The sequence below is a fragment of the Magnolia sinica genome, chromosome 15, assembly GCF_029962835.1.
Source record: "Magnolia sinica isolate HGM2019 chromosome 15, MsV1, whole genome shotgun sequence".
Lineage (NCBI taxonomy): Eukaryota > Viridiplantae > Streptophyta > Magnoliopsida > Magnoliales > Magnoliaceae > Magnolia > Magnolia sinica.
This window is the reverse complement of record NC_080587.1, coordinates 6,776,029-6,848,117: the sequence shown is the minus strand read 5'-3', so window position 1 is coordinate 6,848,117 and position 72,089 is coordinate 6,776,029. Positions and strand designations below refer to the sequence as shown.

The 72,089-nt window shown below is 38.1% G+C and overlaps 4 protein-coding genes, 3 long non-coding RNA genes and 1 other non-coding gene across 10 annotated transcripts in view; 1 reads left to right on the top strand and 7 right to left on the bottom strand.

Moving 5' to 3' along the window:
- The first annotated feature begins 2,494 nt into the window (after positions 1 to 2,494).
- LOC131228279 (small nucleolar RNA R71) lies at positions 2,495 to 2,601 on the top strand. The gene has a single exon (XR_009162789.1). It is a non-coding gene; the product is annotated as a small nucleolar RNA R71 (small nucleolar RNA).
- A 4,848-nt stretch (positions 2,602 to 7,449) lies between these two features.
- Positions 7,450 to 15,193, bottom strand: LOC131227019 (uncharacterized). Of its 2 annotated transcripts, none has more exons than XR_009162034.1 (3): positions 15,062 to 15,193; positions 13,912 to 14,059; positions 7,450 to 7,611 (listed from the first exon to the last, which is right to left on the bottom strand). It is a non-coding gene; the product is annotated as an uncharacterized LOC131227019 (long non-coding RNA). The 2 variants fall into 2 exon arrangements; XR_009162033.1 differs by having other exon boundaries at positions 13,912 to 14,049; positions 15,062 to 15,183.
- A 2,169-nt stretch (positions 15,194 to 17,362) lies between these two features.
- On the bottom strand, positions 17,363 to 18,179 carry LOC131227013 (putative disease resistance protein RGA1). The gene has a single exon (XM_058222706.1). The coding sequence runs from the start codon at positions 18,162 to 18,164 to the stop codon at positions 17,382 to 17,384; it is 783 nt and encodes a 260-aa protein (XP_058078689.1). The 5' UTR covers positions 18,165 to 18,179; the 3' UTR covers positions 17,363 to 17,381.
- A 9-nt stretch (positions 18,180 to 18,188) lies between these two features.
- LOC131228128 (putative disease resistance protein RGA3) lies at positions 18,189 to 27,288 on the bottom strand. Its single transcript, XM_058223960.1, has 3 exons — positions 27,007 to 27,288; positions 18,381 to 21,048; positions 18,189 to 18,214 (listed from the first exon to the last, which is right to left on the bottom strand). Exons 1-3 carry the CDS (start codon positions 27,286 to 27,288, stop codon positions 18,189 to 18,191), a joined length of 2,976 nt encoding a protein of 991 aa, XP_058079943.1.
- A 7,812-nt stretch (positions 27,289 to 35,100) lies between these two features.
- Positions 35,101 to 35,779, bottom strand: LOC131227023 (uncharacterized). Its single transcript, XR_009162037.1, has 2 exons — positions 35,591 to 35,779; positions 35,101 to 35,519 (listed from the first exon to the last, which is right to left on the bottom strand). It is a non-coding gene; the product is annotated as an uncharacterized LOC131227023 (long non-coding RNA).
- A 25,837-nt stretch (positions 35,780 to 61,616) lies between these two features.
- Positions 61,617 to 63,642, bottom strand: LOC131228127 (uncharacterized). Its single transcript, XM_058223958.1, has 2 exons — positions 61,845 to 63,642; positions 61,617 to 61,765 (listed from the first exon to the last, which is right to left on the bottom strand). Exons 1-2 carry the CDS (start codon positions 63,640 to 63,642, stop codon positions 61,617 to 61,619), a joined length of 1,947 nt encoding a protein of 648 aa, XP_058079941.1.
- A 2,850-nt stretch (positions 63,643 to 66,492) lies between these two features.
- Positions 66,493 to 68,614, bottom strand: LOC131227018 (uncharacterized). Of its 2 annotated transcripts, XR_009162032.1 has the most exons (4): positions 68,548 to 68,614; positions 67,619 to 67,810; positions 67,345 to 67,428; positions 66,493 to 67,251 (listed from the first exon to the last, which is right to left on the bottom strand). It is a non-coding gene; the product is annotated as an uncharacterized LOC131227018 (long non-coding RNA). The 2 variants fall into 2 exon arrangements; XR_009162031.1 differs by lacking the exon at positions 68,548 to 68,614 and having other exon boundaries at positions 67,619 to 68,011.
- A 1,719-nt stretch (positions 68,615 to 70,333) lies between these two features.
- Positions 70,334 to 72,089, bottom strand: part of LOC131228125 (putative disease resistance protein RGA4) — a 2,553-nt gene continuing 797 nt past the window's right edge. The window contains exons 1-3 of the mRNA XM_058223957.1: positions 71,475 to 72,089; positions 70,873 to 71,402; positions 70,334 to 70,368 (exon numbers count right to left, since the gene is read on the bottom strand). The exon at positions 71,475 to 72,089 is cut by the window's right edge and continues 797 nt beyond it. Coding sequence (XP_058079940.1) covers positions 70,334 to 70,368; positions 70,873 to 71,402; positions 71,475 to 72,089 — 1,180 coding nt within the window. The remainder of the gene's footprint in view (positions 70,369 to 70,872; positions 71,403 to 71,474) is intronic.

Genomic DNA, 72,089 nt, shown 5'->3' with positions numbered 1-72,089 from the left:
AAAGGTGGCAGGGGCATTACATAGTCCGAATGGCATCCTTCGATAGGCAAAGGTGCCGTAGGGACATGTAAATGTGGTCTTTTCCTGGTCTTCAGGGGCTATCTCTATCTGGTTGTAGCCCGAATACCCGTCAAGGAAACAGTATTAGGAATGACCAGCTAACCTTTATAGGATCCGATCAATGAATGGTAAAGGAAAGTGGTCTTTCCTCGTGACGGTATTCAACTTCCTGTAGTCAATGCACATTCTCCAACCAGTAGTGACTCTAGTTGGCACGAGTTCATTATTAGCATTGGCTACGATGGTGATTCCGGACTTCTTAGGAACCACTTGAGTTGGACTCACCCATTGACTATCAGATATAGGGTATATAATACCCACATCCAATAGTTTAAGAACCTCGGCCTTAACCACTTCCTTCATGTTTGGATTTAGTCTACGTTGTGGTTGCCGAGCGGTTTTTGCATTATCCTCAAGATATATGTGGTGAGTACAAATCGAGGGATCGATTCCTTTGAGGTCCGCTATCGTCCATCCTAGGGCTCCTTTATGCTCAATGAGAGTAGATATAAGCATGCTCTCCTGTTCTTTCTCCAGGTGGGCAGAGATCACCACCGGGTATGTCTCATCTTGACCCAAATATGCATATTTCAAATCAGAGGGCAAAGGTTTTAGGTCAAGCTTCGGCGGCTTGAGGTTAGACGGCAGAGGCACTACATCAGTTTGTGGTAATTCTTCAAATTGTGGCCTCCATCGGTTAACTTCAAGTACCGGTGCAGTATCAAGCAAGGCGCACGTCTCCCTAATCATGTCATCATCAAAATCATGGGAGTGGGCCAGGCACGTCTCTAGATGGTCAGAGGATAAGGTCAGAGGTGTCGTATCTTCCACGAAAGAGTCAATCATGTTAATATTGTGGAAATCGTCATCATCCTCTGAGTTACTGCCGTTATTGAAAAAAATGTTTGACTCCAATGTCAAATTTCCAAAAGACATAGTCATGATACAATTCCTGCAATTGATAATTGCATTTGACATGGCAAGGAATGGGCGACCAAGAATGACGGGAATCTGAGTGCTCATGTTATTGATGGGTTCGGTGTCCAGGATGATAAAGTCTACAGGGTAGTAAAATCTATCAACTTGGACCAACACATCCTCAATTATCCCTCTTGGTACACGAACAGAGCGATCAGCAAGTTGTAGTGTGGTTAGGGTGGGTTTTAATTCACCCAAACCTAACTGTTTGTATACCGAGTAGGGAATCAGATTGATACTCGCTCCTAAGTCAAGAAGTGCGTGATCAATTCGATGGTTCTCGATTACACATGATATGGTTGGGCTACCGAGATCCTTGAATTTCTGCAGCACGTCTTGCTTCAGGATGGCACTCACTTTCTCAGTCAAGAAGATTTTCTTTTGAATAATTTTCCGTCGCTTGGTCGTGCATAAGTCTTTTAGAAATTTGGCATATGAAGGTATCTGTTTAACGACATCAAGTAGAGGAATGTTGACTTTCACCTGTTTCAACACCTCTAGGATATTCTGAGAGTTAGAGAGAGGTTTTGGTGAAACCAACCGTTGGGGAATGGAGCAATCGGCTTCTCTAGAAGTTCCGGTTCTACTTTTTGTGGGGCATCACCGTTGGATCCATCATTGTTGTCCTCTTTTGGTTCTTGAGGCTTTTCGGCCTAACCTAAGAGTTTTATCAATGATCTTCCCACTCCTAAGAGTGGTGATGGATTTAGCATGTCCCATCTGATTTGAAGAGCTGGGATCATTATTCTCGTACTGCGGTTTAGGATTGGGGAGAGGTTGTGCAGGAAGCATCCCCTTTTCTATAACCGTCATACGAGAGTCTATCTTTTGCATAAAATCTGTAATTCCCCGCATTGCCTGAGCCAGCTCTTGTATGGGATTTTGAACCGGTTCCTCTTGAGGTTTCACTTGATTTGGATTTTGATTGAAAAAACCTGGAGGAGTAGCCGTTTGTCCATTCCTCCAACTAAAGTTTGGATGATTTTTCCAGCCAGGATTGTATGTGTTGGAGTTAGGTCCAGTAAAAGGTCTTTGATAATTATTTACGGCATTGGTTTGTTCATTCAACACTCCTCGAAAGGCAGGTATTGTAGGACAGTTTTCAGTTGTGTGAATGTTACAATCACAGATGCCGCAAACAATTTCATTGACCTTATCCTTCTTTCCTTCCATGGCCTCAACTTTCCTCATGAGCGTAGTCACTTTACACTTGAGATCATCCTCTTCTTTCAAGAGATATAATCCACCTTTCTCCTTTAATTGAGCCGGCCTAGACGTGGTATTCGACTTTGGGTAGTAGTCCCAAGATTGTGTTTTTTCATCCAAACTGTCGAGGTAGTCCCATACCTCGTCGACATCTTTATTAATGAACTCTCCATTACACATTGTCTCGACCATTTGGCGCATGGAAGATGTCAGCCCATCGTAGAAAAAATTTGTAATGCGCCACGTTTCAAATCCGTGTTGTGGGCATGAACTGACCAAATCTTTGAACCTTTCCCAACATTGGAAGAATGTTTCATTTTCCTTTTGGGCAAAGTTCATGATCGCTTTTCTGAGGGTAATCGTCTTATGATGTGGGAAGAATTTTTTTATGAATTCCCTCTGCATGTCGTTCCATGTGCCAATGGATCTAGGACGCAGTGAATGTAACCACGTCTTAGCTTTCTCTTTTAAGGAAAAAGGAAAGAGTTTCAGCCTAATTGTATCCTCAGATACATTAGGAAAACATAATGTAGCTATAATCTCATCGAACTCTTTCAAATGCAAATATGGACTTGATGTCTATTTGTCCTGTGTTTTCAGGAAAAATCATGCATGAGGGCGTACTCACTCCCGCCGGTTGTAGAAAATCTCGTAAAGTACGAGGCGGGGGTGCCTGTTGCACCTCATTTTCATCTTGGGTATCCTCCACCCTGGGTGGAAGTAGAGGAGGTTGGTCTTCAGCCATAACCTCAGTTAACTCAGGGGATTTCGAGCGGTGTCTAATCCTGCGATGGATAGTCAACCCCTCAACCAATCCTCCTTCAGTTAAGAGACGTCGAGTGTTGTCACGGGCCCACTTGGGCATGAAAACACTCGCAGCCCTCAATTAAAAACTTAATCCTAAGAAAGGAAAAGAAAATCTAGAAAGAAAGAGAGAGTTGGAAAGAAATTACCAAATTGAAGTCCTAAGTTAAAAACCTACAAAATAAAACAAAAATAAGTTAGATTCTAAAAATAAAAATAGCAGTAAATTAATTTCTAAAAGAAGGAATTCTTAAAAGAAAGTGGAGATTTCTAAAATAAATTAGGAAAGATCTAAACTAGAAAGTAGATTATTAAAAGAGAACTGAAAGATAGAGAGTAGGGAAGGAGCTTACCGAATTAGAAATTTCTATCTTAAAGGCCTACAAAATAGGAAGGTTAGTTTCTAAACAAAAATCCTAAAAATAAATGAGGAAACAAATTAGATTTAAAAAGAGTTAAAAATAGAAAGTGAAAAACAAAAGAGAAAAGTTTCGAAAATTAGAGGATATTTCTAGAAAGGGAAATAACTACCCTAGTTTCTAAAAATAAACTGCTTCCTAAAAATAGGAAGAATTACTAGAATTAAAAATTTCAAAATTTAAACCCTAATTCTAAAAGGTAGAAAGAGAGAGAGATTAGGAAGGAATTACCAATTTAGAACTTATGTCAGGATCCTACAAAACAGGAAAACAGGTTAAGTTCTAAAAATAGAATAAAATAAAAACTTCTATCCTAAAGTAAGTAAAATCCTAATCCTAGCCTAATTCTAAAACTAATTAATTTCAGAACAGTAGTTAGACCACATGGGTTGTTCACTCCCCAAGTGTAGGGTTGTGATGTAGTAATAAACTCGGTAAGACCGAGGTCGAATCCACAGGGACTGATATCTATACGTTTCCTGAAACTAGGTAGAAATAGAACTAGACTAAGATGTAATCTAAACCAAATAAAATTTAAGAAATAATTGAGGAATAATTATCTAAAACTTTGAGGAATTCAGAGGAGGGAAACTAGGGATTCAGAGGATCCACTTGTAGGGATCAGGGAGATCTTATGCCTGCTTCAAGGATTATGGAATTCAAACTGAACTTACTTGATCTGGTTTTCAAGAGATGAGAGGTATATGAATTAGAATGGATTCCATCATCTAACCATGCCCAGGAGACAAAGCCAACAACAGGATTAAACTAATTACCAACCAATCAACAATGTATGAGGATCAGGAAGGGTACTGTCATCCTACCATGCCCATGGAGCAATGATGGACAACAGGGCTTCCTGACTTCATAAACATAAAAAGGGGAAAGAAATATTCAAAGCCCTTGCAATCCCATTGTAATTTCAGTCACAGCAGACCATTAAAGGCTAGGAAAAATATTCCTTTAATAATTAAATATATCAAATTTAGTTTATGAATTAAAGGCATGAAACAGTATCTCCCATCTCGCTACAGGCTTCACCTCTTAGCCCCAGCTAAGAGGTTTAGCCACTCATGATTGGCCTAAACCCAAAACAAATAGAAAGAAAAAAAAACGAAAAAAAGAAGAAAAATAAAGAAAAATTTCTTATCTTTTCTCTCTCATCTTCTCTCTCTGTCTTCTTTTCTTTCGTCCTTCCTCCAACCAGCCGCACAACCTCTCTCACGTGCCAGCCCTTCTTTTCTTTTCCTTTCCCTGACGTGCAGCAGCAGCAAAAAAGAAACTCCCTAACGTGAAGAACTCCCTGACGTGCAGCCAACGTCCAACGTCTCCCCCCCTCCTGTTGCTCACGTCCAGCCTTTTTAAAGATGGCCAGCTCCCCCCTGGTGCTGTAGAGTTCCACCATCAATAGCCTGCGAAAACAGTCCTTCCGCAACCAGGAATACACGTCCTCTGCTGCGGAATACCTTACGCAGTCCGGAGTTTCCTGTCTCCCTTCTTTTTATTCTTTGCTTTTTTTTCAAAAGGACAGCGTCCCCTGGGAGATTTTTGGCCCACCTACATGATGAACGGTTCAGATCAGCCGTCCGATCGCCCCTAAGGGCGTACAACTCGCCGTGAAAGTCGGACGGCGTCCGGTTGCGAAAACAGGGTAGCGTCATTGACGCTGTGACGATGGTGGGCCCCATTTCACTGTCTTTTTGGAAAATCCGATCCGTCCACTGCGTTCTACTTGAAAAATCAGGTGGGAAGCACTACTTTTGGACCAAATTTCATGTGGCCCACAATACCTTCTACTCCACCGTCCATCTTCCGTTTGGACGGTAATCTTCCTGTTATTACGTTCATGGGTCCAAAAGGACACCTAGGTGAGGCTTATAGGCACCCCTTGGACACAATGGAAGGTTCTGATCATCAGCAATCATGATGGGTGGGTCCCACAAGCAGAACCGACGGTCGGCAGCGTTACGCTGCTGCGTAAATAAAAAAAAATTGAGTTTGAGTCGGTCAGCATCCGGTGCACTTGTGCACCTTGCACGTGCACTGCATGTGTGGGTCCCATGGTGATGTTTGTAAGAAATCTGCTCCATCCATCTGTTTTGACACGCAGTTTAAGGCGTTGAGACCAAAATTGGAGTATATCCAGATATCAGGCGGGGCCCACATAATGATTAAAGGGGCTGATCTGTCCGTTGGGCCACTTCCACAGTGATCCAGGAGCTGAAATTTTACGTGTACGGTTTATTTACGGTCCTCAGGCCACGTATGAAGTTTCGAACTGATCAGATGGTGGGAACCCTATAATCTTGCATTCTGGACACTTTTCAGGCCACTTGAGCTTCACTTCCTTGATTTTCTTGGGTCCCTGATGTGTAATTCTGTTGATCTTGGGTCTCTGGAGTCCGTCCCACGTTTTGGTGTCATTAGAGCGTTAAGTCCATGCTTTAAGCACCCATTTCGGTCCAGGCTCGTACATACACTCTGCATTATAAACACGATTAATCAGGCCATTAAGCAGTATCATGCGTGTAAATCTATGCAATAACTTCTTATCTTAGGAATTCTATGTGTCCAGTTCCTGCATGATGATATATCAACACTGGAACAACTTGGTGAGTCAGTTAAATATTAGATACATATGAGAGAGCTTACATATGTCATTAAAAAATGCAACTCAAAGGGAAGTTACTGGCATTAATGCTCCAATTGCAACCAAGCATGGAATATGAGAATAGGAGAAAAAGATGAAGAGAGAATGCAATTGTTACCCAGTGCAACTTAAGAGAGTTTTCTTCAATGTAGAAAGATCTTTATATGGTCATTTTCCATCGTGGGGATGCTGGCTGTCCACGGTCAATCATTGCTTCCCTCTTTTGGCCCATTCCTTTAATATTAGAACAGAGAGATGGATGCCTGATGTAGCTCACAAACATCATGTCATAGTTTTTCCCTATCATCAGCTGCATATACAATGCCCCATAATTCATCGGTCAAATTCAACCAAAACACATTTTGGGAAACTAACCTCATAATAAAGAAAAATACATGAAAAGAATGCCAATTTTTGTCATAGACATCTTAGATGTGAATTAGAAAAGACAAGGAGAAGCATGATTGTACCACGGGTGCTAGTGTGCTCCTTGCACTCAAAACAGGGGAACCTAGTCCTTTTTTTTTTTTTTTTTTTTTCCTTTGGCATAAATATAACAAAGGAGTGATCAACTTCTTGTTGTTTTTTTAGTTTACAGGAAAAATGTTCTCTGCTGAGTTCCATGCATGTTTCCTTTCCTATTTTCTGATGTAAGGCTTGCTCAGCTTGATATAGAAACACCTAGCAAACATGTATCTGTATTATGTTTCATAAACAGCCCATACAATGAATACAATTACACAAACACTGCTATAGGTGCACAAGAAGCAGAGCATGACAGGTGAAGGCACACTATGCTAATGCTCAAGCCCAAAAATCATACTAGTCTACTCAATAGGTGGGCCACACTTGTATGAGAAAAAAATGGACCAATGAAAAAATGACCAATGGTCCATATTCAATGTACATGCACGTCTTATCCGATAAGTCAACCAGCATAATGTTTGTGTTAGGTCTTGATGATAGTGTTCCCTACCAAATGAATGCCCGGGTCTATAACATATACCGTAAGTTGGCAGGCAAGCTACGACCAACCTAGATCCACCACACATGAGCAAGTCCACTTAGAATTCCCTGTATTATCAACTTTTGATATTTTGCAAATGATAACTGACCAAGAAGTTAACTGCATAAACAAGGAAAAAAATATGAAATAATAAGACATTTAACCTTATTTAAGAGAAAAGTTATGGCCCCATCAAAAAATACAACAAAATAGTGTCGACATATCTATGAAAATATTTTACTTGTGAAAGAAAAAGGAATTTTAGGAGCTGACTGAAACCTTTCGCATTGTTCATTTTGCCTTTACTGTTATGAGTGGGAGGAGAGGAAAGCTTCATGGAAGAATGATGCAGCTCACTCACATTTGTGGACTGTCATGTAGATCAACACTAGTTCAGGGGTCCCTCCTGATCATCTATTCCTTTCCCCTCCCTTAAGCTGCATGCCCAGTTTATAGCTTGGTTCTTTCTTTAACAAAATTCAAGCTATCTTGCAAAAGAAATAAGAATATATCAGTTGGGATGAGAGACAATTAGATGAATGGGGCAGAGGGCTTGACAAAGGGTAAGATCGTGTTATCATGTTGGAAATATTTATTAGACATGTACCATCATAACCAAAGTCAGATAATGCTAACGACTAGCCCTCCTCTCAGAAATTCAAAGTATTATAGTAGATATGTTAAATGATAATTCATAATTCATGCAACACTATGGCTAAAAAATGTAACAAGTTTTGAAGAAGAAAGTATAAAGATGTCAGCCAACCATGAAACCTCTGTTAACAAACAACAAAAACCATGCATGTATTTGTGACTAGGTTTTTTTTTTTTTTTTTTTTACATTTTAATTGTGCATTAGATATCCACCAACCAGCCACTTAGGAAATCAGACATCAGTTTCATATAGCTTATGGTTTATCACACATCTAAAGTAGGGCATACAGTTTGGATGGTTTGATTTTGAGTCATACATGCATAAGAACCATCACACACATGCTAGAGTATGACCATTTTGTTGGACGTAGGCCAGTGGGGCCCACTGGTGAGCAATCACTAGTGGGTGGGTCCCATATGTTTAGGCGTCTTCCGGCCTTTCTCCTTTTCAGTTATGTTTCAAATTCAAAATTGAATTTGATTTATGATATGAGATAGGGATAAGACCGGATGATATGGTCTCATCCAAACTCCCCTCCTTTCCTATAAAAAGCATGCGCTCTCTCTCGCATAAAAAGAAGATATACAAAATACTGAGAGTATATGGAAAGAGAAACATTGTGCACGAGAGTCTGTCCATCTTAGCTTGTCCTTGGAACGATCTGATCCATAGATCGCAATCCGGGACCACTATATACCGTAGGATCAGAGGTGTGAATAGTTCCATCTGCTCCAGTAGTAGATAGGCGGGCCGTTGGAGCACCGTTCTTCTGCTTTGTAAAGGTTCCAAACATCGTGTAGACCGTCAGATCTTGAGGGCTCACCTTCCGCACTTCCCAACAGTGGTATCAGAGCATATTTAACGGCGGATCTCCGATTATTTTCATCTAAAAAGGTAAGTGGCCTATCCTTTCCTTTTGGATTGGAATCCAAGGCTTTCAAATGGTATTGGTTCATGTATACCATTTTGTTGATTTAAGGATTGATCCAAATAATGTATCACATGCGTGTACATCACAATAGAATAATAACACATGCGTGTACATCACAAATATATGTTATACCATAACTTTTGTACACGTGGGGGGTCATAATGGCTAGTCTACATTATGCCATATCTTAAGCATACGTAGAGATCGGTAAGACTGATGTTGTTGTATTGAAATACAACATAGCTATTAGTGATTAATGTTGTTGTATTGAAATACACCACTAGCTGATGTATTTGAAAAACGGTACTGTACAATAAAGAATCCACGTGATGTACCCCATGAATATACATTACAGCAGTAATATATCCTTCTTTAATGTTGAATGTGGACTGTTGTTGTGTTTTTCTATAATCGACCGTCCATTGGTAGACCACAGATGGAAAGGTTAAGATTGTCCCATGAAGGAAAGTTTGAAGGGTATAGTCCATCCATGGTGCAACTCAATCTACCGGTGGTGTGGATTACCAAACCATGAAAATATGTAGCATATACCCCATACGTGTGCATCATACCAACTAAATAGTTTATTGTACACGTGATAGCTTATGTACATGTACACGTGTGATGACTCATGAATTGTTGGCTATTGTTGTACACGTGATGGCTCATGTATATGTACACGGGTGATGACTCATGAATTGTTGGCTACTGTTGTACACGTGATGGCTCATGTACATGTACACACGTGATGGCTCATGTACATGCACACAAGTGTATATGCACGAATGTTGGCTAATGTACACGTGTACACATGTTTAGATTAACTTCTCCATATGTTGGTTGATGCACATGTGTGCACGTATACTTGGCTGATGTGCACATGTACACGTGTGTACATATGTTGGCCGATGTGCACGTGTACACATGTTATTTTGAAAGATAACTTCAACTATAAACATAGCATCTGTATCCGTATTGGCCAGTGTACATCTTGTCATAGTTGTATTCATGTACGTCAACAACCCATGAATTTCCATAGTTGTATTCTTGTACGTCAGCAACACATGAATATTCATGTGTTGTATTCTTGTACGGCAGCCACCCAAATTGAATATCTCCCACATTGAATATTCATGTGCTGTATCCATGTGCAAATCATGTATTGTATCCGTGTGTTGTATCCATGTGCGATAAAATATTCATGTGTTGCTCAGATGGCAAGATATTTGTTGTATCTAAACCGTCTATCCATATGGAGAACTATGCAGTCAGTAACACATATGGATCTTATCACGAGGTATGTGCTGTATCCAAACCATCCATCCATCTGGTGAGCTTGAATTTATGACAAATATAATTATCAGGTGGGCCACATGGATGCACGACATGGATAAACCACATATTTTTGAGATGGGCTCAAAGGAGTTTACTAAGTACGCAATCTGATTTCCATGTCGCCTGTAGCAATGTGGCACATGTACTTGGAATAAGGGCTGCTCATCTAGTACTAATGATGCACATATTACAAATACATAATGATGCACAAGTGTAGTGCTGTGTGTAATGAATGCATATATGCTTATGATATGATGGTCCCATGAATTCATATGATGCCCCTCTTGTGTAATGTGGCATATGAATATTGTTTCCTTTATAACTTCTTCTTCACTGTTGATCTAAAGCTAATTAGTAATCGAAACGATCATCAACTATGATGATCAATGTTGATGAAAGGATCCATCATCAACAATGATCATTATCGGTAATGATCGGATCCATCACTAATAGTCATGATCACAGGTGAAGATTGTACTCTCTCTATAACTAAGCACTTATTTTTTTTCCTTTCTGATGATGATGTTAATATGCATGAAAATATTAAGCTTGATGTATTTAGATCTAACCCCCCTTATTTTTCATTGGAAAATATAGAAAAACTTAGTACTTAGATACTCCCTATACACATATAAAGGTTGTGCATAACCTGAGTGGGAGTTTATTCTCTTACACCAAATGATGCATGCAACCATGTAATGGAAGGTTGCACGTTATATAAATTTATTCTTATAAAAGCATTAAATCTCATCTTAATTAGAGAACTTGATTGTTCTACACCGCCCATACGGGTATGTGGACTTTCAGATCTCATTAAGATGTGTTAACTACTTTTATACTTTGAAATTTTATATAACACGTAGAAATGCTGATGATTAGTGTCAATACCTTAGATCATAGCTAAGTAGTGATACTCATGCAATGTAGAGATGGCCACCAAAGCGTTAATCGCTGAACAGCTAAACGGACAACATTTCGACGGCAATAACTACGAAGACTGGTCCCGAGCAGTGCGATGCCTTCTGGACGATGACGACATATCTCACACACTCGATGTAGTTCAAGAGGAACCCATCCTAGCTGAAAACGGAAAATCCCACTGGTGAGCAATCACTAGTGGGTGGGTCCCACATGTTTAGGCGTCTTCCGACCTTTCTCCTTTTCGGTTATGTTTCAAATTCAAAATTGAATTTGATTTATGATATGAGATAGGGATAAGACCGGATGATATGGTCTCATCTAAACTCCCCTCCTTTCCTATAAAAAGCATGCGCTCTCTCTCGCATAAAAAGAAGATATACAAAATACTGAGAGTATATGGAAAGGGAAACATTGTGCACGAGAGTCTGTCCATCTTAGCTTGTCCTTGGAACGATCTGATCCATAGATCGCAATCCGGGACCACTATATACCGTAGGATCAGAGGTGTGAATAGTTCCATCTGCTCCAGTAGTAGATAGGCGGGCCGTTGGAGCACCGTTCTTCTGCTTTGTAAAGGTTCCAAACATCGTGTAGACCGTCAGATCTTGAGGGCTCACCTTCCGCGCTTCCCAACACATTTTTCTCACAAAACAAACCCAAGTGACAAATAGCATCTACATTTGGAAGCATAGTTCTAAAACTCACTAACTTGAAAAAAAACTGGGCCTATTGACTTGGTAAGATATTGAACTGGGTCAACAGGAACTCAGTTCTAGAAGTGGCTTGGTTCCAACTCAGAGAAACCCATCGAGTCAATCTGCTAACTCAGCTGACTCAACACGACTCACGGTGACTCAAACAGAGTCACTTACTTTGGTAAAAGGTTTATTTATATATATGTGTGTGCGTGTGTAGAAGAGCTGGTGAGAATTAGTCACTTGCCCTCCCTTAACCCTCATCCTATTCAGTATCTTACTGTTTGTTTTCCTATTTTATGTTGCTTATATACTACATGTAAATATTTTTTTACTACCAATCTTGATTTTTTATTTTATAATTATTAAATATTGAGTCAAGTTTTGTCCGAGTCCTCATGTCAACCTGAACTGATTGAGCATCAAGTCGAGTCAAGTTTTTGGGATTTTAAACTATATTTTGAACAAGACATCCATTCTGCCATCCAAATGAAAATCCCTTTTGTGGAATCCCCTGAGTTCTTGAAACCTGTTATTTGGCAACGGCCCATTGAACTTAGTATTCCTGTCCCAACTGTTTGGCATTGTAAAATTTTGAGTATGAACAAGAAAGTAAATGGAGCAATACCCAACCAAACAGTAAAATACAATGGCAGATCAATTCCTTGAACATAAGTATAGCACATAAAACCCATTTGATTAATTGTAACTAGCATAACAGTTAATATCTCAGACTTGAATAGCTACTTAATATGTATTCTAAAATAAATACAACAGATGACATGTAGTTGGGCTCCCTGGCACACACACTTAGCAAACCTCCAAATAAGAACTCAGGTAATGCGGACGGGTATTTTGGTTCTATTGATTTACATTGATTGTAGGGAGTAATGATAAGAGGTTAGTTAATCCCTTGCGTACAGCCAAGCACATCTATGTGCAAAGACATGTGCAAATCCAGAGCATGTATTAGACATCCAGGCCTTCCATCATGTGATCCCCACCAATTTAGTGCCCTAGCCCAAAAGCCATGCCAGTCTATACATCAGGATGTTTTAGCCCTCTGGTTGTTTTACATTATGGCCCACCCAAGTGGACCAGATTGATTATTTGGCCAGAAGATAAAATAGCATCCCCCACTTCCTGGAAAGCTTGAATATTACATATGTGCCATGTTAGCTTGTGTGCTTGCTTGTGGATCCATAGGGCCCCACAAGCATGTTGCCTTCGTCACAAAAATACAAAACAGGATATATTGTATACAGAGGTTCACTATTCCACATGCATGTAGACCCCTCCTCATATTGATGCCATTGCATGTTCCAATATGAAAAATGCATGTGAGATCTGAGCTTACAATCAAATAGATTGTCACAAGGGCACCATATTCTAGGAGCCCAAACTATGTGATTGAATAAATCCTCCTTTATCTCATGCAGGTCTAGGGCTGCTCCTTCCCCTTCCCCTTTTGGTCCAAAAATCCAGGCTTTCACTCAGTTTAGCTAAGGGCATGAAAAATGGCTAACTATATAACATGATTCAACACTATATAATAAATTTTTTTTTTTCAATCACGAAAACCAAAAACATCAAAGCAGGTCTAAATGATTTTAAATTAACCTCTATCTGTCATTCCGTCCCCTGTTTTGTATACCATGGCCCACATTAGATGATTCAAGACGTGTGGGCCATCTCATGGAGAGCTTGATCTTGTACACGTGCCATATTTGCAAGTGCAATGGCATGTCCACAAGCACAATTATAAACACAAGTGGGTTATTGAACCTCATGATAGCAAAATCAATTCAATAATTTACTTGTTTTAAATGCCATGGTGTGTTTTGATTATTTAAAAATTAGTTTTTAACATTCAGTTTAAGCCGTGAAAATGGTTATGTATATATCACATGATTCAATGCTAGAATTATTTTTTTTAATCACAAAAACCAATAAAATAATGATTTAAAAAAATTCCAATGAATCAAAAAAATTCATTTTTGTCTATCTATTTCAATTTTTAAATATGAATGAAATCCTATTAAACAATAGAAAAGCAGGAAAGAAACAAAATCCATCAAGACATTGGATAGGAATCCCCAATACAAAGAGAAGATAAGAAAATAAATCAAGGCAATGGATAAGAGTCACTAATAAAAGATATCTATGGACCCCTTTGCAAGAGAGTCAACAATATAATTAAACCAACTACTAGGAATATACACACGAAATTTCCAAGAAGCAAGATCACAACCTTAACTCATTCAAAATAGAGCTTGGCTTCGAGGAAAGAATGCACTTTCCAAAGGCCAAGAAAATCTTGACATCATTTGTAATAGCCAAGAATTCCCTCCTTCAATAACGACTTTCATCCTTAAACATATCTCTAATCCTGAAAGGCCCTACCAAAATAAATAAATCTGTCAGTATTAAGGAACCATCATATAACAATTTAAGAAATCATCATCAGAACTGCTTACCCACAAGCAAGTTACCACAACTCATGGTGTTGAATCTTGTCGACATAGTACATTCCAGCTGTGTATAATTGACACCAGTACTATGAAAATGGTAGGCATCACCATGAAGATTACCAGGCATTGGAATGCACACCTAGTGACCTGATCAGCCTGATTTTTGAGAAGGGAGGCCTATAGTTTTTCATAGTACTAATTTCCTACACAAATGGCATTTTGGCCATAAATATGTTATGGAACAAGAACTAGTCCCGTTATTGCTGGTAGGTGATCAATTCTCAATCATCTTACCCACAGTATTCAATAGGATGCGATGATCAAAACCGAAGTTTGTGTGTGTGTGTGTGTGTGTGTGTGTGTGTGTATCAGAGAACGCAACAAGCATTCAAACATGACTAAGAAACACATCAGCAAAAAGATCCAGATAAAAATAAAGAAAAAAGAGTAGAAAATTTGATTATTAATCCAATGAAAGTCTAGCACTAAATGAGATTTGCTATCAAGGCTTGCCCAATCGGCTTGCCCATTCACCCCATGATGTGATGATCCAAACCATACATCTAGAAGGTCCCATAATATATGTCCGCCCCCATGAGATAAATCTAACTGATCTGATATCTTCAAGTTCACATAACATGTAGACCATTGTTTCAAGTTGCTTTTAGATAAGTAAGACTTTCTATGTATGGACCATCTTCAGTTGGAACTTATGGATGAACAATTTGAATCATCACATGGTGGATCAGAAGGGGAGAGAGCCCTGTTAGGAAACCTAAAATTATCTAAACATAACGTTCCATTGCAAATATGAACTTCCAAAACTCAGTGTCCTCCACACACCAGTTGTGCCACTTTTGTAATAAAAAATTGGAAACTTTGCAAAGAAAATAACTATTGATTCACATTCAACATATGCTTGTCACCTACCTAATAAGCAGACTGGCATGATTTTTGGTTTAACCACCAGATGTCTTGCTCAGTCTCCCACAAGTGTTCCACAATGGCATGTTTGCTGCTAGGCCCTTTCATCTCATTTTCTCGAGTCCCACTCCCATTCCACAATGAAATGATGGTGTTTAAATGATTGGTTTGCCAAACACATACAGTTAACCATAAAAGGCAATCCAGGAACCCTACATTGCATCTACCAAAAATTTGAGATAGTCCATAAAAGGATGATTGGCCTGCCTGTTTGGATTGGTGGAATGCGAAAAATAAGTGTGCAAAAGTGCTGATGTGATGTTTTCCATCTGTAGCGTCAATAAAGTAACATGTGGGAAACTATTTTCTTTTCTACAGTTTTCCTTAAAAAAGAGCATTTTCCTTTTCTTCCAAAGACCTTGATTATCCACATTTCCACACTTTTTGAGAGGTAAATATCACTTTTTCATTAGTGATCATTCCACATTTCCCTTAGTGGGCATTTGGATCATAAGTTACTTAAGCAGATAAGTATGTTTGGTTAACAACATACTTATCAGCTTCTCCTCTCTTTCATCTCTCCTGACGTATCTCTTCAGTAACTATGAAAAGTAGAAAAGCTAAAAAACTAAATGAAGCGATTAAGTGATTTTAAGTAAAAAAGTTACTTATAACTAATCATAAACCAAACTTATCTGCAATAAGTTAATTAACTACTGTTGTAAGTAGAAAAAGTAACTTATTTGGTGGTATCCAAATGGGCCCGTAAAATCATGGAAAGTAACATAGGCAACCTTTTTAGGATTCTTTTCCATGGACTTCCTCATCCATTATTTTCCTTAGACGTCGAATTTTCCTGTCAATTCTACTCTTTGGACTCCATCAATTCAAACAGGCCTAAAATATTTTCAGATCAAAAATGTAACAAAAATACTATAAACTGCATGATTTTTCACATTTAAAATTTTATTTTTATCAGAGCTAGGGCTTAGTGACTTAATTTCATTCCAACAATATTTTAAATGAATAATCTTAAAGTTAATTACCTTAGACTTGAACTGATCATTTACAGTGTAACTTCAACCATGCAAGCATTCAAGGTAGCATTAGCCTTAGATAATGATTATCATGAGCTCCTGACTTGTCTCCGGTGTTTGATGCCCATGTGTGGCTCTTTCGCACTCCTGAAGAAGTACAATTAATTAAAATGATAATACATCTACTGAGAGTAAGTAAAGCATTTTTAGTAGACAGTGTCTTGACTAAAGGAAAGCACGTAAGATTGCCTTTTGATCAGTTGAAATGACTGAAGTGACCTCTATTTTTTTGGGAGTTTTACTGCAAAATTCTTGAGGAATCTATATTTTACCAAATAAAGCCTCTACGATTAAAAATTATGAGGTGATGCTTTTTGAGGGATGAAATCACAAAAATACTCTCATTTTTTCTTTAGTAAGTAGTGAAACTTGATACTTGTAGGGCCCACGTAGTATATGTATAACATCCAAACCATCCAACATATGCACCACACCATGGTGATAACATGACCAAAATATGAGGTCAATCATATTAGCTGATGGGCTACACTTAAATTGAGAATTTTGAATGGTGTACATTATTTTTTTATGGATTAGCCCACCTTATGATTGGATTTTTCATATTTTTACTTAGTATAATAATAATATTAGTGTGCAGATGTTGGAGTGTTGGATGTGAGACACATACCACGTGGACCCCGCAACTTTTGATTTTCCACTTTGTTGTAAAGAAAAGCAAAGGTGAGCAATATTATAATTTCTCCTCTTAAAAAGCATTTCCCAATGATAAACATAAGCTTGATCCAAAGCTTTTGGGGCCTCTAAGAAGTTTTTAATTGTGGGTGCTTAAAGACCACTATTTCCTTGGTCCACCTGAGATTTGGACGTGACTTAATTTTTGAATCATGCCATAAAAAGATATGGCAAATATATCTATAGAGCACTGACCAATAGCCCCTTGCTACCAACAGCTTTCAACAATAAACACCTCATAAACATGGTATTTACATTTAAGTAATTGAAATAAATCATTAAGGATGAGCATTTTTGTCATTTAATGAAAAACATGACATAAGGCACCCCTTTGACAAATTGTTTAGTGAGGTAGTTTAATGCGAAGATAATTTTAGAAAGGTACTAAGATGTAAATAGAGTCTTAATGATGTAGTATTTTATAAAATTCCCAATCATATTATTAGGAAAGAGATTTCCAGTAAAAATCCGCAAATTATAAAGCAAAAATAAGTTTTGAGTGAGAAGTGGTGCTTACAATCTTAAATGGGGACAGTCTAGTAAATCTGGATATCTGGGATGCGTGATATGTAGTGCCAATCCTCGCCTTTCTCCTTCTCGCATCGCATCTCTAATTGGGGGCATCGTATGATTGTTAGACTTTGGAGATTTGTTAGGAGTTGCAACCCTGATGGCAAACACTCCAATTGAGGACATTCGTAAATTTCCAAATATCGAAGTGAGGAGAGGTTTCCTATCCACTCCGGCAGAGCCGTTAGACTTTGCCAATTCCAGATTTTTAGAATTTGGAGGTTTGTAAGGAATTGCAACCCTGATGGCAAACATGTCAATTTATCACAACCGTCAGTCTGCAAACTTCGAAGCGAGGACAGGTTTCCTATCCACTCCGGCGGAGTCATTCCACCGATTGATAGATAATCCAGTGTTGTGACATGTCGTACCCCTTCCGGCAAACATGTCAACTTCTGACAGCTCTTGATGGTGAGGTGTTGAAGGGAAGTAAGGTGTTGCATAACCTCTGGTAAATATGCCAGCTCCGGACAATTATTAATGTACAAGTATCGTAAGGCAGTGAGGTGTTGCATACCCTCTGGTAAATATGCCAGCTCCGGACATTCAGTAATGAGCAAGTATTGTAAGGCAGTGAGGTGTTGCAGTCCCCCCATCAAACTCGTTAAGCTTTGACACCCCTCGATTGATAGATGTTGAAGAGACCTCAAGCCTTGTAGTCTCAAGGACGTTAGACCATTGCACTCAATAATCGACAGCTGACGGAGAGAGGTGAGGTTTTGTAACTCCTCTGGCAAAGATACCAACATACTGCAGCCTGAAATATACAGTCTCTAGAGCAGCAAGGTTTCCAAGCTCCCTAGATACAGAATCTAGCTTTGGGCATTCCTCAATATATAGACTGGAGAGATGGGTTTGGTCTTCAAACAACCCATCTGGCAGCGACCTTAGCTCCTTGAAACCTTCAACCTTGAGGGAGGAAAGTGAGGATAGGTTTGCCACTAAACCTAACAACATCTCATTACCATCCTTCAATTCTAATTTTTTTAGAGATGGAAGGTATGGAAGCATTGTTAACTTGGGACATCCCGATACAGTTAATTTGACAATGTGAGGGAGTACTTCTCTTCCATCGAGTCCTGACCACTCCTGTAAATTAGGCATATCTATCAAGCTGAGTTCTTTCAGTGACTGAAATCCCTCTGTAACATCATCACCGCCAGAGAAATGGTTGTCAATAGATTTCAAAGCATACATTCCTTGTATCACAAGAACTTTAATGAATGGTGAGCGGCTGACCAGGGGGAGTCGTTCGCATCTTCTGCAATTAATCACTGAAACTTCAATCAGATTTGGAAGTGATGAAGAACACATCCAATGCGGAAATCTGACACCCATGTACTCTTCCACAGTCAACCTTTTGAGATTTGGATGTGGTCGGAGACCTTCAAGGGTTTGCTCGACATTTCCTTCCAACTGAAGATCAATATCCTGACCCCATGAAAAGTGTAACTTATGCAGGTTTGGCTTATCCTTCAAGTTTGCTTCCTGGGCATCTGCTGCACACATCACATTCTCGAGGTTTCGAATAGTCAATTCTCCTCCAAGGTTTAGACCTTTCAGCTCTCTCATACCACTTCCACTATCCTTACCAACTATGAATATTGGCAAGGTCTGAAGGAACTTTAATTGTCCTATATTAGCTGGCATATGTGTCAATTTATTATATCCACTCATTTCAAGATGTCTTAGGCTAGTCATTTTGCTCATGTCCCTAGGTAACTCTGCAAGATTACGACACCTGAAGATTCTTAAGGTTTGCAAATGGTAAAGGGTGCAAATGGATTCAGGAAGGGCTCGTATTTGAGTAATAGACATGTCGAGGTATCTTAAGTGCTTCAACCTGCTGATTGAAACCAACAACTCCATGGTGACATTCACACGGTTTAAATCTAGCACACGTAAGAACATAAAATGTACCAAAACATTATGAGAAATGCTGAAATACTGACTTCCAAGCACAAGCAGCGTTCGCAAATGGTTTGCTCTCCTTGAGGGCTCTGGGTCTGTTAGGACACTTATGTTATACCCACACTCCAACAACAAACGACGAGATATGTTAGGGATACTCATTGCATTCTTGACCTGCACAATCGAGCATTCATTTCCAGCAACAGAGCATGCAAGATCATGCACGAGGTCATGCATCTTGCACCTTATTATATTCCCATCTTCATTTTTCTCAACATCCTGAAAGAAGGACCGCCATAATAGATTATTGAAACACTCTCCACCGATGTCTTCCATTTGTTTTCTTCCGTTTGATGATTTAACAAAACCTTCTGCCATCCATAGTTGGATTAGCTTCTTCTTCACAATTATATGATCTTTCGGAAATATTGAGCAGTATGCAAAGCATTGCTTCAAATGTGGTGGAAGATGATAATAACTCAACCTCAAAGCAGTTAAAATGTGATTCTCTTCTTCGGGTAGATTCCAAATGTCACTTTCTTTGACAAACAACCACTCTCTTTCCTCTGTTTTGAAGTGCATCAAGCTTCCCAGTGCCTTTGCCGCCAAAGGGATGCCCCCACACTTCTTCACAATTTCCTTTCCAAGCATTATAAGGTTTGGATGTTCTTGTCTTCCATGCCCAAATGCTCGCTGCTTGAACAGAGACCAACAATCATCATCTGATAATCTTGGCAAATGGTACGGAGGGAGAGTGCCCATGATTATAGCAACTTTTTCAATACGGGTAGTTACTATGATTTTACTACCCCTTGCACCTCCTCTGAGGAATTGTTTCAATCGATCCCAGTTCATGGAATTTTCATCCCACACATCATCCAACACAAGTAAAAACTTCTTCTCCCTCAGCAATTCTCTTAGGCGATGCTGCAGCTGATCCATGCTTTGGAGATCACATTTGCTATGGGTTGCTGACTCTATGATATCTTTTGTTACCTTACTGACATTGAAATTGTCCGACACACAAACCCACATTCTTAGTACAAAATGCGTTGCTATGCTCATTTCATTGTAAGCTAATTGAGCGAGTGTGGTCTCCCCAAGGCCCCCCATACCGACTATGGGGATGACTGTAACATCCTCTATGTAATCCTCATTAATCAGTAATTCCATTACCCTTCTTTTATCTTCTTCCCTTCCATAAACATCTGATTCAATTACAAACGAGTCAGTTGGTTCTCGGCCTCTAATATCCGACACCCGTTCTCCCCCTATCAAATGGAATTTAGACCTCTCCTCAGCAATTGCATCTAATCTCTGTTCTATCTCCTTTATCTTATCCACCATATTTGAACGGGATACCAGTGGGTTACATGACGAAAAGAAGTTGAATGCCTTCGTAATGCAATCACCAATCTCCACTTTTCTGCATTTAGCTTCCACTTCTGCTTCGGCTTCGATTGTGAACTCATCCAATATGTCTTCTGCATCATAAACCACATCTTTAAGCTTTCCCAACCAATTCTGTAACGCCTTGCTCTTTACTGGCTGCTCCTCCGCATCTTCAAGCACTGCTTGTATCGTTGATAACCTGCTTCTTAGATTTTCCAGCTCCTTGTGAAAACCCCAAAACAGTTCACACTTTTCTAGGATTGGCGATGCTAGTTTTTCAATAACTAGTTGAAGAAAGCCGGATACAACTGCTTCTGCCATTCCTTGTTCCTAACAGGGAAATCACAAGAAAAAAAATTAGAGATGTTCAAAATAAGGGAAAGAGAAGGATTTCAAGATCACATACAAAATTATCCACGATCTATCATTGTCTATATATGTTCCATCTATGATATCCTCTTCTATTATTGCCTGTTCATATTCCATCTATCTTAGATTCTTCACTATATAATAAGCCAATGAGAGCCCAACACGTGAGTTGATATAATTGGCTGTCTCCATCTATGCAGATGATTCTAATTTTTATGGAAACTGCTGGTGATTTTCTCGAGTATTGATTTGACCGGATTACCTTGACAAAATCTTATTCTGCATGTTTTTTATTACTAATATCACAAGGGCTTGTTTGGATTAATGAAAGGAAAGAAAACAATCCTGTGAAACTAACTTTTAGTTGTTTGTTGAGGTTTTTTTTTTTTTTTTTTTTTTTTTTTTTTGAAATTTATGTGAAACATCTTTTGCCATTTTCTATCTTTATTGAAAACTATTTTTAATGTATTCTCACACATCCACTCATTTGAAGGGAGGCCATTTTCCCACTATGGAAGGAAAATGGAGTTAAACTCAAATGTGGCACCATCTATCTTCATTGTGCCTCACACCTGCCACTGTGCCACATGTTCTACCATTCTATCTTTTCTTGTAACCCACATGTGCAAAGCATCCTACATGTGCCAACGTGCACAAGTTCTCAAAGGGCCCACATGTGTCAAATGTGCAAATGTATGTCTTGTGCCACATGTGCCACCATACAACCTCAAGCACTTCACATGTGCCACATGTGCTGTATTTCAGCTTCAACGCTTGCATATGCCACATTTGCCACATGTTTATCATCCATATTCAAGTATCCCACATGCACTAATCATTGCTATGATTTAGCTCCAAGCACCCATATATGCCACAATGTTGCATATCTAGGGGGCATTTGGATGGTAAGCAACTTTAGATAAGCAACTTATTTTAGTTTCTACTTATTCAGTAGATAAATAAGCTTGGTAAATGGCATACTTATCAGCCAAAAATTAGAAAATCATGTTTGGCTTCGAACATCATAAGTAATTATCCCTCAAATCTATTTGGTCCCCGCACATCCACCGTCCATCATGTGGGGCCAACCTTTGACATAGACCGTTCATTGTGTAGGTCCCACCTTTGATGTGGCCCATTCATCATTAGGGGATGACCTTTAAGGGCGGTTGGATTATAAGTTACTTAAGATAAGCTACTTAATCCTCAAGTAGCTTAACTTGGTTTCTACTTATTAAGATGAAGTGATTAAGTAACATTAAGTAAAAATGTTACATATAATTGATCATAAACCAAACGTACTTATCTATTGTTGTGAGTAGAAAAGGTAGCTTATTTGGTGGTATCCAAATGGGCCTTAATGTGCACCATTCATTATAGGGCCCACCTTTGATATTTGTCATCCATCATGTGGGGCCCACCTTTGATATTTGTCATCCATCATGTGGGGCCCACCTTCAATATCCACTGCCCATCATGTGGAACCCACCTTTGATGTGGACCATCAATCATGTGAGCCCCACCTCTGATCTGGGTTGTCCATCATGTGGGGTCCGCCTTGGATATGGGCCACTCACTATTAGGGCGGAGCTTTGATGTGGATCATCCATCATGTGAGACCCACCATTATTAATTAGCCATCATGTGGGCCCCACCTTTGATGTGGACTACCTATCATGTGGGCCCCACCTTCAATGTGGGTTGCCAATTATGCAGGGCTCGCCTTGGATATTGGCCATTCATCATTAGGGGCCGACCTTTGTCTATCATGTGGGGCTAGCTTGAATGTCCACTGCACATCATGTGGATCCTACCTTTGATGTGGACCGTCCATTATGTAAGTTCCACCTTTGAAGTGAGATGTCTATCACGGCAACCCACTTTGGATGTGGGTTATTTATCATAATGGGCCGACCTTTGATGTGGACCATCCATTAGGTGGGCCTACATCAATATGGGGTCATCTAAATGTGGGGCCCACTTGTTTACAACCACCCTGACACATCCACACATAGAGGTGTGCACGAGTCAAACTGAGTCGAGCTTGGCACAGCACGACTCGGTCAAGCCGAGCTTAGCTCGAACTCGGCTCTGCTCGGTCCTTAAGCCTAACTGGCTAGCTTGGCTTGGTTTGATCAGCAGCTCGGGCCAGTTCAGGCTGAGTTTCAGCTAAGATCGAGCCTCTACAACATTTTCTAAAACACATGGAGTGCACCTTCAAATTCTCACGGAATGTAAAGCAGCAGCATCGATTTACAGTTATTTCATCAAACACTCTGTAGGCAACATAAAAATCAAGATACAAGGGTATTTGTTTGATATCCATACCTTCCTTGCCACAAGCTGACACTTTGTTGAGTCATTTCATCAAACACTTGCTGAGTAACATCAATATCAAAATAACAAAGTCATTGAACTAGTTTGATCTGAGTTTGATTCGAGTTGGGTTTTGATCCGAGTCTAGTCGAGCTCAGGCAAGCTCAAAAAATTAGCTTGACTTCGCTCGAACTCAGTTTCGAACCTAGTCGAATCAAGCTTTTTTAAGTCGAGTCGAGCGAGTTAACCGAGCTAACTCGGTTCGTGTACAGCTCTATCCACACATACCAATAAGATGCTACCATATGTCAACGCTTCTTATTAAATGATGGACGAAATTCTAGTCGCATACCAAGGATATCTTTTGCCCCATATCCTTCAGTGCCACGTCACCTGCCAAAAGTAGAATAATGCACAATTGTATGCCGGTTTGTAGATAAAACACTGTGACGAATGACATGTAGCCATTATACAAGTGGTATGTGTGATCGAAGCAGCGTGCACAACAATTCTATAAAGACCTACCAAGATAGCGGTAATATCTTAAATTGGATATGCTCGGCAAGGCTATCTTACATAATCTTGCAAAAAATAAGAGATCCTCCTATAGACGATTGGTGCTCTCGCGACGATTAAGAAAGTTCAAGAAATGGTTTCTTCTCAAAGAAATCAAAGACACCGTAAGGAATCCGGATATAATGAGATTGATCCCATAATGTCTGGGATCTCTATAGTCATGCTGGTAAGGAGATCTAAAAACAATTTTGTATCGTAACCCTGGAGACCTCATTCGCAAGTCTGGGATGATTAGGGAACAACTATGCATCGTGATCACCAAGGATCTTGGATCAACAAGAAAATCCAGTGAGGGTTTGCTTCCTCCCGAGCTATATAAGGAGCACATGATGAAGAACTCAGGACCCCATGCCAAACATATTCTCTCATACATAGAGCAATGTTACTTATCTTAGTTGAGATTCCTCCACTTCTATCCAACTACACTATAGAACGTCTAATGTTTAGGTTAGCTTAGATCGTTACTATGTAGTGGCTTCACTATAGTACAGTTAGGAGTATTATAAATATTCACAACCTCCTGTCATTGGATTCCCAATCAACCGACTCCTTATTTGGAAGATTAAACCATCGGTTATATCCTGTTGACTATTTAACTCGATTTTTTATTCACATAGGCGATCACAGGTATTTATCTTTTGTTTCTCTGATTTTATTGTTCATTTGATGATTGTACCATGCTTCACATATAGATTAATAAATCAACATTGTTAGCCTTTAGTTTTAATCTTTTCTATCCGTCATTGTTTTATTAAAAAATACAAACCCTACTATCACCATTCAGAGAAAAGTCCTCAGTGCAAGTCAAAAAGAATCCATTCACCCCTACCCTTTTAAATTGCCTGATTGCTATAGCAATTGGTGGATGAGAAGGTGCCTAATTCCACAAATTCATGAAATTTAATTGGTATGTCCTAGCGTTGGGGTCATTAGTGTTCAATCAAACTCAAGTCGAGTATGACTCTGGCATACCTGCACTAACCTAACCACACAAGTTTAATCGAATACGGGCCTTTGTTAACATATGTGGCCTCATATTTGATTGAATTATGAGAAATATATTTTTTGACATGCTTGATGGGACATGGTATACTATCTTTAGTATTCCTCAATAGAGCAAGATGCCTCCTAAATCAAAAAAGGATAGTTCTATCCTTTACACTATAGAATAGCCATAAGACAAAGGACATTGCATTGAACCCGTCGACGTGGACTCATGATTCTCTTCTCAACTAGTCTTCAGAGATGTTGCCATACGCTTCCTTTAGATGCAAAGACACATAAGGTAGATCGCAAAGGGCAATTAGATAAAAGTAGAGACATTCAAAAGGGTGGTCGAAAGTTTCTTTGAGTGGCTTTTGACATCATGAATATTCAGCCTGCTCCCAATCTCCCTTTGGATTTGAAAGCAGAACAACAGACCAAGCTCCCTACAAGGGTCAGCTAGACCGAACTCCAAGGTCGTCCTATACCATGACCATCGGTGGTGAGGAGAAACGACCAAAATGGCTGGCCTTACAGCCAATCGAAATTCGTTGCCCAAAACCTATGTATACCTAAGGGGTAACTCCAAGCATGCATTGATAATCTCGGGGGAGAAGCTGGCCACTTGGCTGACGCTGCACAATTACTACCCGACAGCCAAGAACCTAGGGGAGCAACCTCTAATCACACTGACCATTTAGCAAGGCTACTAGAGGGTTGATATACCCGGGAGCAACCTCTAATCACACCAACCATTTAACAAGGCTACTAGAGGGTTGAGATACCCGGGAGCAACATCTGATCCCACCACCTCCTCGACCATTGATCAAGTGATACAAAGGTCATACCTTGCGTTGCTGCAACGACTGCTCGGCCAAGACGATGACATAGGATTTATTTAGGAGTACAACATCCAGCTGAACAGTTGGCGAATTGCTTGACTAGTGTACAGGAAATCTTATCCTAACTGGGTATATTAATACTTTGAGTTACCTACTGGATTTAGGTTCCCTGAGTTTATCCTATTCTTCGAAAAGGTTGAGACTTCCACGTTTTAGCATATCGGTTGCTTCACCATGCAATGTGGTCAAGTATTGCATTATGATTTCTTGACATTGAGGTTGTTTGGAATTCCTTGATGGGAGCAGCCTTTACATGGTACATAAACCTCTGATCAATTCAATCCAAACTTGGCTTGATATGGAGGAGAGGTTTCATATGCAATTCCCCTGAATCGAGCCAGAGGTTTTAATGGTCATTTGTCTAAACTTTGCCAATTGCCTGTAGAAATGGTTGAACAATTCATCAGTTGTTTCAAAAGTGCTAAAAATTAGTACTTGGTGATCCTTCACGAAGATGAGTTCACCAGACTCACCTTAAAAGACATGAACTTTGAGCTTCGCAAGAAGTTTGAGGGCATACATTTTGGTTACTTGTTTGAGTTGTCAATTAGAACCACCTAATACTAGTGGATTTTCTAAGAGGAGAAACACCGTATGAATACATCACGGGGCATGTTTTATAACGAACTGAATTATGAACTAGACATGATGGAAATAACCCCCACACAACTGTGCAAAGACCATGAAGTTGACTAAGAAGCTGCTATGGCGGAGGTAATTGGCAAATGCCCCTACGAGGGTCCGACCTTGTAATGCCCAGATATTAAAACCTCTACCTGTGTTAAACCCTAAAAAGGTGCCCCCGAGTCCTCAAGGCAGCACTCCTTCGACATCTTTAATGCCGAGGAGATCTTTGACCTCCAATTGGAAGTCAAATTTATTAAACTCCCGGATTACCTAAAGGTCCCATTAGCTGAGGAATTGAAAATGGATGTGTATTGCAAGTGACACAGTACTAAATCTCGTTCTACTTAGAATCGTGTCGTTTTCAAGAACATCATACTGGAGAACATTGACAAAAGCCTTCTTAAGTTTTACAGAATAGGGGCAATGGGGATTGATCGTGATTCCTTTTTTGAAATGACTGGTGCAAATATTATTCAATCCAATATAGCAATAATCGATTGTCCGGGAAAAAAACAAGAAGCAACGGTGCAGCATCCTTTGCAACAACCTTCCCGAATGACAAATCAGCAACCAACCGTTCCATTACAGATGTCACAACCGTCATGGCAATGGGAAATGCAACAACGAAGTCTCCCTTAGCCATGAACAACAAGTCATCCGCAGAAGCCACCATTTGCCGGCTGGGGTAACTTAAGGATAAAGGAAAGGCTTCGAGGATAACTCCTGTACTAGGAGGGTCAAGTGTTACTAAGCCTTCCATGAAAGCTACTGAGCATGTCTTTAGAATTTCTAACATTACTGTGATTACTATTGCACATTTTTGCTTATAGGTGCGGTCCACCGAATGGACAGACTGGATCGCCCGCAAGCATTTCGAGTACTAGAACAGGGGAATTTTAACATGTCTGATGAATGCATTGCATTAAGTTTTTAAACACACGGGTATAAATGGAACAAATGGTCTGTTTGGGCAGAGGATCATCTGGCACAATTAGGATCAATTCAGGTAGGCCCCATAACTCAAATCTATCCAGGCTGAGCAGCTAATGACCTTGCAAGCGATGAACAACATCCCTGTTTGATTCAAAGAAACACTTTTCGGAAGACCCATCAGATCTGTCACCCTTACATAGATTTTTAATCTTATGGGCCCAATTGGAAGATTTTACTCAAGGATTGATTGACAATTTTTGAATTGTTGAGATGGAAAATTTCAACTGTCCTTGTTCAGAAAGCATTGTCCATGAATGGGTAGCTCGAATTCTTCAACCAATTTGATTTTGGGACTGTGATTTAAGTGTTCTAAAGTTTAGGCGTTTAAATTTTTAGGCATGGTAATTTGGTGATTTCAACCAAAAGTAGGATCCATGTCGTCCACCAGTTTTACTAAATAATTTTAAGGAGTGAGCCAAAAATGAAATAGATAAGTGGATCATACGGTTAGAAACAGCGGGTATTGTACACCCACTATTTAAACAATGTCCCCCACCATTGAAATAGTTAGGGCCCATCATGATGTTTGAGAGAAATCCACACCGTTCACTAGTTTTTTCAGATCAATTTAGGGTATAAGCCTAAAGATAAGGTAGATATAAAAATTGAGTGGGCCAGACCATGGTAAATAGTGGCTATTAAATGCCCACCGTTGAAACAACACCAGCATACCCCATCAAAACAGTTATGGGACCCACCATGATGTTTTTGAAAGATCCTTCCCGTCCACTAGTTTTGCCATATGATTTTAGGGGGCGGGCACAAAAATGAGGCAGATCCAAAACTCAAGTGGGAATGTAGCTTGAATAGAGAGTATTGAATGTCGACTGTTGAAACAAATTGTGATTTTCGCTGAAATAGTCGTGTGGCCCACCATGTTATTTTCAAGAAATCACCCCATCCACCATTTTCATCAGTTTATTTTAAGGGGTGAGACCAAATATGAGTCAGATCCAACACTTAACTGTGCCTGATGACTTACAATAATGGTATTAAATGCACATTGTTGTTTGTCATTGAAACTGTGTGGCCCACTGTGATATTTTTCATAAATGCAACCCATCCACCAGTTTTTCTGGTTCATTTTCTAGTTGATAGGCCCAAATATGATGAAGATTCAAAACTCAAGAGTGTCATATGGATTCAAATAGTGATATTGAACACCCATCTTAGAAAGAATAGAGGAGTATTAAAAACTCAGTAGCCCACGGTGGTGATGTTTCTGAGAAATCCAACCCATCCACCATTTTTGCCAACTCATTTTTTTGGGGATGGATCCAAACAAATCCAACACTCAAGTGGGCCACATGACTTGAATAAATACTATTAAACTCCTACTATTGAAACACTGCTAGCCCACGGTGATGTTTTTGAAAAATCCACCCAATCCACCATTTTGTTATATCATTTTAATGAGCAAGCCTAAATATGAGGTAGATCAACTGTAATGTCTTAAAAAAATTCGTACAAAAACCCGAGTACCACCTCAGGCAGAAATCACTAAGGACCAAATCCTTTAGAAATTAGACGAGAATTAACTAAGTGCTAAACTAGATTACCTGTGAAATTGACACTAATCACTTTAAATGCGATTTGTAAGACTCAAAATGAGTAGAACCGTTAACGCTACATTACATAGAAACATAGGATCAATCTCTAAACCCAGTTGCTCTTGGGAGCGCACTGAAACTCCGTATCGGACCTGGACCGCGCGTCGAAAGTCCGATTACCTCAAAACTATATAGTTGTGACCGCTTTGTTGGACTTGACTACCACCTCGAAAATCAAGTCCAGATAGTATCCCGAAATGCACAACTTGAGCCCGGAGCGAAGTGTGTGAGAAATGCGAATTCCGTTAGAAAATGAACTGAAACTTAAGTGAATTGAGTCGTTCGCTTGCAGGCCAATTCTAAGGTTTCAGACCGTCAGAATCTAATCCAAATACATCCTCAGATTAGGGAAAATTTTATACACATGACAGTGTACTTGTGACCCTTATTGAGTGGCGATGACCATTGATCTGAAACTGGTCCGCCATGGTCGATCTATAAATCCGATCGGACTAAAAACTTAGCCTGACATAGATCCATTGTTAGAGAACTTTTTCTAGACCGTACGCAGAAAATGGGCCTCTAAATGTGCTCCGTTGGATCGAAGTAGCCACTATTTGGCTATAACCTAAGTATACCATGGCCCCGGGGTCATTCCTATCAGTTCTGGGTCTATATAAGGGCCTTAAACCCCCTCTCTCTCATGTCATACGAATTTCCAACCCTAGGAGAGAGAAGAGAGCAAAGAGTGAAGGAAAGAGAGAGAAAGTGTGTGAGAAAGTGGGAGATCGTTCCTGGGATTTCTCCCTGCCACTCCACGTGCTTAACCACCATTACCGTATCACTATTCCAGCGATTCTGATTCTATTCTTGGGTAAGAAATTCTAACCCTAATCTGTTTTAGGGATTCAAGTAGAAAAAAAGGTGAAACAACTAACCTATTTCATATTATAGGTTGTCCTTGTGCCGTAGACGACGAGTTAGTGTTCGAACTGAGTTCGTTACGAGTCTACCGGCGTAAGGTGCAGACTATAAACGTTTAGGTTATGATTTTCAAGGCTTTCAATGTCAGCAATGATTTATGTCTGACTTGATTGCTATCAAGTATGCCTAGATACAATGTTTCCCATATATTTCACATATATGTAAACTATATTTATTTGAAATGGATTCTATGTGTTTGTTGAAATGTCTTAATGGATATGGAATTATGATTTGTGCTTGTTGTGATGAATGTTTGGGAACACATGATGGTTGTACGTGTGGCAACTCCTATGTGGAAGGATTTGCTATAATATGTGTTTTAACTAACTTATTACATGTATGTAATATGTGTTGTCTAAGTGTTTGATAAAATGCCTGAATGAGATATGCTCTATGTAATGTATTTAATAAGGGTGTGGAGATAGGGTTCTCAACTCCCTTATCTATAGTTACAGTTTCCTTTATGTAATCTATCTTGCTACTAGGTGATTTATATATGGAATGCCTATGTATGATAACATGTGTACTATGTGTTTGTTAAAATGCTTAAACGAGATGGATACGGAAATTGGTTGTCACATGCTGTCTTTGACTATCACATGTGAATGCCATTGTTTGAAGTGTGATTGGGGCTACAATGTAGTCCAGGAATCGGTAATGGTTCACTATTAGTGGCTAAGCTGTTTTAGCCACGACGAATACATCCGATGAATCCAAGTCGTATGGTGATTACCGACAGTGGTTAGGCCACGAGGGGTGCGTATGCGCTCCATGTCGACTAATTCAACGTACGCTCGTACTAGTCGAGCTTGTCAAGTAACCTGATTTGCCCAATATATGTTCGCCATGTATGGACGTTACTGCTTGAATTTAAGGTACCAAACTCACCAGTGAAAAGCCTGTTTAACCTTAGTACATCGATCCGCTAAGACTCATGAGTCGGACATAGTGGTATGGGACACCGTGGTCGAGCTGTTGGCCTACGCTGGAGCAACGAGCCTCCCCATAGTGACCAGTGAGCAAACCAACTCATGAGCCGAATACGATGGTATGAGACACTGTATTCGAGCTGTCGGCCTATGATCAGGTGACGAGCCCATAGTGACCTCGAGTATACACTAGGACTATGTTAAGGTGACGAGCCTTTCCATAGTAACCTCGAGTATAAACTAGGCCTGCGTTGATTGTGACAAGCCTCTCCGTAGCGACCTAGAACTGCTATCGTATGCGATTAACTAGGATTGACGACCCTAGATGGATCATTGTTTGGGAAATGATTTAAGGGAGGTACCTTAGCTTCCTAATACTGCTGTATGAATATGCTTAATTCAGAACTTGGCTAATCACGCACATGCATCGCATTGCATGTGCCTTTGGCATTGGAGTTGAGCACAGCGGAGTGTTGCATGTCGCGATCGTGAGATGATGTCGCAAAGGGAGTGCAGGCGAGGGCATACATCATTATCACATATCATCCTTACATTAATTAAAGTGCTTAGGATATGAGTGTTGTATTGCTTTATCATTACTGCTTGACTGAATTGATAACATGTTAACCTTTACTTTATAGCTTCACTGAGTTGATCACTTACTCCCACGTTCTGGGACGGTGCTTTAAACACCAACCAGACCCTGTTGTAGTTGCAGATGATGATGATGCTTACGTAGCAGAGCCGGACTTTTATGATGATGAGGAGGAGTTCTCCTATATGCAGCTATCGGGCGGGTCTATGTAGCCCATGTTCTGATCGACGGGGATCACTAGGATGCTGACTAGATAACATTACACATTTTGTATATTTTGGAATCTTACGTGTAATAAATTGACTTGGTAACATGATCATACTCAGGAGACCTAAAATCACTTATATGCTTTATATACTTATCACAGTCTTCCGCTTGCGTAATTCAATTGTCTCTGGAGTATGATATGCTGTTTTGGTATAATCTCGCTCATGTTTAATGCACTAATACGGACAACATTAAATCATCATTATCTATGTTGCATAAGTGATGTGTTGGAACTTGGGTGTTGGGCTCCTGCTCGACTCCCTATTTTCAGGGCGTTACATCGACACTCAAGTGGAGACGTGATTTGCAATAGCAGGATTGAACGCCCACTATTTCCATCATGATGTTTTTCAAAAATCCATCCCATTCACCATTTTTTTCTAGCTCATTCTAGTTGGTGGGCCTAAATATGATGAACATCCAAAACTCAAGTGATCAAGGAGCTCCAAAAACTCGTGTGGCCCACTATGATATTTTTCAGAAATCCACCCCGTTCACTATTTTTGTTAGCTCATTTTAGGAGGTGGGTACAAATAAGAGATAAATTCAACATTGAAGTGGACCACACGACTTGAAACAATGGTCTTGAACTCCCATTGTTGACACAATACCAGCCCATATTAAAACATTTGTGGCCCACTATATTCGCCAATTCATTTTAGGGTGTAGGCCTAATTATGAGGCAAATCCAACACTCAAGTGAGTCACAATAGAGCTATGAAGACTCAATCAGTTATCGCGAAAGTCTCTTAGTGGCTGACCACCAGCAGGAATGAAGATATCAAAAGGAGGTATGTGCAGCTACATCCAACGTAGCAGTCTGTGGTCTTATGGCAGAAACCCCCTGTCAATTGGGTGAAAGTTAATGTTGACGGGTCCTCTAAGGGAAATCCGGGCTTGGCTGGGGGTGGCGGTGTATGTAGAAATGAGAAGGGTGAATTCATATTTGGTTTCTCTTCTGGTTATGGTGTGGTGTCGAATATAGGAGTTGAGGTTCGAGCGGTTCATGATGGGCTTCTTCAGTGTTTGGAAAAAGGTTTTTCCAAAATTGTGGTGGAGTTAGATTTAGATTTGGTGATTAAGGTCTTTAATGAGGAAGCAAACATCGGTTGGCAATTGAATGGATGGAGAGCCATATCCAATAGACTTCGGGATCTCGCCTCGGTGGAGTTCAAACACGTGTTCAGGGAGGGAAACGGGTCAGATGATGCGCTCGTGCATGAAGGAAGTGTGTCCCAAGCTCGTTTCTTTACTTCCAGCAGGGCGGATTTGTCTCAGCAGGTGAGAAGTCTACTCTTCCTGGACAAGGTTGGCCTTGGATCGATGAGAGAGAGGGAGAATTAAGGCCTTGAGTCTCTTTAATTTGGTGTTCCTTTTTGGTTTTGCCTCTTTCAGCATGGATGTCTCGGCTTTTTTACGATAGGTCTTCTATAGGTCCTTTTTTCCTACGAAGACCTGAAAATTTTGTAATTTTTGTCCAGAAATGAAATATACCACTCTTGTTTTTTTTGAAAAAAAAAAAAAAGTGAGTCACACTACTTGAAATAGTGGTATTGAACACCCATGATTGAAATAGTCATGAGGCCAACAGTGATCTTTTTGGAAGATCCACCCGGTCCACCACTTTCTCCATATGATTTTAGGGGGTGAGAATGATCTTATGGCTGGTTTGGATGACACATAAATGGCATGATGAGCCCGGGAAAGAATATTTCCACGGTGGTCATTCAATCTCGAATATTTTCTTTAATGTAGCTCACTTAAGTTTTGGATCAACTTCATTTTTTGGGCCTAGTAACATGAGTTGAAAAAATAGATCGGAAACGTGGATTTCTGAACATGCATCATGGTGAGCCCTACCTACATCATGGGTCAAGCAGTTTGGATGGCATATAAACATAATAATGGACCCAATAAGCTTTCAGCCGTAGGCATTTCCCTCCCTACTATTTCCACCTTGGTGAGCCCTACCTACAGGGTTCAAGTGTTTTGGATATGGCTTATAAACATAATAATGGACCCAAGAAGGTATCAACGGTAGGTATTGCATGCCTTCTCCATTGTTTCATGCTTTGTGGCCAACTTCAATTCTGGATTTGCCTTATTTTCTCCCTATCTCTAGTATGAACCGGCAAAATGGATGGATAAGGTGGATTTCTCATAAACAACATGGTGAGCATAGGTAGGTTTCAACAGTGGGTGTCATTATCTCCACTATTTCTATTGTTGTGATACACTTAGCTTTGGATCAGCGTCATTTTTGGGCTCATCCTCCAAAATAAGTTGGCAAAACAGTTGGATTGTATTGATAATATACTTACCTCACGCAGGCCTTTAGAGTCGTGGCACAGTAATATGTAGAGATTCGTTATCATTTGTGTATGCAAGGAGCGGAGATTGAGTGGCTACCCCTTATAATACTTAGCTCCACAGTGATGCCTCTGACAATTCTACCCATTCCACCAGTTTCACCAAATCATTTTAGGGTGTGGGCTAAAAACTGAGGTAGATCTGAAGTGTGCCACATGGCAGGAAACAGTGTGTATTGAACCACAAACGTTATTCATGGGCCCACCATGATGTATTGGGTTAACCACTCTGTCAGTTTCAGGGGATGGGGCCAGTTTCAGGTGGGCACAAAAGGCAGCTGTCAATTGGAAAAATCCCTAAAATTTAGTATAGTAGGCCTGTTGGCCCATTTTCTGTCTGTAGCTTGTCCTCATGCTTGAGTGTCTATTGTTTGAGCAGGCCATGTGGCTTTGTGGGTGGATCATCGGATCTGTTGCCCTAGGGCAACTGTCTAAATATGGCATCGGATGAAACTCTCCGTCCAAGCAACAAGCTTCGAACAAACGGGTAACGATAAAAATTAACCTAATGTCCACATTCAACTGAGAATATCATATAGGATTCTATGTCAGTGGGTGTAGTGTTTTTTTTTTTTTTTAGGTGGGAGGGGAACCAAGTGGGGTCCATCCATGAATGGACTAAGCAACAAGCGGCAGGCAATCAATTGCAGCCAAGATGGTTCTACTTCAATTTGCATCTCCATTTCCCTCTTCTGTGAATGGATTAGATTTCATGTGTTTGTGTCCTGCTAGCACATAGGTGTTGTGTACGTAAGCTGCCTTGTTCTTGCATCTAGCATGACGAACGCTTTTAAAAGAACTAATTAAGTTACTGTGTAGGGTTACCCATCAAGATCAATATATAGTTGTATAAGTATTAGCTAAGGACATGTAAGATGTACAATTCATATATATTGAAATAATCTAAGATTGAACAAAGAATAAATGAATGATCACAATCATTTTCCCATATAATTCATATCAATTGAACAAAGAGTGATATCAATTAAAATGAATTATCACAATCATTTTTCTATCTGTGGCGCTCAATAAGGAGGGATTAGAGAAATATGTAGCCATCAGGTACAAGGATGCTAGATAAGAGTCAGACCATCACGGTGCATGTAATCTAAACCATCCACAAGGATGGTCCACCATAAAAAAATTGGACAGCTTAGAGATCAGGCTAATCTAATCATTAAGTGGGCCACAACATAAGCCTCCAAATTTGCATGTTGGCGCAGTTGATGGTTGGATTGGCATGATTTTCAGAGCATCTCATTTTCTTGGTGGGGTGAGCTGGTGTTGGATCTTTCGGGTATAAACACAATGGAAACCTTGTACTTTTAAGGATCCAATTCCTATGAACATTTCATGTGCCATAAAGTCAGATTTCTAATAATGGTCTAAACATGGATGGTTAAGATATTACCCTGAAGTGATCACGATCACGTGGATAGATTTCTACAATGAAGAGTTTGATACCTTCTAAATCAAGAGGTCTCTCCCTTATCTATTGTAGGTGGAGGGAGCTGAGAGAGTGGTAGGGGAAGAGGGTGACGTAAGCTGTCCAAACCAGTGGACCACACGGCACTTGTGATGATGGAGTAGAAGAAGAGGGAAGAAGGAAATCTCTCTCTCTCTCTCTCTCTAGACACAAGTGGAAATCCCTGTGAGAATTGAAAATGTAATAACGTGGAATGGAAAATAATGAAAGTGTGGCCTATATTTCCGGGAGAAAAAGGAATCTTACAAGAAGGATAACGAAAAAAAAAAAAAAAAGAAGAAAGAAGAAAAGAAAGCACACTTCAAAACTTCGCTTTCATAACATCAATGTGGTGGAATGTGGTGGGATACATTCACAATGTAGGATACCTTCCTTCACAATGTCCTCATGTTTCTACCGGGAAAGGAATGGGCCCAGCCAGGGATGGGCCACAATCAAAAGGCTCAATAATCAAATAATCCTAACAATCCATTTTACAGCCTTTCTTCAAAATAAATGGGTAATCATCATATTCCTTTTCGATGTCCATGCTAACACCCCCAAAAAAACATAAAATAAAATAAAATAGAAAATTATATGTTCAAAGTAAGGAAAAAGGGTCGGGGATTAGGTGTTACCCACGTAACAGCTTAGTGGGTGTTACCCTCCCCGTAGGGCCCACCTTGATGATATGTTTTATATCCACTCTGTCCATTCATTTTTCCAGCACATTTGAGGTTGACTTCCCAAAACTTAAGCACATCCAAATCTCAGTTGGACCACACCACAAGAAACAATGATGATTGAACATTCACCATTAAAAACTTCCCAAGGCCCGCTTAAGTAGATCCGTAATGTTTATTTGCATCCAACCCATTGGTAAGGTCAACCACAACTGGATGATAGGAAATTACAAAGATTAACTTGATCCAAAACTTTAGTGGCCTACAAAAGGATTTTAATGGTTATTCACCACTTTTTCCAATAATATGGTCTACACGAGATTTGGATCTGCTTAAGTTTGAGGACAATGTCCTTAAATGATCCGAAAATAATAATAATAATAATAATAATAATAATAAGCATGTATATGAAACAAATTCACGAAGGTGGGCCCCACACAGTAAGGGTAATACCGACTAAGCTATTACCCGGTATCAGCTAATCTGCTCTTGGGAAAGAGAAGGATAACATACAAGTAGGATCGCATATAAGATTCTCCTCCCATATGATTGCCTACGTATGTTCCATTTTAGGCACCCGAAATGGATTCTTCACGTACGGTATAGTAATTTAAACTGATCCACACAACCATCAATACGGTGGGCTCCATGCAGTTGGGAGATGAAAATATCTTTTTAGCTGGAAGGCACCACAACTCTTGACTCGTGGCATTTAGGACATCTCATGAGGACTGCTACGCATTTTTTGTTGATCGGTGTGGTCCACGAGATGGATGGACTAGATCACCACATGCATGTTGAGTACAGAGACATATTGAAAGTTAGTTACAAATTTTCAGAGAGACATATAGCATAAATCATAATGTTATGAACAGTTGTAGATTGACAGTATAGTATATATAATGGTCTACCAAGTGGGATCTATCTATCCAACCCATCCGTTGGATGTAACTACACACTTTTAAGGTTAGTTGGGTAACCATTAAAGTTCTGTTTGGATAGGCTATTTTGGATGCCTTTCTAAATAGGCTAATCTGCTACAACCATTACTAATTGAAGATTGATAGACAACCACATACTATGCCTATACACATTCGGCATACTAACAGCTGTAGATTGATAGTGTCACTTAAAAGATGCATGATGGTAGATGTGGATGCTTAAGATGCACCTGATACTTAGATTAGCTTTTACGAAGTTGATTTTTCCATTTTTCAATGAAGTGGAAAGGAAAATAATGAAACCGGGCCCATATGTAATTACTTTCAGTGTAAGTGGAATTGACAAAAGAAAAGGACACAGAAAGCCTGTGGAAAGCATCAAGAGGCTGCCAATTCTATTGCTTTTGTGGAAACATCAATGCAGTGGGCCACCTTCGTTGAAAATGCAGGATACTTTTAACTGCTCATATTTCAACGAGAAGAGAGCTCTCTTTCCAGGATACCTCATATTTCATCAATCATATGGTGCTCATGATTGCAACTACTCACTTGATGTGGGCCAGCTGGTTTGGTTTTTGTGTCACGGGTTTGGTGAAGGGACGCTATTTGAGGTACTGCTATAGACATGTGTGCTTCATCTCATGTACCCTGTCAGGATGGGCTACAGCCCAAAAGCCTCAATAATCAAACAATCCTGATAATCCGATCTGCAGCCTCTCTTCAACATATACAGCTAAGCCTATTTCTTTTCCTATTGTTGACAATGAGATTTTTATTAGAAATGTCTGATTACTGGCTGTGGTCTTCCAAATAGAGCGTTGCAAAGTGAACAAAAATTTCAAATACGTGGTCTTTTTAGGGAAAGAGAATACCACATATAATAATTTAAAGTATAATCAGATAACAGGACGCTGGTTCCTTGCGCGCCAAAGCCTTTCGTTGGAACTAGTTGTGACAGGAAATTAGGTGGGACCCACTGTGATGTTTATTGGAAATCCACCTACTCCGTCAGTTTTGCAATATCATTTTAGAGCCGAATCCAAGACTAAGTGAGCTGTACATCAGGTAAATTCCTACCGTTGAAACCTTCCTGGGGTCCACCGTGTTGTTTATATACCATCCATACCATTTGTAAAGTAATTCCTACGAGGATTAACTGAAAACATAAAAATTATCATGATTCAAATCTTCTCTGGCCCCATGCCTGTGGGTGGGCCCACTGTGATGAATATGTTTATCCATGCTATGCATCCCTCTTCTTAGATAATTTCCACAGATGTACACAAAAATTAGGTAGATCCAACGCTAAGGTGGACCATACCAAATAATAAGCTTGAGTTGCATTAAATGCACTAGGCATTAAAGGTAGGTTACATTAAATGCAAGAGCCATCTTTGGTGTGTTCCATTTGATCGTTGGATCTATCTAATTTTTGTTCTCATACTTTAAAACGATACGAGAGAAAGGATGGACGGTGTGGATAAACAGATAAATGACGGTGGGCCTGCCAACAGAACTGTCCGTACGTGGCTAGAAACAGGCGGGGGTAGGACGCAATCCGCGTCCCTCTATTACACGGAAACGGATTGGCTACTCCACTGCCACCAGCCAATGGCTGGTGATCAGTGCTCTGTGGTTCCACTATAATGTATGTGTTTCATCCATTCCGTCTATCTATTTTTTTTAAAATCATTTTATGGTATGAGACCAAAAATGAGATACATACCAATCTCAAGTGGACAACATTATAGGAAAGGGTGTTGATTGAACGTAGACCATTAAAAGCTTTTTGGGGGCCCTAAAAGTTTTGAATCAAGCTGATCATCAACAGATTGGATGTCAAATAAACAGTACAGTGGGCCTTAGGAGGATTTTAATGGTGGATATCCAATCACTATTGTTTTCCTATGTTCTAGTGCACCCGAGATTTGTATCCCTCTTAATTTTTGTGATCTTATTTTTGTGATCAAGCAATAAAATGACGTTTTAAATTGGATGAAACACATGCATGGTGGCAGGGGGAGTAGCCACGAAACGGCACCGAACGGCTGGTGGCAAGGGGAGTAGCCAATCCGTTCTCCTATTACACATGTTTCATCTATCTTAGATTCTTCACCATTAATTTGAAGTGATCATGACAGCTATTAATAGATGCGGCTGTGATGGATCCCTAATTGTGGGGGCCACTGTGATGAATGCGACTTACGTCCATGCCATCCATCAGTTTTGAAAGTCATTTAAGGGCATGATTCCAAAAAAGTTGAAGCACATCCAAATCTCGGGTGTACCACACCACAGGAAACAATGCTTATTGACCATTAAAACCTTGTGGGCCACATTAGGATCAAATTGTCTATTTGGGTAGGGGATCATTAGGATCAAAATCAGGATCATGCCCTGATGGCAGTTCAGGTGGGCCCCTTATCTCCATGTCAGATTCCTTACAAGAAAGTAGTGTTTTAACCTCTTAATCACAATTTTATGGCGGTTAAATCAGGAAAATGCTGCTCCACATGTACAAATCTGACATGGAGGGTATGGGGCCTACCAAAATTGACATCAAGGCTTAATCCTCAATCCTAATTTTGTGGCCCCCTAAATTCTCAAAATCCACTATTTTTGCAATGGCCCACCAAAGTTAGTATTCCTGCCCGCCATTTGCCATGGGCAAATTTCGAGTAAGTAGATAGATACCCAGCCAAGCAGGGAATAGAATGGAAGATGGATTCCTTTAACATAAAACTAGAGGTGTACATGAGTCGATCCAAGTCGAGGCTCGACTCAGCTCGGCTACTTGCTGACCTCAGCTCGAACTCGGCTCGACTCGGTCCTCGGGCCTGATTGGTCAACTTAGCTCAGTTCAGTCAGCAGCTCAGGCCAGTTCGAGCTGAGTTCGAGCCAAGTTCGTCAGTGCATTATTTTCACAAACACATGAACTACACTTTCAAAATCTTGCTGTATGTAAAACAACAGCAATGGATTTACAGGTATTTAATCAAACACCTTGTAAACAACATTTTTAAAAAAAAAGGGTATTTGTTTCATATACCTACATTCCTTGCCACCAGTCACACTTCATTGAGTCATTTTATCAAACACTTGGTGAGCAGCAGCAATATCAAAGTAACCGAATCACCGAACTGAATCGATCCGAGTTCGATTCAAGTTGGGTTCGATCTGAGTCAAGTCGAGCTCAGGCAAGCTCGAACTCAGTTTGAAATTTTTTCGAGCTCAAAAATCAGCTCGGCTTGGCTCGAACTCAGTTTTGATCTAAGTCGAATCAAGCTTTTTCAAGTCGAGTCGAGCGAGTTATCGAGCTAACTTTGCTCATGTACAGCCCTATATAAAACCAACCCATATGAATTCTGAAATAAATACTTCTACTTCTTCCACTATTTAAACAAGCATTCACTGTTATTATGCATTAAAGATGAAGATCTCTAACACATAATTATTGCTAATTAAAAAGAGATTAATTCATTTTTATGCATCTACTAAACAAGGCCCTAGCAGTTTACATATGTAGGCCCTCCTGCATTTCTTTTGTATCCAGCCTTTGTTGAAACTAGGATTGGCATCGGCTCTTATAGATCAGATTAATGCTCCAGTATTAATCTACTAAACAAGTTTGTACGTCCAAACAATTCCTAAGGCATTAATCATCCAATTGGATTCCTTTTAAATTACAATTTGCATGATTCAGATAAGTTTGGCTACCATCTTTTTTTACTAAATGGGTTGATGGCATCCAACTCCCCTTTGTTGTATGACAATCAGACATCCTTGAATTGAATTTTCCATTTTTGCATCTACTTCCTCTACATTACTCTTCATGGCATGCTAAGAGATTACAGAACAATTGGGTCCACTATCATGTACTTATGGTTTTCAACTTGTGCAGTAGACACATGGCCCACACCATAAAAGCAATAGACAACCACCAAACCTAACCATTGGCCCACACCATAAAAGCAATAGACAACTACCTAACCATTGGCCCACACCATAAAAGCAATAGACAACTACCTAACCATTCGCCCCCACCATAAAAGCAGTAGACAACCACCTAACCAAACCATTGTCATTGTCTTGTGAATAAACAGCTAAGAATGGGATTTTTCATTACCTTTATGTAAAAATCTTGAGTTCATAGTTTCCATCCCACCTAAGCTAACCTAACTCATGAAAACATCATACATTACATACAGGGTTAGCAATGGTCCTAGATGGCTTTTAAGCCTAACCCATCAATTAGGGCCATCCATGGCCTGGTTGGTCTATTCCCGGGTTTTGCGCTACATGTGTGGTAATGTTTTGGTTCAGCCAGTGGGTCAACAGGCCCCATTGAGCCGCTCCCAACGGAGATTGGACTAAGCTAAATTGGTAGTAGATTGGACTAAGCTAAATTGGTAGTGGGTCAGGGTAGGGTTGAACCATATGCATCCTGGTCCAACCCAACTATAAAGATTATGAATGGGCTAGGCTAGATGAAACCATCCAATTCTTAAACCCAAGGCTACAATGTGTGTTCGGGTCAAACCAAACCCAATTGACCGAAAGTTGGTGGATTGATCCCAACTGAATTACAATTGAATTGGTCAGGACACTGGGTATCCGCGTCCTACCACTGGCAGTCTCCGGCTAGGAACAGGCAGGAGCTTTGAGTGGCCATCCTGATGTATGGGTTTTATCCACACCGTCCATTCATTTTTCCTTATCATTTCAGAATGCAAAATAAAAATTGAGCCAAATCCAATGCTCACGTGGACCACATCACAGGAAGCAGGGGTGATCATGATTCTCACCGTTGAAACTTTTGTAGGGCCCACCGTGATGTTTATTTTCCATCCAACTTATTCATAAAGTTACATGGACCTGGATGAATAGAAGACATAAATATCAGCTCGATCCAAAACTTTCATGGCCCCTACGAAGTTTTCAACTGTTATATTTTAATCCCCATTTTGTGGTCCACCTGTTTCTTGGATTTTCCTAATTTTCAAACTTGTATGCTGAAATGATATGGAAAAATGAATGGACGGTTTGGATAAAACTAATACATCACGGTGGCCACTCAAAGCTCTTGCCCGTTCCCAGTTGGAGAGGGGGGAGGACGAATCCGCCTTCCCCGGTTCGATGGTCCATATATGGGGGTAGACCCTCACGTGAGGAGGTGACTCATACTCCTCACATGCGGCACTGATGTATAGTTATCCAGACCTTCCAAATTTTGGGTCTCATCATAGATGGAGTCTGTCTCTAAAATCATACTGATCAAGAAATCCAAGCCATCCAATTAATGGCTCTCAGATGGATGGTTAAAAGTAAAATAGTTAGTGGTCTGATTTTGAGGGGAAAATCAGATGGTTAGAGCTATCCCCTGGTACAAATTTTTATTTTATTTTTTGGTCATTCTTAAATAAATACAATCTCTCTTTCTTCCTGTACTTAAACATCCATTTATACATTTATCCTTTTAAACTCAACACAAGGAACCACGCAGGGCCCACCACAATTTAGAGAGCAAATGTTGCATTGTACACTTTTTATAAGCATGCGGTTCACCTGAATCACATATGGGGCTCATTTTTTATTTTTTATTTTTTGTCCGGAACCTAACCTGAGATGGTGCACCTGATGGTTGGGGTGGATTTCACATAGTAAAGCCCACCTGAGACACCATCCCTTTGCTCACCAGGGCACAATTAGGTTCATGCCTTTATGCCAATTCAGGTGGGCCCATATCTCCATCTCTGATTCAGCACAAGAAAGCAGCATTTTAAACCCTTAATCACAATTATACTAAGTCCCCATTTGTTAAATCTGAAGTCTAAAGACTGAACCTAAAATCTTAAGCCTAAATCTGAAATCCCAAGCTAATAAACTTATTTGATAATTATGGTTGAAGTCTGAAAATTAAGTACTGAATTTGAAACAACCGGTGTCTTAACAAACATATGGAATGTCTAAAATATGTTAATTTGTCCTGTTTGCCCCTATTTCCTATTTCAAAAGGTTTTACATTATATAAAAAAATATATTTTTTTATTAAATGAAAATAAAATTATTATATTTAATTTAAATAAACTAATTACTTAATAGAAAATTAAAATATCATTATTTAGAAAAAAAAAAAAAAAAACAGATTAAGAAAATCACCACCGTTGGATCCAGGAAGGTAGATTGATTAAAGACTATTAATGGTGCTGTGCTGCCCCCACCTTGATGTGTGTTTTATCCACATCGTATATCTTTTTTTTTCTTTTTTTTTTCAAATAATTTTAAGGAAAGATCTAAAATGCAGAAGATCCAAATCTCATGTGGACCACCCCATAGGAAACAGTGGTGATTGAATGCCCACCATTAAAAGCTTATTAGTGACCTCAAAAGTTTTGGATGAAGCCGATTGTAATAACCTAAATTTGTGTAGTAATTTATACACGCTTGTACTCACACAAAACTACTATACATGGAATGTAGTAAACATTTAGACACACAGCTGATTATAAAGAGTATCTTCATCAGCCCTTTTTGGTGGGTGTGCTTGAATTTCGGGGACGAAATTTTTGTAAGGGTGGTAGAATGTAATGACCTAGAATTTTGGTACATGTGCGTACTCATACATGTATGTACAATTGCCTTCATTGGAGTATACACACATAGACCCATGCATACATCCACGCACCCATGCACACATGCATCTATCGGCTCATGTAAATTGTGACCGTTGATGTGTGATCGTTTTGCTTAGTGTGAACAATTAATTAATGTCATTAATGATTACATGATTTTGATAGAATATATATAAGTTTATTTATAATGCACTCTCTCAACTCATATACTTAAGACCACGTGTTTAATTATTAGCTAATCCAAATCTAGCCAACATCAACTATTGACTGTGCACTGAGATTAATCTGATCTTAACCACTAGATTGTTGTTCAAAAATAAAATAAAAATCGAGAACAACCTATTTTTTTTGTGGGAACCAACCCCACCGTCCGCTTGTGTGTGGCTCACCTGAGTTTCGGATTAGCCTTATTTTTTTCTTTATATCTTCTCTTGGCCAGGCCGAGATGATGGACGGATTAGATTTAAATCATTGTTAGTGGGACCCACTATATCTTAAAAATAAAAATAAAATAAAAAAATGAAAGTTATATCTTCCGCACGATTAAACCACTTTCTCCACTTTCCTTCCGTTTTGTACGGTAATGGCCGCCGAACCTCCCACTAAATGAAACCGTCCAAAAATTCTCACTCATCCATTCCATTACGCATCCATTTATAAAAAAGAAAAAAAAAGAAAAAAAAAGAAAAAAAAAAGAGAAAGAATCGAAGGAATCAATTAAATTAAAAAATAATAATAATAAATGGAATGAAGGAAAGAAAGATCTCTGTAAATCAAGAGAGAGAGAGATTAAAGCGGGGCCGGATCATCAGACTTTAAGGTAGGTGATCGTAACATGAAATTTATCATTTTCAGTTATTATTATATTTATTTAATCCAAATTTTTGTAGAATTATTACTGTTAGTTAATTTATTTTTTATTTTTTATTTTTGTAGAGAATCTACTCATTTAGGAATTTCTATTTTATTCTTTTTTAAATGTTTAATGCTGAAATAATTTATAGATGAATAAAATAAAATAAATTTACAGAATAAAATAAATAGTTTATTTAAGATTATTTTATTAATTCTTAAATGTTTTGTTAAGAAAAAAATTATTAAATTTAATTTTAAATAAATTATAATATCTGACAATATTTTACAGTACAAACAGAACATATAATTAATTATTTAAAGTATTGATGATTCATTATGCAGAATTGTGAATATAAGTGATGTAAGATTGATAAGTATATATAAACAAATATGATTATGAAAATAAAATAAAAATATATAATAATAATAACAAATTATAAATTTTATAATTGTAATATGTAATCAGTATTAATATGATATATAATAAGATATATAATAAAATAAAAAGGTTTATGAGATCATTAAGGTATATTAAAATATAAATATTATGTTTCATAATAATATAGTAGTAATACAATATAATTGTAGGTTAAAAAAAAAAAAAAAATGACAAAATATATAACATAATTAAAGTAAACATGTGTAAGATAATATTATATTACATAATTAATACATAAGTATTTAATATTATTTATGTGATTATGTTATAAGTAATAAAATAGAAAAGTTTTATTTGATCATATATAAAAGTTATAATAAATATAATTTATTATTTAAAAAAATTATGTAAATGATGATATTAACAATTTAACAAAAAAGTAATATAATAATTATATTAAATGTATCAAACAAAAATAAATTTATTAATTTAAATAGTCAATTATAAAACAAGGTTGATCATACTGACATAATATTGTAACAAATAATTTATATAATAATAATAATATCCAAAGTTCAAATTAATATCTTCTTTAACCTTATTCAATTTAGATTTAAAAATAAATAATAATAAAATTCTTAATTTAGATTTAAATAGTTAGTTAAAAATAATAATAATAATAATAATAATAATAAATTTTAAATTATCAAATAATAATGTAATTACATTATTAATGTTATAATATAGAAATCAGTGTAATAATTTTTGTTCTGTAAAGATTAAAATTCAAATTTTAATTTTAAAATTTGAAGAGTCAATTAAATTAAATTTAAATAAACTTAAGTTTAAGAAAATTTTCAAAATTTTAGAACTGAAACTAAATTGATTAGATTTCTATATTTTCAAATTCTAGTGATTAATGTATATTTAAAAATTTATTAAATTAAAAATTTAATAAAGTATAATATTAGATTTTTAACTTATATATATATATATATATATATATATATATATATATATATATATATATATATATATATATATATATATATATATTTATATTTACTTTTCGTGTAGTTCAAAATTGTTGTTTAAATTAAAATTTAAATAATTTATCGATTAAACCTAAATATACATTCTCAATAAATTATCAAAGAGAAATTAAAATTTGTTATAAAATAATCAAGTTATTTCAATATATGTGTGTGTATGTGTGTGTGTGTGTGTGTATTTGTTAAGTTGATGTGATAAATAAAATAAAAATTTTACTTTTAAAATTTAGTGAATAAAAAATAATAAATATTTTTATGCTAATATTTAATATTATTTAAGTGGAAAAAAAATTAATTTAATTAAAGTTAGAATTTAAATAAAATTTCTTGTACATTACAAACCATTCATTAAATAGACCACTTAGGTGTTATTTTTTTTATTGGTAGATGGTGTCCTGAAACTCAACTTCTCACGCATCCAACGAGTGTAGACAGCAAGTTAATGCTATGTGTTGCGTCAGTGGGAGAAACTTGTTAAGAGCGTAAGCGTGGGTTAGGTCTAGCATGCGACGCTAAGTAGGTCGTGGGTATATGGTTTAGTACAGAAATCGACGATCCAAATATCAGGTGGGTGATTCTCCTCCATTTATGAACTTTCTGATTTTATTTATTTTAGAAAATTTATTTATTTGAAATAATTAATATTGTCAAATTCCTTTATACGTAATATCTACTTTTCTAAATTTTAGCATTTGCTGAATCTGATTAAATTGTAGAGTTAGATTTTAATCTAACTTTTATTTCTGAAATTTAATGTTGAGATTTAGACCTTAAATCTGTGTTAAAGTAATTGATTTAAATTAATTGGTTTAAAATAATATTAATTAAATTGATTTTAGCTTGATGTTTCAGTAAATTTTAGGAATTGAATTTTTACGGCATCGAATTTCTGCACATTTGTATAGAACTTGCATTGTTGTATCGGGATTTAAATAATTAAATTGTTTCGCTACTGATTTTGGAATAATTCATGACATGCATTCATCTCTACTGATTACGGAATTATGGAAAAAGAAAGAAAAATGAGAAAATGATTGTGGTATTAGCAAGTAGGGCAATCGTGTCCCTTGGGTGAAAGACCCTAAAGCCAGCAAGTAGGGCAATCGTGTCCCTTGGGTGAGAGACCCTAAAGTTAGCAAGTAGGGCAATTGTGTCCCTTGGGTGAAAGACCCTAGAACCCGTTGGATCCTTCGGAGTCTCCTTTGTGTACGGTGTATGAGTACAATTGTGTGCGCGGACATACGCCAGAGGTACAACTGGAGCAGTAGTCTGACCAGCTAACGTATAAATGGGTTCCTCACCACGAGGTACAAGTGTATGGGCGTTAATGCAACGTAACCATACACCTAAGTACGGTGTTGTAAGATGTGATGATTATTTAATTTTATTATTGAATTCATGATAGTGTAGCATTCAGTACGTCTTTATGATTCCAGTATCGCATTCATATCATATTTAATATTCAATATTTTGATTCATGTTTTAAATTTCAAGAAAGTAATTTTATTATTTGTTTAATATAAATTTAGAAATTTCAGATTTGGTTGGATAAGATCCCACGAGCGGTTGTGCTCATACCCAAAATAACAGTGTTTCAGGGCATCAGAGTTTAGTCAAGGACAAAGTGGAGTGAAGATCCAATCATCAATTTACTTATCTTTTATTTGTACCGATGGAAAAAAAAATGTATAACAAGAATTTAGAAGTGAGTTTAGGCTGTAATAGTTAAATGTTGTATTTGATGAGCGTTATTATTGTAATGAGATTAATTAAGTGTAGTTGTGAATGTTTAATATTAAATCATTACCTGCGATTCGGACCTGGGTCTGGCCAACTCGGGTACCGAATTTCGGGGCGTGACACCGATATTTATGTTTACCCTTAGTTAACAGGTTGGATGGTAAATAAACATCACAGTGGGCCTTTGGAAGTTCTTAACAGTGAACGTTCGATCACCACTGTTTTCTTATGGGGTGGTCCACTTGAGATTTGGATCCGTTTTATTTTTGGGCTCATGCCATGAAATGATCTGGAAAAAAAAAAAAAAAAAAGAGATAAACAGCGTGGATAAAACATATATAGTATGCAATCCGCTTCTGGATCTGAGATCGCGGATTGCGTGGTGTGCTTGTGTCAATGCCACCAAGTCATGTGAGCTACTCCATAATGTATATGTTATATCCACACCGTACATTCATTCGGCAACATCATTTTAAGACTTAAGACAAAAAACAAGGTAGATATAAAGCTCAACTGGACCACAAAACGGAAAGCAGTGGGACAATGATTCCTACTGTTGAAACATTCTTATGGCCCACCATTATGTTTATTTGTTATCCAACTTGTTCACGAGTCACAAAGACGAGGATGAAAGGAAAAAAAAACAAATATAAGATTGATTCAAAACTTCAATGGAAGACATTCAATCCCCTGCTTTCTATGGTGTGGTCTACTTGAACTTTAGATCTGCTTCATTTTTGAGATCATACCCTAAAATTATCTATTAAAATGGGCGTACGGTGTGGATAAAACATATAGACCATGATGGAGTCTAAAAAACTTAGTGATGTTAACGCACCAGGAAGTTGGCCGACACAGTCAGTTTCCATTTCCAGATCCTATGTAGCGTGCTGAGTAAACTTTTTGAGGTCCACCATGATTTACCTACTTTATCCATTCCGTCCATCCATTTTAACAGATAATTTTATGACTATATATTAAAACTAAGGATATAAAATGTTCAAATGGACCACACCACAGGAAATAGTTGAAATATTGAATGTCTACCGTTGAAAAATTCTTGAGGGCCACAGAAAATTTATATCAAGATTATATTTGTTTTTTCCCTTCATCCATGTCTGTATGATCTTATGAGCAGATTGGATGATAAATAAACATCGCTAGGGGGCCTAGAAAGGCTTCAATGGTGGAAATCATTATCCCCACTGTTTCCAGCGGAATGATCCACTTGATCTTTGTATATGCTTAAATTTTGGGCTTAAGCTCTTAAATTAGGTGGAAAAACGGATGGACGGCGTGGATAGACTACATACATTCAAGGTGGGCCCAACTGAGTTTACTAGTACGATGAGAGCGTACTGAGTAACTCAGTACGCAATCCAATTTCTATTTGGGGAGGGTACTACCAACCAGGACAGTATGGATGCTCCTGTGAGGGGTTCTGTGGGGCCTACCTTGATATATATGTTTTATCCACACCGTCCATCCATTTTTTCACACCATTGTAGAGTATAAGTTTAAAAAAAGATGAAGTAGATATAAGGCTCACTTGGCCACACCGCTATAAACAATGGGAATTGAGAGCCTACCATTAAAAACTTCTTAAAGCTACAGAAGGCTTTGATCAATCCAATGTTTGTGTTTTACCTTTATCCAGGTCCTTTTGACATTATGAAGAGGTTAGATGACAAATCAACCTTACGGTGGACCCTGGAAAGGTTTCAAGGATAATTATTCAATTCCCCTTCTGTCTTTGTAGCGTGGTCCACTTGAGCTTTGGATATGCCTCATTTTTAGGGCTCATGCTCAAGAATGATTTAGAAAAGTTGATGTACCGTATGGATCTAACACATAAATTATGTTGGGCAATTTTAGAAGAAAAAAATTAAGTTGTGTATTCAAGACGGAATATCTTTGGCAATTTGCAAGATTCCGTGAAATGATGGAAGTTTTTCTGAATTCAGAGTTAACAAACAAAGCTTAATGTGGAGCGCTTTCGGCGTTCCGCATTAAGTTAATTTTTTAAGAGTTGACAAACATGCCTTAAGTTTCAAAAAAGAAAAACAAATGATCCACGGTTGTGATCAAGCCAGGAAAATCTAATGTGGAAGGCATGGGGCCCACCAAAATTGAGATTCAGGCAATAATTTTGTGGGAACCCCTAAATTCTTGAAACCTGTTATTAGGGAGAAGTAACATTGTTTTAACATTCTGATTCAAACTCCCGCTGGCGTAGAGAATTCGACTTCCCCAACGTTTTTTATTAGGGAGAAGTAACATTGTTTTAACGTTCTGATTCAAACTGCCCGCTGACGTAGAGAATTCAAACTCCCGCTGACGTAGAGAATTCGACTTCCCCAACGTTGTTTTAACAAAAGCAGGGAGAAATGCTTCTGCTATTGGAAATGCCCTGCAACTGAAAATAGTGATAATGTGGAATGGAAGGTAATAAAATTATGGCCTATATGCTATTTTAGATCAAGTGGCAGAAAAAGGAGTCAACAAAGAAAGATAAAAAAAAAGCTCATGGAAAATATCAATAAGCTGACAATGCTGTTGCTTTCGTAACATCAACATGGTGGTCCACCTTCCTTTGCAATCCAGGATACTTTTGACTGTTCATATTTCATGTCGCTATAGCATACACAGTTTACTCTGTGGGGTCCACTATGATGTATATGTTTTTTCCATGTTGTCCATCTGTTTTACCAGTTCATTTTAGGATACAGAGTTTACTCTGTGGAGCACGCTATTAACATGCAGTAATTATGTATTTGTTAGAAAAGAAAAAACTTTTTTTGGATACACCGAAAATAAAAAATATAAAAAATAAAAATTATCACTAGGCTGAATCACGTATAAAATACGTTGTCCTTAAAGCGTGATTCGCCCCCTTATCAACTGTTGATGGGTTACAGGCGAATTGCTTCCAGGATAAGACAAGCCTTATCTGGATCCAGCGTGCAGCAATCACGATAGGTCCACTATGGAACAATTTTAACACAGTAGATTTATTCTGGTAGACTTAGACAATGGAGATGATAACAGTATTCTAGTATGAAGGTATGGACTGTATCTGATTTGATGGGAGAGATGGTGTGTTGAGATGATGAAATCGGACTGGAATGGTCCAGTTTATATAGGCCTCAGGTTTAGACCCATTGCTGTGTGATATTCAATGGTCCAGAACGTTTGAAAAATGTTTCTGGCCGTTGTCCATTAATCCCAGACATTTCTGGTCATTAGATCTATAGATCTGACCATTGGATCATCCTGGCCCGTCCGTTTTCGGACCGTTGTGGCTTTTAAGGTAGCCATCCGTTTAAGAAACGGCTGGACGTTTCGGATTTAAGATCCGACCGTTCTCAGTCACCTATAAAACTCAGGCTCATTTCCAACATTTCAAATCCACACCACCCTAAGGCTCTGACCAGACCCATCTCACCGAGGTCGCACCGTCTCACGCGGTTTGCGTAAGGTCGCGAGGGAGCGACCACTCTGCGAAACGATGCGCACATGCGAAGTGCGCCATCTAGCGCCACTACAGCCACACTGCCTCACTGCCCACGCCCTCGCCCACGCCCATGCCTGTGCCCGGGCCTGAGTGCGCTCGCGTGCGTGCGTTCCAGTGCGAACGCGTGTTTCATCTCCTCCAAAAAACTCCAAGTAAGAATACCCTTCTCAACATCTCATATAAACCACAAAACTATTCTTTGCATTTCCGATGTGGGACAAAGCACACACACCGCACTTTTTAATTCAAAAATTCAAAAAAATATTTTGATGGGAAAATCCTGAAATTTTGAAAATTTTGAATTTTCAATTTTTTTATTATTTTTAAAACCACTGATTTTCAATAGTATTAGAGAACAAGATCTCTAAATTCTAATGCATAATTAATGATAATTAAAATGAGATGAACTAATTTTTAATCATCTACCAAACAAGGCCCCAGGTTCAACAAACATATGCTTGTAATTGGAACAGACGTTCTGTTTGGGTGTGATTAATCTAGGAAAAGGTTTCGCAAAAATGAATTTAAAAAAATTATCCATGGATGTGATTAATCTGGGAAAAAGCTACTTCACATGTGTAAGTCTGATGTGGAGGGCATGGGCCCACCAAAATTGGTATTGAGACTTAACCTGGGATCCTCTAAATTCTTGAGACCTGTAATCTGCCATCAGCCCACCAAACTTGCAATTCTTGTTGGAGCTATTTGGCATCGGCAAATTTCATAGTACAAGTATGAAAAAAAAGATTAAATAGAGAGATTGACAATTTAAAAAAATAAACTAAAAATAAATCAATAAATAAATAAATACAATGGCCAATCAATTACTTAACATAAACATAGCACATGAAACTCATGATTACTTATAACCAGCATAACAGTCAGACTACATATCTGGTTACATGCATTCTAAAATAAATACAATCTCTCTCTCTCTACTTAACATCCATTTATACTTTAGCCTTCTAAAATCAACACAAGAATAGAGCTACAAACAGCTAGTAAAGTGATCATTGCTTCCTGAAACCTACTCTTGAAGTATAGCAGCTGATAAACTTGCAATCAATGAGGACCATCCATGCTCGATCTGAAGAATCCCGTTTGAACACCAGCTTTCCCTCCCTTGACATAGAATTTGAGAGGCCTGGTGCTTCATTTTCAATTTGAGAAGGTCTACTGCTTGATTGGGCCTGCATGGCTCATGGGTGGATCATCTGGTATGTTAATCTTATAAGCCCTATGGCGACAGGCAATTGTATAAATATCACATCAATTGGAAAATCCAATCCGTCTGAGTAAGAGCCTTCAAGCAAACGGGTGATGACAAAAATCAGCCATTTTTTGTACAAACTGTATAAATATCACATTCAACAGAGAAAATTGAGCAGCTAGGATTCTCCTATCCACATGTTTTTTGTACAATCACCCACAAACAGTAGGTGTGTGTATATGCTGGTCTTCATAATCTGACTGCAACTGAAATAAGGTAGAACGGATTCTCCGTCTTCTGTACAATCACCCACAACGGTAGGGGCGAGCAGATGGATGGTGGTCTTGATCGTTTGTCCATGCAGTCTAGTGGGCCACATCCATGAATGTATGAAGCCGCAGAGCGTCAATTGCAATGTTGACAACCTTTACTTCGACTTGCATCCCCCTTTCCCTCAAATACTTGAACACGGAAGGGATTAAAGGTACCAGGTCTGGCTTCTCTAATCCAAGCTGTTGTATCGGATGGAAGTTTGGTCGAATCCATTCATAGAATGATATTTTGTTGGAAGATGCAAAATTGTAGCTGGGTCATCGATAGGAAGATTGGAGATCAAGGTTCGACATGTATCTGAAACTTCAAGTATGTGGCATTTCTGCAACATAACAGTAACTTTGGATTAAATATTTTACCCCCAAACTATGAATGAATTAGTCATTATTCATGTAAACTAAGAAAACCATGCACGTACCATTGAGCCATGAAAAGTTGAGATCTTCACTAGCTCCCATATATTGCCATGATTAGTTAACTGCCAACAGTGATGTCTCTGTAGATGTTGCTAAACATTTCAGAATTATTTCTACTAATATTACCATTTGAGTGACTATAAAATCAAAACCAATAGATCCTATAGCCTTGATGGGAAGGAATGACGCATATCTTTGTATAAATAGATTGTTCTCCATTTTGATTATGGAGAATCTAATACAAGGAGATGCAAAGGCTCACAAATATATTATCATCATAATCTTTTTAGCTTTTGTCCCAGTCCGAGCTATAGCAAACAGATCTTGAAAACAAAGAAAGCAGAATTACCTAGTGTTCTTGATGTGAATAAAGAGATTTCATCAGAGATTCTTCCATTACTCTGAATTGGGCTGCACTATTGACATTTCCTGACACGGTTCAACAGCTGCCAAAATAAATAAATTAAAGTTAAAATTAAAAATGCAATACCATGCAAAGTTTCATTATTCTGTTCTCATGCCAAGTAGATAAGGGATGGTCGGTTAAAAACACTTCCTGCTCACACAAACATGTAGCCTACAAGTGTTCTACAAGTGTTCGCTTGTATGCATGAAATATAAACACAAACAATGCCACAACTCTGAAGACTAAGAAACTATAGCTATAGACAAAACTCCACCTCAATCTATACTTCTCATCTGTGACCATTTCTTGCAAAAGCTGTAACCAATTTCGCAAATCCTGCACATATCAATGATGCTATAACTGTTAACTGAGCTTCTAGAGAATGTTATGTTTACAATACATGGTATATACATTCCTGTGAACATACACCAGTTCTTTGGCTGTTGTGGAGATATTACATAAATAAAGTAAACACAGAGGACAGTTATAAGGGTCCTCACGTGTGCCAGTATTGCATACGCGTGTGAGATCCATTCCACTCATCAGGTCTACCCCTTGTTGAAAGTGTACTAGTGTAAAAGTTTGGTCAGTCCACTAATATGGTGAATTAGTGGTCCACTCATGTACCATTGGTTATCATCTTATCAATCTTGTAAGCATCCATTTTCTCAATAGAAGTGTGGCTCACTTAATGAATGGACAAAACTGCATCCATTTTCTCAATACAAGTGTGGCTCACCTGATGAATGGACAAAACTGATAGTAGGTAAAGACACATTCATCATGACGCCAGTGCGTTGAAGGGTTTGGATCACCAACATGTGTTTCAAGTTTTGACTTTCTGTGTGACAGTTGTATCAGGTGTCTGCATGCCTGCAAGTAGCATGCCTCTTGGGTTAGTGATTAAATCTACCTCTACCTTTCATCAGAAAAAGGTTTTACATTAATCTTGTGATCCTGCATTCTGAATGATTGCCAGTCAAGAGATCCACACAACCACAACATTAGGCAAGGAATCATAAGAGAATATAAGAAGCAACAAAACTATATAAAACACACCAACACAGGTATACTCTTGATGGTCAGCAAAGCACGATCCTGATCTTTTTTTCAGAATTCTGTCATTCCTGCTGCAAGTAACTGAAAAAATTTCAATATTCATGAATGCATTTCATTGGACAAATAAATGATAAGCAATTATGTTGCTTGTTGCAAATAAGATAAACATGTCACCTTTTTGCACTTTCTCAGGTACTTAATCATGCAGCCTTGATGGGAAGGAATGATGCATAGCTTTGTATAAATAGATTGTTCTCCATTTTGAATATGGAGAATCTAATACAAGGAGATGCAAAGGTCACGAATATATTATCATTATCATCTTTTTAGCCTTTGTCCCAGTGTGAGCTATAGCATACAGATCTGGAAAACAAAGAAAGTAGAATTACCTAGTGTTCTCAATGTGAGTAAAAAGATTTCATCTGTAAGCACTGGTATAACTGTTAACTGAGCTTCTAGAGAATGTTATGTTTACAATACATCAGTAGATACATTCCCATGAACATACCCCAGTTCTTTGGCTGTTGTGGAGATATTACATAAATAAAGTAAACATAGGATTGAAAACATTAGCAAGTGGATAGAAATTTTACATTTGAAGGAGTTAGTCCTTGTGGATGCATTTCTACAGAGGACAAATATAAGGACCCTCACATGTGCCAGTGTGGCATATGCATGTGAGATCCATTCCATTCATGAGGTCTACCCATTGGTGAAAGTGTCCTAGTGTAAAAGTTCAGCCAGTCCACTAATTTGGTGAATTAGTGGTCCACTCATGTACCATTAGTTATCATTTTATCAATATTTTAAGCATCCACTTTCTCAATGTAAGTGTGGTTCACCTGATGAATGGACAAAACTGATAATAAGTGAAGACACATTTATCATGACGCCAGTGTGATTAAGGGCTTGGATCACCAACATGTGTTTCATGTTTTGACTTTCCGTGAGACAGTTGCATTGGGCATCTGCAGATGCATGCCTGCAAGTAGCATGCCTCTTGGGTTAGTGATTAAATATAACTCTACCTTTTATCAGAAAAAAGATTTTACATTAATCTTGTGATCCTACCTTCTGAATGATTTCTGCAGAATTGCCAGTCAAGAGATCCACACAACCACAACATTAGGCGAGGAATCATAAGAGAAAATAAGAAGCAAAGGACTATATAAAACACACCAACATATGTATACTCCTGATGGTCAAGAAAGCACAATCTTGATCTTATTTTCAGAATTCTATCATTCCTGTTGCAAGTAACTGAAAATATTTCAATATTCATGAATGCATTTCATTGGACAAATAAATGATAACAATTATGTTGCTTGTTGCAAATATGATAAACATGTCACCTTTTTGCACTTTCTCGGGTACTTGATCCCTGAATATCTTTTAAGGACTACTCAAATCACTGAAAGAAGACAAGCATAAAAGAGTAAAAAGAGTAAAGCATTACATTAGAACAAATCTTACATATTTTAAAAAATACAGGATTTCAAGAGGGGCAGTCAATATAACCAGAAAGCAATGTTGCGACACTGCAACGTCAACATACATATGTATACCTATTTTGGACATGGACAGCAGTGTCTTTTTTATGGACAAGGAAATAAGTAGAAACAAGGTCCTGGAAAACCCACCACTCCCACATATCTGTGCAGATGTATAATGACATATGAAAGTTGTTTTATTAGAAATAGCTCATATAAGATCAATTTGGAACCAAGAATAGATATCCTAATAAAAACAAGCTGATAGACATCCACAGTTATCGCCACGTTGGCATGCATATTGTGTTTGTGTGTGTGTGTGTGTGTGTGTGTGTGTGTGTGACTGTGTGTGTGTGTGTGTGGAGAGGAGAGCATGATATTTCATCAATATACATTTTACCAAAAAGTAAAGAAACTTCTCTACCATGGCATTTAATAATGCGTGTCAATAAGAGTATGTTTTTAAAACATATATTCTCTCTTGGTTCCAAACACCATATACATAAGAAACAGGAAAATGTATTCTAGTAGCAAAACTATTGTCACGCCCCAAAATCCGGGTACAGAGTGTGCACCCTCAGACCCGAGTTTTGGTTCGTAACTTATACACAAAGTATATCAACTTAATTCTTTAATCAGTTTAATCGCATGAGATATTTACATTCAATATAAAGTCCAACATAATCTCAATCACACATACATAATACATAACACTAATCAACTAAGCATTTATAAATCTTAATAATCCTTAAAATAAAATAAACCTTAAAATTATTCATTTATTATACCATTATACTATAATGATATTTATTCCATGCTAATATTGGTCCAAAGAAATAAAGCTACATAATTCCTTAAAGTCGCAAAATAAATACCAGTATGTATTATTCGTTGATTAAGCTGTACTAACAAAATAAAACATATAATTAAAAATTTTCTAATGCAGCCACTTCATCCTCAGATAAGTATGGCCATGATTCAGGTGGGTCATGTTCAGGTACAGTAGATCCTTCCGGTTCTTGCGCCATGTCATCTGCTAATGGCTCCTCTGTATGGTTTTTTCATCAATAAAAAAAATATAAGCTGGCCAGGCTTAGTGATATAACCCAGCATGGTTCATAATCATAATAATTAAAATAATGCAAAAATACATATACAAAAATATGAATGTAAAATGAGGTATGAATGCATCAGATGGGGTGATCGTCCATCTGCTTAGGTTGGAGGTCGTCAACCCGCATCCACCCGTTGGGTAGGCTTCCACCTTTCGGTAGGCTTGGGCATAGCCCGCATCTGGTAACGCTCTACCAGGATCGACATTTCTTCCAGGGAGGGTCCCTAGGATCGACCATGCATTATGCAATGCAATGAATGAGAGATGATAAGTAAATGCGTATTTTTCCTATTTGGCATAGTTGTCTCAATTAAAATATTTACATATAAATTTATCGTACAATCATCATATCAAAATATTCAAACCAGTAAATAAATCAAACAATCACAATGATTTATTTTAATTTTAATGAATTATGAGACAAGTTGGGTCACTCACCTGAGTTTGGTAGTATTGACTCTGCAATGTAATTAGGTTGATTTGAATGTCGGGGTCCTATCAATTATATCAACGGTATTATTATTCATATATTTGTATTACATGGTGGGGCCCACCTTTGATTAACATCCTAGTGGCCAGATCCAAATAATTAAATAATTCAAATTTATATTCTATTTTTTTTTCTCCCTCATAAGATTTTAAAATTAAATGATAATTACTTGATCAGGGTGGTCCATCGAATGGTCAGATCATTCAGATTCTTGAGGTCTTGTCATGTTTTACCTCTATGCATTTGAGGAGTGGTGTGGATCTAACCAAACATTCACCTATGGCCCATCTTGACCTTCTACGCCAAGTGATAGTAACACTTGCGCAAAATATCCAAGATTCCTTTATCAAACACTTCTACGTGTAACTAATGTGGCCCATCTGATGGCTAGATTGATCTGAATATTAGGGCCTTTGTATATTTTAGCCTTAGGGATCATATGATCCGTACAGACCAAATCTAATTTGATCAGACGCGCACCAACTATAATTACATAATTTTAGGTTCACCTCACCTTTAAAGGGCCTCCACCTATAATCCAATACAATGAACGTGTGACCAATCCACACCGTTCATTGCATTTACCGAATCAATTTATATTAGATATATAAAAATACTAGAATGAGGACGATATACATACCCGATGTAAGCACTCCAAACTTTTCTTTCTCCCTTTCTCTGTTGTCGCAGGTAGCCTTTTTCTTAATATTTTAGTTTGACTAGAACTCTTTTTATCTTGAGAGATGCGAGGAGTGTTTAGAGTTATATTTAAACTAAACGAGTTAAAGATTTAGATAAGATAGGATATAAGGTAGATTTAAAATAAATAAATAATAATAAAGATAAGATTATATATATATATATATATATATTTATTAATTAAATTATTCACGGCCCTTACATTCTACCCCCCTAAAAGAAAAATTTCGTCCTCGAAATTTACCTGAAATTACTGCTCAAAGAGATGAGGATATTTTTCACGAATTTCTCTTTCCTGCTCCCAAGATGCTTCGTCTACTTCATGATGACTCCATAAAACCTTGACTAAATGCACCGTCTTAGTGCGTAACACGTGCTCCTTGCGATCCAGTATTCGAACTGGTTTCTCCACGTAAGATGTATTTTCCTGTAAATCGAGATCTTGCCATTCAATCACATGAGAATCATCCCTCTTGTACTTCCGTAGCATCGATACATGGAAAACATTATGGACATTGGCCAACTGAGGAGGTAATGCAAGTCGATATGCCACTGCTCCAACCCGCTCTAATATTTCAAATGGTCCGATAAAACGTGGTGCGAGTTTTCCCTTAGTACCAAATCGCATCAATCCCTTCATGGGAGAAACCTTCAAAAACACGTGGTCTCCTACTGTGAACTTTAGATCTCGTCTTCGATTGTCGGCATAGCTCTTTTGACGACTCTGGGCAGCTTGTAGTCGCTTTCGAATAATTTCAACTTTTTCAGCAGCTTCTTGAACAATATATGTTTTATTTAAACATTTCTCACCTACCTCGACCCAACAGTTTGGTGCTCGGCAAGGACGTCCATACAAGACTTCGTACAGAACCATACCAATGCTTGCTTGGTAACTATTGTTATAGGCGAATTCGGCATAATGTATGTTGTCGTCCCAGCTCCCCTTGAAATCCAGAGCGCATGCACGTAACAGGTCTTCTAATATTTGATTCACACGTTCCGTTTGCCCATTAGATTGTGGATGATATGCTGTGCTGTAATCCGTAGTCGTACCCATAGCTTCCTGTAGACTTGTCCAGAATCGCGAAGTAAAACGTGGGTCTCGATCCGATACAATAGAACTAGGGACACCATGAAGTCTCACTATTTCCTTGATGTATAGCTTGGCGAGTTCCTCCATTGAATAATTGATGCGGACAGGAATAAAGTGCGCTGACTTGGTCAGTCGATCGACAATTACCCAAATTGAATCATGCTTCTTTTGTGTCTTAGGAAGACCGACTATAAAGTCCATAGAAATACAATCCCACTTCCACTCAGGTACTTTCAGAGGCTGCAATAATCTTGATGGGTTCTGATGATCTGCCTTTACCTACTGACACACAAAACATCTCGACACATAATCAGCGATTTCTCTCTTCATATTCGGCCACCAAAATGATCGTTTCACACTATGATACATCTTTGTGCTTCCCGGATGAATTGTAAACTTAGTTCGGTGTGCATTATTTAGAATATCGTCTTTTAGATCTGGAATATTAGGCACACAGAGTCGACCTTGATACCGAATTCCCTTATCGTCCCCCATACTCCAATCTGAAGTCTTATCATTTTGATACTTGGCTATCATTTTTAAAAACCACTCATCATTCGTTTGAGCTTCAATTATTCGCTCCACAAGAGTCCGTTTTACCATAATGTTACATATGCAAATCTTCTTTTCTTGAAAATTCAATCGAATATCAAACTCTCTAATGAAATTCAACATTTTCCATTCGTGTACCATTAAGCTGGCTACACTCTTTTGTTTATATTCTTTTCTACTCAAAGCATCAGCAACCAGATTAGCCTTACCCGGATGATAGGACAACGAGAAATCATAATCCTTAAGAAATTCCATCCATCTTCTCTGCCTCATGTTCAAGTCCTTCTGAGAGAATAGATACCTCAAACTCTTGTGATCTGTATAAAGCTCGAACTGTTCGCCATATAAGTAATGCCGCCAAATCTTCAATGCAAATACAATAGCACCCAACTCCAGGTCATGAGTTGGATAATTACGCTCATGGAGTTTAAGCTGCCTTGATGCATATGCGATCACCTTGCCCCCTTGCATTAATACACAACCTAGACCTTTAGTTGATGCATCAGTGTAAACTTCAAATACCAACCCATCCTTCGGGAGGGTTAGAATGGGAGTTGAGGTTAAGAGTTGCTTCAGTTCAGCAAAAGCTTCTTCACACTTTTCAGTCCACTTGAAGGGCACTCCTTTTCGAGTTAAACTCGTTAGCGGTCCGACAATCTTCGAAAAATCCTTAATAAACCTTCTATAATACCCAGCGAGCCCAAGAAAGCTTTTAACTTCTGACACACTTGTGGGTTGTTCCCACTTCACTACAGCTTCGATCTTCATAGGGTCAACCGCAATACCTTTTTCTGAAATAATATGCCCAAGAAATTTAACACTCTCTTTCCAGAACTCACACTTAGAAAACTTAGCATATAACTGGTTATCTTTTAGAGTCTGCAACGCCGTCCTTAGATGTAGCTCATGCTCTTCACTGGTCTTCGAGTAAATCAGAATGTCATCAATGAACACGATGATAAAGTTATCCAGATAAAGCTGGAATACCCTATTCATCAGGTCCATAAATACTGCAGGTGCATTGGTCAACCCGAACGGCATGACCAAGAATTCATAATGACCATAACGTGTTCTGAAAGCAGTTTTACAGATATCCTCTTCTTTAACACGTAATTGGTGGTAACCTGATGTCAAATCGATCTTAGAAAAATATCGAGCTTCTTTCAACTGATCAAACAAATCATCTATACGGGGTAATGGGTACTTGTTTTTAATCGTCATCTGATTTAAGCGACGATAATCAATACACAATCGTCGAGTGCCATCCTTTTTATTTACAAAAAGTACTGGCACACCCCAAGGAGAAGTACTTGGTCAAATAAATCCTCGGGACCTCAAATCTTCCAGCTGCTCCTTCACCTCCTTCAATTCAATAGGCGCCATTCGATATGGAGACATAGATATTGGTGCCGATCTTGGTAAGAGATCGATACCAAAATCCACTTCTCGCCGAGGTGGTAGTCCTGGTATATCTTGAAAAACTTCAGGATATTCCTACACAACTGGAATCAAATCCACTGTTTTTTTTTTGTTTCTCATTACCAATCAATGTCATAACACGCTCGATCTTCTCATTCTTCTTCTTCCCCTGAATCATAATTGGTTCTCTTCCTGGCGCTGCAAAGGTAACTGTCTTCGCATAACAATCCAACGTCGCATGATTTCGAGTAAGCCAATCCATTCCGAGAATAACATCATATCCCGCCATACTCATTTTTATTAAATTAGCTAATATGGGAATATCGCCTATCATAAGGGGAATAGATTTACATATTTTGTCCAAAATAATTGACTTGCCGATGGGGGATTCTACCAAAATTTGCTTATATAGGATTTCTGACTTCAATCTTAACCGAGATACTAACGACGATGAAATAAAAGATAAAGTAGCCCCAGAATCAAATAATACAAAAATCGAAGTACCATGCGTTTCAATCATACCTTTCACAACATTATTATTTTCTTTTAGATTCTCCTTAGATGAGATAGAATAAACTCGTGCACGCAGTGGCTGTTGCCTGTTGGGATGATTCCCTTGGCCTTGAGGAATTGATGGAGATGGTCGATTTTGCTGATTCTGCTGTGGTCGAGGCGGTTGGGTATGAGATGCTTGTGATGTCTGACTTGTTGGTTGAGATGATGCTGGAAGTTGCAATCGCGGTGGTATCTGTTGAAGAGGCGTTATACCCATATCTCTCATCTTAGTTCTGCACACCTGTGCCATGTGACCATACTTACCACAGTACGCACAATTTCCTGAAAAATATCGCTCTTGGGTTCTCGGTGTTGATGATTGAATTTCCATTCTGGGTTTCTTCTCTGGTGGTTGGTGTTGGGTAAGTGTCGGCCTATATCTTTGTCCTGTTTCTTTTAACTGTACACGAGATTTGAGAAACCGCTCTGTATCTTGTTCTGCTCGTAAGGCCTTATCGACTACTTCTGAGTATTTCTTCACATCCACACAACAAAATTTTGTTCTGATATTATGTCTTAACCCTTCTTCAAATTTTGTAATCTTATAATCTTCATCTTCCATTACTTTTGGTACATATCCTGCTAATTCAGCAAATTTTGCTTCATACTGGGCTACTGACATGGAACCTTGTTCTAACTTTGAAAATTCCACCATTTTTTGGGTGCGGTACGCTTTAGGAAAATGTTTCTCACGGAACTTTTCCTGAAATTCATTCCAGGTCCACACATGATTAGCTGGAACCATTCTCTTTGCAGCTCTCCACCATACATCGGCTTCGCCCTGAAGAATAAAGGACGCCAATCTAACTTTCTGATCATCAGGGCAGTTCATGGCTTCTAGTACTTTCTCAATCTGCTTCAACCAATCTTCTGCTATTGATGGGTCAGATGTACCCTTGAATACTGGTAATCGTAACTTTGAAAACCTTTCAAGCAAATCTACCTCACGAGGCTGATCAAACCTTAGTGAAGATGTGTTCCGTTGATGTTGGGGTGTCTGATTTAAGGTGGCTAACATGTCCCACTGAACGGCGAACTGTTCCTGTTGTTGTTTTAGCATTCCCGCCATTTGTGCTACTAACCCAAAGGCAGCATCCCACGGCTGAACATTTGGTCCCGCGAGGTTAGTTCGAATAGTGGTTGGGGATAACGGGAGTTGCGTACTAGGTCCAACATCTGCCATGTTAACTGGAGGAGGAGGCGATGGAGGAGCTTGCCCTGCTTCATTGACTTCATTCTCGTCTTGCTCATCAGGAGCTGTTCCAGATTCTTCGGGAATAGGAGGATTTGGTAAGGGAGTATCTGGGAGAGGTGCGCTTACGGATGGTATTAAATCACGAATACTACGTGTCTTCTTAGGGGCCATAACTCCTATAAGATAAATTATTAATAATTCAGTAGAATTTATAGATTCTCTAATATTATAAAAATACGTCAGCATTATTAACAAAGAAAAATTCTACAAATCATCAAGTTAGTTGTGCTACATTATAAATAAACCAGTCCACTATCCGTGGCTACTATTCCAATCATTGGTTTATATGGTTAAAATTTTCAAATATAACTCAAAATTTTTCTGAAAGTTTTTACATGAACATACAACATTTTCACAAAATTTCAGCTCAATCAGACAACTACAAAATTTTCAAAAATTGCTGCAATCAGACTTGTTCAGATTTAGACGATTTTTAACCAGTCTGTACTAATTCCTAAAATCAGTATAGTATCTGTCATATTTAAATTATTCAATTATTTTTTATTGAATTTAGACTTCTATATCTACGATTAGGCTTTTGAATCAGCTTAATCGGAGTTGTATTTATTTAGTTACATTTTTTTAAAGATAAGTGATTTCTGCTGTCCATTGCTGTCCAGCAGTACATTACAACTTAAATTACTTTAAAATTTATTCAAAGGTCCAGATTTACGTCTCCAATGAATATAATTATATAAATAAGTTAAATTTTCACTTCATATAATAATAAATGAATTATAAATTATATATATATAATTTTTTTTATTTCATTATATAAAAGCATTATAATAGGAAGTTGTAAGTTTCTAATTCCAAGGACCTATACATTATGCATGTATGGGGTTCATACCCTACAGGTCACTTGCGGTATTAAATTATTATTATTTTTTTTTTTTCTCTGATACCAAACTGTCACGCCCCAAAATCCGGGTACAGAGTGTGCACCCTCAGACCCGAGTTTTGGTTCGTAACTTATACACAAAGTATATCAACTTAATTCTTTAATCAGTTTAATCGCATGTGATATTTACATTCAATATAAAGTCCACCATAATCTCAATCACACATACATAATACATAACACCAATCAACTAAGCATTTATAAATCTTAATAATCCTTAAAATAAAATAAACCTTAAAATTATTCATTTATTATACCATTATACTATAATGATATTTATTCCATGCTAATATTGGTCCAAAGAAATAAAGCTACATAATTCCTTAAAGTCGCAAAATAAATACCAGTATGTATTATTCGTTGATTAAGCTGTACTAACAAAATAAAACATATAATTAAAAATTTTCTAATGCAGCCACTTCATCCTCAGATAAGTATGGCCATGATTCAGGTGGGTCGTGTTCAGGTACAGTAGATCCTTCCGGTTCTTGCGCCACGTCATCTGCTAATGGCTCCTCTGTATGGTTTTTCCATCAATAAAAAAAATATAAGCTGGCCAGGCTTAGTGATATAACCCAGCATGGTTCATAATCATAATAATTAAAATAATGCAAAAATACATATACAAAAATATGAATGTAAAATGAGGTATGAATGCATCAGATGGGGTGATCGTCCATCTGCTTAGGTTGGAGGTCGTCAACCCGCATCCACCCGTTGGGTAGGCTTCCACCTTTCGGTAGGCTTGGGCATAGCCCGCATCTGGTAACGCTCTACCAGGATCGACATTTCTTCCAGGGAGAGCCCCTAGGATCGACCATGCATTATGCAATGCAATGAATGAGAGATGATAAGTAAATGCGTATTTTTCCTATTTGGCATAGTTGTCTCAATTAAAATATTTACATATAAATTTATCGTACAATCATCATATCAAAATATTCAAACCAGTAAATAAATCAAACAATCACAATGATTTATTTTAATTTTAATGAATTATGAGACAAGTTGGGTCACTCACCTGAGTTTGGTAGTATTGACTCTGCAATGTAATTAGGTTGATTTGAATGTCAGGGTCCTATCAATTATATCAACGATATTATTATTCATATATTTGTATTACATGGTGGGGCCCACCTTTGATTAACATCCTAGTGGCCAGATCCAAATAATTAAATAATTCAAATTTATATTCTATTTTTTTTTCTCCCTCATAAGATTTTAAAATTAAATGATAATTACTTGATCAGGGTGGTCCATCGAATGGTCAGATCATTCAGATTCTTGAGGTCTTGTCATGTTTTACCTCTATGCATTTGAGGAGTGGTGTGGATCTAACCAAACATTCACCTATGACCCATCTTGACCTTCTACGCCAAGTGATAGTAACACTTGCGCAAAATATCCAAGATTCCTTTATCAAACACTTCTACGTGTAACTAATGTGGCCCATCTGATGGCTAGATTGATCTGAATATTAGGGCCTTTGTATATTTTAGCCTTAGGGATCATATGATCCGTACAGACCAAATCTAATTTGATCAGACGCGCACCAACTATAATTACATAATTTTAGGTTCACCTCACCTTTAAAGGGCCTCCACCTATAATCCAATACAATGAACGTGTGACCAATCCACACCGTTCATTGCATTTACCGAATCAATTTATATTAGCTATATAAAAATACTAGAATGAGGACGATATACATACCCGATGTAAGCACTCCAAACTTTTCTTTCTCCCTTTCTCTGTTGTCGCAGGTAGCCTTTTTCTTAATATTTTAGTTTGACTAGAACTCTTTTTATCTTGAGAGATGCGAAGAGTGTTTAGAGTTATATTTAAACTAAACGAGTTAAAGATTTAGATAAGATAGGATATAATTTAGATTTAAAATAAATAAATAATAATAAAGATAAGATTATATATATATATATATATATATATATATATATATATATATATATATATTAATATATATGTATATATATATATTAATTAAATTATTCACGGCCATTACAACTATGACCTAAACAAAATCGTATATAAACGTTGCCAGACGTAATAAGAAAAAAGAACAACAACATGTGTCAGACATGGGTGTCAAATAATGCAGGTTTCTAGAAAATATAAACATATATATTTTGAAAATAATCAAAATGAAAGGAAACCCTGAACACTAATGAAGTATGGGTAGATAGAGGATTGGTTGATACTAAAAACTTCTATATGGGAAGAAAAAAAAAAAGTTTCCCTATAACTATTCAAGATCTTGAAGGATCCTTCCATGGTGGATCCCAATAAACAAATCGTTTCGGATAACCAAGCCATGGACACCACTTTTACAAGCTAAGGATCCGAGTATTCTCCTGAGTTAATTAGTAAAACTCAAGATACTCTCTGGCAATATTTTTCTTTTCCTTTTTGATAAAACAAGAAAATATATACTAATGAACAGCTTGGATCTCGCACATATGTGACTTGAATCTCTGCCTCTTCTGTCTGCCTGCACACGAATCGCCTTAGCATTTCTCTATAGTTTTACTTTGCATGTGGTAGAAAAGATCATCTAACTGAAATCCATATAGGCCTTGCCAGAAGACTGCCTTCCAGCAGACATAACAGAACTTGGGAAGCTTTATGAGATTTTTCAATTGGATGGATGCCAACAGGTAACAAAAGGTCATGTTCGATGAGTTTAAATCTGCAGAGAGATAGTTCCTCCAAGATGTAGTCCCCTCCTTCTTGTGGCCATAGGTGAGAAAGCTCTGCAAAGACATGTCCATAAGATAGATGGTCACCAAGGATATCTAATAGGCCTGTTGAACATATATAACAAGCATTTTATTTTGGTTACAACTCACATTGGGTGCCATAGATTCAACTTTTCATTTACAAATAAGCTTTTTTACTTGTTCATAGATGCTTCTATCCTTAGTGTTGGCATTCACCGGCTATTGTTGCTTCTCATCTAAGGCATTCTAAGTGTCCGGTTCCTACATGATGATATATCAACACTTGAACAACTTGGTGAGTCAGTTCAATATTAGATAAATATAAGAGAACTTACACATGTCATTAAAAAATGCAATTCGAATGAAAGTTCCTGGCATTAATGCTCCAATTGCAACCAAGCATGGAATATGAGAATAGGACAAAAAGATGAAGAGAGAATGCAATCATTACCCAATGCAAGTCAAAAGAGCTTTCTTCAATGTGGAAACATCTTTCTATGGTCATTCTCCATTGTGGGGATGCTGGCTGTCCTTGGCCAATCATTGCTTCCCTCTTTTGGCCCATTCCTTTAATATTAGAACAGAGAGATGGATGCCTGATGTAGCTCACCAACATCATATCATATTTTTTGCTTATCATCAGCTGCGTATACAATGCCTCATTTACTTCATCAGTCAACTCAACCAAAACACATTTTGGGAAACTATCTTCATAATAAAGAAAAATACAAGAAAAGAATGCCAATTTTTGTCATAGACGCCTTGGATGTGAATTAGGCAAACTATAGCAATCTGATGGAATGTAAAAGGTAAGATTAAAATCTAGTATTCAAATACATTGTAGAAAAGATAAACCATGACTATACAAGGGTGCTACTGTGCTTCTTGCACTCAAAACAGGGGAACCTTCTCTCTTTTTTTTCTTCATCTTCTTCTTTTCCTTTTTTTTTTTAAAAAGGGGGAGGGACGCTGTTGCCGAAGGACTGAAGGAGTGATCAACTTTTTGTTTTTTTGTTTTGGTTTACAGAGAAATGCTCTCTGCTGAGTATAGAAACACCTAGCAAACATGTATCTGTATTATGTTCATAAACAGCCCATACAATGAATACATTTAGATGAACACTGCTCGAGGTGCAGAGGAAGCAGAGCATGATAGGTAAAGGCACACTATGCTAATGCTCATGCCCAAAAATCATACTAGCATACTATATAGGCAGGCCACACTTGTATGAGAAAAATGGACCATTGGAAAAAATGACCAGTGGTCCATATTCAATGTACATGCACGGCTTATCTGATGAGTCAACCAGCCTAATGTTTGTGTTAGTGCTTGATGATAGTGTTCCCTACCAGATGAATGCCCATGTCTATAACACATACCCTAAGTTGGCATGCATGCTACGGCCAACCTACATCCATCACACATGACTGGCCAAGAAGTTAACCACATAACAAGAAAAAAAAAAAAGAAATAATAAGACATTTAACCTTATTTAGGAGAAAAGTTATGGCTCCATAAAAAGCAATGCAACAAAATAGTGTCGATGTATCTATGAAAATATCTTACTCATGAAGGAAAAAGGAATTTTGGGAGCAGACCGAACCTTTTGCATTATTCATTTTGCCTTTATTGTTATGAGTGGGAGGAGAGGAAAGCTTCATGGAAGAATGATGCAGCTCACTCACATCTTTGTACTGTCATGTAGATCAACAGTAGTTCAGGGGTCCCTCCTGAGCTCTCCTCCTTTCCCCTCCCCTAAGCTACATGCCCAGTTTATAGCTCGGTTCTTTCTTCAAAAAAATTCAAGCTATCTTGCAAAATAAATAAGAATATATCAGTAGTAGACATGTACCATCAGAACCAAAGTCAGATAATGCTAATGACTAGCCCTTCTTTCATAAAGTCAGAGTATTATAATAGATATGTTAAATGATAAATGCATCACTATGGCTAAAAACTGTAACAAGTTGTGATGAAGAAAGGATAAAGATGTCAGCCAAGCATGAAGCCTCTGTTAACAAATAACAAAAACCATGCATGTATTTGATGTTGATCAAGGCTCACATGCCAAATTAACCTTTTTTTTCATTTTAATTGTGCATTAGATATCCACCAACCAGCCACTTAGGACATCAGACATCAACTCCATATAGTTTACGGTTAATCACACATCTAAAGTAGGGCCTACAATTTGGATGATTTGATTTTGAGTCATACATGCATAAGAACCATCACACTCGTGCTATATTATGACCATTTTTCTCACAAAACAAACCCAAGTGACAAATAGCATATACAATTGTAAGCATAGTTCAAAAGGCAGTATTTGCTAAAATCATATATTATGAAGCAAAGATAAGGATGAACAAGAAGTGATGCTTACAATTGGATGGCTATCCAATCTGAATATCTGGGATGTGTACTATCTTGTGCCAATCGTCACCTTTCTTCTTCTCACATCGCTTGTATAAATGGGGACAGCCAGAGATTTGTAGACATTCAAAGTTTGTAAAGTTGCAACCTGGATGGCAAACACTCCACTTGCATCGGTTGCACCACATTTGTAACACAAAAATAGAAAGTTTGCAAAGCAAATAAATATTGACTGACATTCAATGTAAGCTTGTTGCTCACCTGATAAGCAGGCCGGCCTGATTTTTAGTTCAACCACCATGCTGCCCTTTGCTCATTCTCCTACAACTGTACAAGGATAGCACATGTGCTGCAAGGCCCCTTCTCCATCTCATTTGCTTAAGTCCCACTTTCATTCCTTGATTAAATTATGGTGCTTAAATGTTCTGTTTGCCAAATAAATCAGCTAACCATAGAAAGCAATTCAGTAACCTTACAACACATCTAACAAAAAAGGAGGTGGTTGACAATGCCCTAACAGAATATATATGCCATGTACAGGTTTTCAATTTGCATAAATAGACCCATAGTTCTTTGGAATTTACTTCATTATATGGTAGGTATGTATAATCAAGATAAGTGTACTATTGAATAAAAACATCCTTCAATGTATGATTGTTGAGCTTGCAATTTTGGATCATCCAACAACCTCTACAAGGATGATCTGCTTGCCTGTTTGGATTGGTGGAATCCAAAAATGTATGTGTAGAAAAGGAGTTTTCCGCTTATGTGATGTTTTCTGCTGATTTTGGATCATCCAACAACCTCTACAAGGATGATCTGCTTGCCTGTTTGGATTGGTGGAATCCAAAAATGTATGTGTAGAAAAGGAATTTACTTCATTACATGAAAATATGATCAAATCATATAAAATAAAAAATAGTGAATTCATACATCGTAGAACCTACATGTGTGTGTATTATATCGAGGGTGTGAAATAGATGAATCCCACCATAATGTTCTACAAACAATAAATCATGAGTGTAACTATTGGACGAGTTGGATGTGATCCGCAGGAGTGGATTAGGTGTTACCTGGGTAACACTTTATTGGATGTTACCCTTACCATGTGGGGCCCAACTTGATGAATACATTGTATATCCACGCTGCCTGTCCGTTGTTTCATCTCATTTTAGGACGTCATCCCAAAATTTAAGTAGATCCAAGTCTCTGGTGGACCACACCACTGTAAAAAGTGGCGAATGACCATTAAAAACTTATGTGGGCTTGGGAAGTTTTTGATGGTGGGTGTTCAATCACCACTTTCCTGTGGTGTGGTCTACATGGCCAACCCCCGACTTGTAGGTGTTGCAGGTTTGTTAGGAGTTGCAACCCTGATGGAAAACACGTCAATTTATCACAATGTTTAATTTCCAAACGTCGAAGCGAGGACAGGTTTCCTATCCACTCCGGCGGAGTCATTCCATTGATTGATAGAGCTTCCAGTGTTGTGACATGTCGTAGCCCTTCCGGCAAACATGTCAACTTCTCACAGCTCCAGATGTTGAGTATTCGAAGGGAAGTAAGATGTTGCATATCCTCTGGTAAATATGCCAGCTCCCGACAATTATTAATGTACAAGTATTGTAAGGCAGTGAGGTGTTGCAGTCCCCCTATCAAACTCGTTAAGCTTTGACACGTGTCGATGTTTAGACGATTAAGAGAGCTCAAGCCTCGTAGTCTCAAGGACGTTAGACCATTGCAGTTATGAATATGCAGCCGATGGAGAGAGGTGAGGTTTTGTAACTCCTCTGGCAACAATGCCAGCTCATCACACCCATAAATAGACAGAGACTTTAGAGCAGCAAGGTTTCCAAGCTCCCTAGATACAGACTCTAGCTTTGGGCATTCCCTAATATCTAGGCTCGAGAGATGGGTATGGTTTTCAAACAACCCATCTGGCAGCGACCTTAGCTCCCTGAAACCTTGAACCTCGAGGGAGGAAAGTGAGGTTAGGTTTGCCACTGAACCTAACAACATCTCATTACCATCCGTCAATTCCAATTCTTTTAGAGATGGAAGGCATGGAAGTGTTGTTAACTTTGGACATCCCCAGACAGTTAATCGGTTAAGGCAGGGGAGTACTCTTCCATTGGATCCTGACCACTCCTCTAAATTAGGCATATCTTGGATGGTGAGTTCTTTCAGTGATGGGAATGCCTCTGTGACATCGTCGCCATAGAAATGCTTTCCAATAGACTTCACAGCATCCATTCCACGTATCACAAGAACCTTCAGGAATGGCAAGTGGCTGAGCGGGGGGAGCTGTTCGCATCTTCTGCAATTAATCACTGAAACTTTAATCAGATTTGGAAGCGATGAAGAACACATCCAATACGGAAATCTGACACCCATGTACTCTTCCACAGTCAACCTTTTGAGATTTCGATGTGGTCGGAGACCTTCAAGGGTTTGCTTGACATTTCCTTCTAACTGAAGATCAATATCCTGACCCCATGAAAAGCGTAACATACAAAGGTTTGGCTTATTCTTCAAGTTTGCTTCCTGG

Coding starts and splice junctions, on each gene's coding strand:
- LOC131228128 (XM_058223960.1), bottom strand. CDS start 27,288: ATGTTAGAAATTCTAAAGACATGCTCAGTAGCTTTCATGGAAGGCTTA. Junction 21,049..27,006: donor ATGCTGCACCGTTGCTTCTT/GTTTTTTTCCCG, acceptor TTTCCCTGTTAG/GAACAAGGAATGGCAGAAGC. Junction 18,215..18,380: donor AAAATTAGAATTGAAGGATG/GTAATGAGATGT, acceptor TTCTGTATCTAG/GGAGCTTGGAAACCTTGCTG.
- LOC131228127 (XM_058223958.1), bottom strand. CDS start 63,642: ATGGCCCCTAAGAAGACACGTAGTATTCGTGATTTAATACCATCCGTA. Junction 61,766..61,844: donor GCGTGTTATGACATTGATTG/GTAATGAGAAAC, acceptor AAGATATACCAG/GACTACCACCTCGGCGAGAA.
- LOC131227013 (XM_058222706.1), bottom strand. CDS start 18,164: ATGTTGGTATCTTTGCCAGAGGAGTTACAAAACCTCACCTCTCTCCGT.